This window comes from Scyliorhinus torazame, chromosome 20 (assembly GCF_047496885.1).
Source record: "Scyliorhinus torazame isolate Kashiwa2021f chromosome 20, sScyTor2.1, whole genome shotgun sequence".
Classification (NCBI taxonomy): Eukaryota; Metazoa; Chordata; class Chondrichthyes; order Carcharhiniformes; family Scyliorhinidae; genus Scyliorhinus; species Scyliorhinus torazame.
Window position 1 is genome coordinate 130,252,786 of NC_092726.1, and position 72,089 is coordinate 130,324,874.

The 72,089-nt window shown below is 47.0% G+C and overlaps 3 non-coding genes and 2 pseudogenes across 3 annotated transcripts; all 5 read right to left on the minus strand.

Annotated features, from left to right (window-relative positions):
* Positions 1-20,869: 20,869 nt before the first annotated feature.
* Positions 20,870-21,060, minus strand: LOC140397642 (U2 spliceosomal RNA). Its single transcript, XR_011937075.1, has one exon. It is a non-coding gene; the product is annotated as a U2 spliceosomal RNA (small nuclear RNA).
* A 786-nt stretch (positions 21,061-21,846) lies between these two features.
* Positions 21,847-22,026, minus strand: LOC140397355 (U2 spliceosomal RNA; annotated as a pseudogene).
* Positions 22,027-28,282: 6,256 nt separating this feature from the next.
* On the minus strand, positions 28,283-28,470 carry LOC140397363 (U2 spliceosomal RNA). The gene has a single exon (XR_011936831.1). It is a non-coding gene; the product is annotated as a U2 spliceosomal RNA (small nuclear RNA).
* Positions 28,471-34,586: 6,116 nt separating this feature from the next.
* On the minus strand, positions 34,587-34,767 carry LOC140397335 (U2 spliceosomal RNA; annotated as a pseudogene).
* Positions 34,768-36,346: 1,579 nt separating this feature from the next.
* On the minus strand, positions 36,347-36,537 carry LOC140397814 (U2 spliceosomal RNA). The gene has a single exon (XR_011937241.1). It is a non-coding gene; the product is annotated as a U2 spliceosomal RNA (small nuclear RNA).
* Between the last annotated feature and the right edge of the window lie 35,552 nt (positions 36,538-72,089).

Here is a 72,089-nt window from a genome sequence, read left to right on the forward strand (position 1 = left end):
GGGAATGTGTGATCTCTGGGATTGGGTGATAACTGGGGCTGGGTGATATCTGGGGTTGAGTGATATCTGTGGTTGTGTGATATCTGGGGTTGGGTGATCTCTGGGATTGGGTAATCTCTGGGTTTGGGTGATATCTAGGGTTGCGTGATATCTGGGGTTGGGTGATATCTGCGTTTGGGTGATATCGGGGATTGGGTGATCTCTGGCATTGGGTGGTATCTGGGGTTGGGTGATATCTGGGGTTGAGTGATATCTGTGCTTTGGTGATATCCGGTGTTGGGTGATCTCTGGCGTTGGGTGATATCTGGGGTCTGTGATATCTGTGGTTGGGTGTTCTCTGGGGTTGGCTGATATCGGGTTTTGCGTGATCTCTGGAGTTGGGTGATATCGGGGTGGGGGGGGGGAGTGATATCCGGGGGGTGCAGATAGCCGTTATGCGGTGATGTTTTGCGGGGGGCATGAATTCCAGGCTTGGTTCATATCCGAGGGGGGGGGGGGTTGGATATGATATATTAAGAATAATAATCTCTTATTGTCACAAGTATATTTCACTGAAGTCACTGTGAAAAGCCCCTAGTCTCCATAGCCCGGCGGCTGTTTGTGTAGGCCGGCAAGGGAATTGATCCCGCGCTGCTCGCATTTTTCTGCATTGTAAGCAAGCTATTTAGCCCACTGAGCTAAAGCATCCCATGTTGGGTTGGTTTGGGGGTGTGGGGGTGTCATCGGGCGGGTGATCCCTTGCTGGTGTTAATCAGAGTGATAATATCGAGTGTCATTATATCTGGGGGACTGACATATGAGGGTGCGGTGATATTTAAGGGGGTGATATCCGGTTGGGCGGGGTGACATTTGGCGGGCGGCGGTGATCTCTGGGGAAGGGGCGGCGTTGATATCCAAGGGTAGTGACATCTTCCGGTGGGTGATATCGGGGTGGGCGTGATATCGGGATGGGGGTGATATCGGGATGGGGGTGATATCGGGGATAGGGTGATATCGGGGAGGGGTGATATCGGGGAGGGGGTGACATCGGGGTGGGGTTGAAATCGGGGAGTTAGTGATGCCGTGGAGGGGGTGATGTTGGGGAGGGGGTGATATCGGAATGGGGTGATATCGGGGAGGGGGTGATGGGCTAGGAGTGATATCGGGGTGGGGGTGATATCGGGGAGGGTGTGATATCAGGAATATGGTGATATCGGGGCGGGGGTGATATCGGGAGGGTGATATCGGGGAGGGGGCGATATCGGTGTGGGGATGATATCGGAGAGGGGGTGCTATCGGGGCGAGGGTGATATCGGGGCGGGGGTGATATCGGGGCGGGGGTGATATCGGGGAGGGGGTGATATCGGAGTGGGGTGATATTGGGGAGGGGGTGAAATCGGAGTGCGGGTGATATCGGGGTGTGGGTGATATCGGGGAGTGGGTGATATCGGGGAAGGGGCAGATCAGGGTGAGGGTGATATTGGGGCGGGGGTGATATCGGGGAGGGGGTGATATCGGGGTGGGGGTGATATCGGGGCGGGAGTGATATCGGGGAGGGGTGATAGCGGGGATGGGTTGATATCAGGGTGGGGGTGATATCGGGGAGATGGTGAATTCGGGGTTGGTGATATCGGGGAGGCGGTAATATCGGGGAGGGGGTGATATCGGGTGGGGGTGATATCGGGGGGGGCGATATCGGGGCGTGTGGCAGATCAGGGTGGGGCTGATATCGGGGCGGGGTGATATCGGGGAGGGGGGTGACATCGGGGAGGGGGTCAAATCGGGGCGGAGGTGATATCGGGGAGGGGGTGATATCGGGGTGGGGGTGATATCGGGGAGGGGGTGGTATCGGGGAGGTGGTGATATCGGCGCGGGGTGATATCGGGAATGTGGTGATATCAGGGAGGGGGTGATATCGGGGTTGGGGTGATATCGGGGCGGGTGTGATATGGGGGAGGGGGTGATATCGGGGTGGGGGTATTATCGGGGCGGGGGTGGCATCGGGGAAAGCGTGATATCGGGAAGGGAGTGATATCGGGGAGGGGTTGATCTCGGGGTTGGTGATATCGGAGAGGCGGTATTATCGTGGAGGTGGTGATATCGGGGGGGTGATATCGGGGTGTGGGTGATATCGGGAGGGCGATACCGGGGCGTGTGGCAGATCAGTGTGGTGGGGATATCGGGGCGGGGTGATATCGAGGAGGGGGTGACATCGGGGAGGGAGTCATATCGGGGCGGGTTGATATCGGGGCGGGGTGATATCGGGGAGGGGGTGATATCGGGGTGGGGTGATATCGGGGAGGGGGTGGTATCGGGGAGGTGGTGATATCGGCTCGGGGTGATATCGGGGATTTAGTGATATCAGGGAGGGATGATATCGGGATGGGGGTGATATCGGGGCGGGTGTGATATCGGGGAGGGGGTGATATCGGGGTGGGGGTGATATCGGGGCGGGGGTGGTATCGGGGAAAGCGTGATATCGGGGAGGGGGTGATATTGGGGAAGCGTTGATATCGGAGAGGGTGTGATATCGGGGAAGGGGTGATATCGGGGTGGGGGTGATGAAAAAATGAAAATGAAATGAAAATCGTTTATTGTCACAAGTAGGCTTCAATGAAGTTACTGTGAAAAGTCCCTAGTCGCCATATTCCGGCACCTGTTCGGGGAGGCTGTTACAGGAATTGAACCGTGCTGCTGGCCCGCCTTGGTCTGCTTTCAAAGCCAGCGATTTAGCCCTGTGCTAAACAGGCCCGTGGTGGGGGTGATATCAGGGAGGGGGTGATATCGGGGAGGGGGTGATATCGGGGACGGGTGATATCGGGGAGGGGGTGATATCGGGTAGGGGATATCTGGGTTGGGAGAGGGGCAGTGTTCCTGTGTCTATTGAGACACATCAATCCCGAAGACCCCCAATGGGGCCAATGGGCAGCAGAAGCCGCCACTGCGCCTGTGCCTACCCACCCCAGCATGCCCTGCGTGCTGGCGGCAGCCATTTTGTGTTGCCAGGGGTATCCCCGACAGCCATCTTGTGTTGCCAGGGGCGTCTAACGGCAGCCAACTTGTGTTGCCAGGGGACACACCACGCGACCATCTTCTGTTGCCAGGGGAGACTCCCCACAGCCATTGTGTGTTGCCAGGGAAGACTCCCCGCGACCATCTTGTGTTGCCAGTGGAGATTCCAGGTGGCCATCTTTTGTTGCCTGCGGCGAGGGGACAGCGGCCTCTGGCGGCAGGGCGGGGGTACAGCAGCTGGTGAGCAGTGTGTGCGGGTGGAGCTGAGTCTGTCTCTGTCTGTGTCTCTGTCTGAGTCTTTGTGTCTGTCTCTGTGTCTGTCTCTGTCTGTGCCTCTGTCTGTGTCTGTGTGCTTGTCTGTGTCGCAGCCTCTGTGTCTGTCTGTGTCTCAGTCTCTGTCTGTGTCTCAGTCTCTGTGTCTGTCTGTGTCTCTGTCTGTGTCTCTCTGTACCTCTGTCTGTGTCTCAGTCTCTGTCTGGGGCACATTCTGCAGAACAGACTGTGTTTGAGTGTGAGGCACACACCCAGCTGATCGGCAATGGGGGAGTCACACACACCCAGCTGATCGGCAATGGGGGAGTCACACACACCCAGCTGATCTGCATTGGGGGAGTCACACACACCCAGCTGATCGGCAATGGTGGAGTCACACACACCCAGCTGATCGGCATTGGGGGAGTCACACCCACCCAGCTGATCGGCAATGGGGGAGTCACACCCACCCAGCTGATCGGCATTGGGGGAGTCACACACACACAGCTGCTCGTCAATGGGGGTTTATAACCTGCCTACTGACGATTGGCTGGGGACTAATGATTATCCCACAATCCTATGGGAGTATGAACTTCCCCAATGAGGGGGGCGGAGAAACTCCTACTATAAATAAGCTGGCCAGTCCAGGAACCAAGAGGAAGGAGAAGGTAGCAAGGGAAGTTACTGCTACGACTATGTATACATTGTTATAGTAAATAAACTTTATTATTTTGTATCCTTAAAACTCGTGCTGGATTCTTCGGGGCCTTTACAAAAGGGGGAGTCACACCCACCCAGCTGATCGGCATTGGGGGAGTCACACACACCCAGCTGATCGGCAATGGGGGAGTCACACACACCCAGCTGATCGGCATTGGGGGAGTCACACACACCCAGCTGATCGGCATTGGGGGAGTCACACACACCCAGCTGATCGGCAATGGGGGAGTCACACACACCCAGCTGATCGGCATTGGGGGAGTCACACACACCCAGCTGATCGGCATTGGGGGAGTCACACACACCCAGCTGATCTGCATTGGGGGAGTCACACACACACAGTTGATCTGCATTGGGGGAGTCACACACACCCAGCTGACCGGCAATGGGGCAAGCACACACATCCAGCTGATCGGCATTGGGGGAGTCACACATCCTGCTGATTGGCCATGGCGGAGGCACACAACCCGCTGATGGGCAATTGGGCGAAGCACACTCCCAGCTGATCGGCAATGGGAGGAAGCACACCCCCAGCTGTTCGGCAATGGGAGGAAGCACACTCCCCGCTGATCGGCAATGGGGGGAAGCACACTCCCAGCTGATCGGCAATGGGAGGAAGCACACTCCCAGCTGATCGGCAATGCGGGGAAGCACACACACAGCTGATGGGCCATGAGGGAGTCACACTGAACCAGCTGATCGGCCATGGGGGAGTCACACTGAACCAACTGATCGGCCATGGGGGAGTCACACTGACCAGGTTGACCGGCCATGGGGGAGTCACACAGACACAGCTGACCGGCATTGGTGGAGTCACACTGACCCAGCTGATCAGCCGTTGGGGAGTCACACAGACCCATCTGATTGGCCATGGAGAAGTCACACTGACAAGGTTGATCGGCCATGGGGGAGTCATACTGAACCAGCTGATCGGCCATGGGGGAGTCACTCTGACCCAGCTAATCGGCCGTGGGGGAGTCACACAGACCCTGCTGATCGGCCATGGGGGAGTCACACTGAACCAGCTGATCGGCCATGGGGGAGTCACACTGAACCAGCTGATCGGCCATGGGGGAGTCATTCTGACCCAGCTGATCGGCCGTGGGGGAGTCACACAGACCCAGCTGATCCGCCATGGGGGAGTCACACTGACACAGTTGATGGGCCATGGGTGAGTCACACTAACCCAGCTGATCCGCCATGGGGGAGTCACACCGACTGCAGAATGGTAAATCTCTGCCTGTGTCCCTGCCTGTATCTGTCATTCTCTCTCTCTCTGCCTGTGTTTCTGTCTGTTTCTCTGTCTGTATCTCTGTCTGTGCCTGTGTCTCTGTCTGTTCCTGTGTCCCTGTCTCTGTCTGCGTCTCTGTTTGTGTCTATGTCTCTGTGTGTGTCTCCGCCTGTGTCTCTGTCGCTGTCGGTGTCTCTGTCGCTGTCGCTGTCTCTGCCGGTGTCTCTTTCTGTGTCTCTGTCTGTGTCTGTCTCTGGCTCTGACTGCGTCTCTGTCTGTGTCTCTGTCTATATCTGTGCCTGTATCTCTGTCTGTGCCTGTGTCGCTGTCTGTGCCTGTGTCCCTGTCTCTGTCGCTGTCGGTGTCTCTGTCGCTGTCGCTGTCTCTTTCTGTGTCTCTGTCTGTATCTCTGTCTGTGTCTCCGTCTGTGTCGGTGTCTGTGTCGTTGCCTATGTCTCTGTGTCTGCCTGTGTCCCTGCATCTGTCTGTGTCTCAGCCTGGGTCTCTGTCTGTGTCTCTGAATCTGACTGCGTTTCTGTCTGTGTCTCTGTCTTTTTTCTCTCTCTCGGTCTGTTTCTGTCTCTGTTTCTGTCTGTGTCTCTGTCTGTGTCGCTCTCTCTGTCTGTGTCTCTGTCTGTGTCTCTGTGTCTGTCTGTGTCTCTGTCTGTGTATCTGCCTGTGTCCCTGTATCTGTCTGTGTCTCAGCCTGGGTCTCTGACTGTGTCTCTGAATCTGACTGCGTTTCTGTCTGTGTCTCTGCCTGTGTCTTTTTCTCTCTCTCGGTCTGTGTCTGTCTGTGTTTCTGTCTGTGTCTCTGTCTGTGCCTGTGCATCTGTGTCTCTGTCTGTGTCTCTGTCTCTGTCTGAGTATGTGTCTGTGTTTCTGCCTGTGTATCTGTCTGTGTTTTTGCCTGTGTCTGTGCCTGTACCTGTGTCTCTGTCTCTTTCTGAGTATCTGTTTGTGTCTGTGTCTTTGTCTGTGTCTCTGTCTGTGATTCTTTCTCTGTCTCTGTCTGTGTCTCTGTCTCCGTCTGTGTCTATGGCTCTGCCTGTGTCTCTGCCTGTGTCTGTGTCTATGCCTGTGTCTCTCTCTCTGTGTCTGTGTCCCTGTTGTGTCTGTGTCTATGTCTCTATCTGTGTCTCTATCCGTGTCTCTCTCTGTGTCTCTGTCTGTGTGTCTTTTCTGTCTGTGTCTGTCTCTGCATTTCTGTCTGTGTCTCTATCTGTGTCACTGCCTCTGTCTCTGTTTGTGTCTGTGTCTCTGTCTGTTTCTGTGTGTGTGTATCTATCTGTGTCTCAGTCTGTGTCTGTGTCTCTGCCTCTGTCTATGTCTGTGTTTCTGCCTGTGTCTCTGTCTGTGTGTGCGTCTCAGCCTCTGTCTGTGTCTATGTCTCTGTCTGTGTCTCTGTCTGTGTCCCTGTCTCTGTCTGTGTCTCTGTCTGTGTCTCTGTCTGTGTCTCTCTGTACCTCTGCCTGTGTCTCTGTGTCTGCCTATGTCTCAGTCTCAGTCTCTGTCTGGGGCACATTCTGCTGCACAGACTGTGTTTAAGTGTGAGACACTCACTCAGCTGATAGGCATTGGGGGAGTCACACACATCCAGCTGATCGGCCATGGTGGAGTCACATACCCAGTTGATCGGCAATGGGGGGAAGTACGCACCCTTCTGATCGGTAATTGGGAGAAGCACACTCCCAGCTGATCGGCAATGGGGGGAAGGACAGACCCAGATGATCGGCAATTGGGGAAGCACACACGCAGCTGACCGGCAATGGGGGAAGCACACACAATAAGCTAATTGGCCATGGGGGGCTCACACCCACCCACCCATCGTCCCTCCTGGTAAAGCAGAATGGTAAATCAGGGTGAGGCTGGCTGGGGATGGTCAGTTTTACCCGCAGTGCGAGGAGAGAGATGCCGTGTGGGCGGGGTTTCCTCTCAGGATTCAATGAATTGAAGAATTGAACTGAAGGGACCTTTCATCACATTCTTCAACTGCTGCCTGAACTGAGTCTGTGTCACGGGGTAAATCGCATTGTTTGTGCAGCAGCTCAGGAGCTGCAGCATGAAGCCCAATTCCATAACATAATAATCTAACCATACAGAGTAATACCCTAGAAGCCACATCCGGCTCCATATATAATAAACCATTACCGTTGACCATAACAGGATGAAATTGGCGGAGATAATGAAGAGTAAAATGATGGATTTGCTCCGACTCTCCATCTCTGGGTCTCTGGGACTGTGCCCACTGCTGTGAGCCCGGAGTCTCCTGCGGGCCCTGCTGCTCAGGACAATGTGTCTGACGGTGAGAACATTGAGCAGCAGAATCAGGGCGAATGGAACAAACGGGGTTAGAATGTTGTGGAGGAACTCGATTGGTCCCCAGACCAGAGAGTACTGAACACCCTCTGTGACATCACAAAACCAGGGGCCGTTCCCCAGCCAATACCCACCGGTCATCATAAACCCCCAGGAAATGTCCTCCAAACAGCTCAGCACAGCCACTGTTCCCAGAACCACAGCCGCCGTTTTCTCGCTGCAATATTTACTTGTCAGCTTCGGGCAACAAATGGCCACAAATCGATCAAAGGTGAAAGTGACGGTGAACCAGACAGAACAGTCAGTGGCTGCATAAAGCAGGGCGGCGTGGATATTACACACGGGGATGGAACGCAGGAAATAAAACTGTCCAATAAAAACAATGGGAATGTGTCTCAATATCAGGTCGAGAATAACGACCAGTAGATCCCCCACTGCCATGGCCAACAGGTAACAAGTCACACATTTGGACAGCCCACAGTTTCTTCTCTTCAGGATCACAATTGTGATAAGGTTCACTGTGAGGAAGGGAAATAAACAATGAAATTATACATCACCCTGGGAAAGACATCACAAGTATGGTCCACGTGGTGTTGAGGAAGTCAAATAAATATATACACATACACACATACACACACAGACAGCAACACACTCATACACATAGAACATAGAACGATACAGCACAGTACAGGCCCTTCGGCCCATGATGCTGCACCGAAACAAAAGCAATCTAACCTACACTATGCCATTATCATCCATATGCTTATCCAATAAACTTTTAAATGCCCTCAATGTTGGCGAGTTCACTACTGCTGCCGGTAGGGCATTCCACGGCCTCACCACTCTTTGCGTAAAGAACCTACCTCTGACCTCTGTCCTGTATCTATTACCCCTCAGTTAAAAGCTATGTCCCCTCGTGCCAGCCATTTCCATCCGCGGGAGAAGGCTCTCACTGTCCACCTTCTCTAACCCCCTGATTATTTTGTATGCCTCTATTAAGTCTCCTCTTAACCTTCTTCTCTCCAACGAAAACAACCTCAAGTCCATCAGCCTTTCCTCATAAGATTTTCCCTCCATACCAGGCAACATCCTGGTAAATCTCCTCTGCACCCGCTCCAAAGCCTCCACGTCCTTCCTATAATGCAGTGACCAGAACTGTACGCAATACTCAAAATGCGGCCGTACCAGAGTTTTGTACAGCTGCAACATGACCTCCTGACTCCGGAACTCAATCCCACTATCAATAAAGGCCAACACTCTATAGGCCTTCTTCACAACCCTATCGACCTGGGAGGCAACTTTCAGGGATCTATGTACATGGACACCTAGACCCCTCTGCTCATCCGCACTTCCAAGAACTTTACCATTAGCCAAATATTCCGCATTCCTGTTATTCCTTCCAAAGTGAATCAACTCACACTCCTCTACATTAAACTCCATTTGCCACCTCTCAGCCCAGGTCTGCAGCTTATCTATGTCCCTCTGTAACCTGCTACATCCTTCCTCACTGTCGACAACACCACCGACTTTAGTCTCGTCTGCAAATTTACTCACCCACCCTTCTGCGCCTTCCTCTAGGTCATTGATAGAAATGACAAACAGCAACGGCCCCAGAACAGATCCTTGTGGTACGCCACTTGTAACTGAACTCCATTCTGAACATTTCCCATCAACCACCACCCTCTGTTTTCTTTCAGCTAGCCAATTTCTGATCCATATCTCTAAATCACCCTCAATCCCCAGCCTCCGTATTTTCTGCAATAGCCTACCGTTGGGAACCTTATCAAACGCTTTACTGAAATCCATATACACCACATCAACTGCTCTACCCTCGTCTACCTGTTCAGTCACCTTCTCAAAGAACTCGATAAGGCTTGTGAGGCATGACCTCCCCTTTACAAAGCCATGTTGGCTATCCCTGATCATATTATTCTTTTTTAGATGATTATAAATCTTGTCTCTTATAATCCCCTCCAAGACTTTACCCACTACAGATGTGAGGCTCACCGGTCTATAGTTGCCAGGGTTGTCTCTGCTCCCCTTTTTGAACAACGGGACCACATTTGCTATCCTCCAGTCCTCTGGCACTATTCCTGTAGCCAATGATGACATAAAAATCAAAGCCAAAGATACAGCAATCTCTTCCCTGGCCTCCCAGAGAATCCTAAGATAAATCCCATCAGGCCCCGGGGACTTATCTATTTTCAGCCTGTCCAGAATTGCCAACACCTCTTCCCTACGTACCTCAATGCCATCTATTCTAATAGCCTGGGTCTTATACACTAAGACCCCCACACAGACTAACCATCCCTACACACACTAACCCCCCCACACACACACTAAGTCCCCACATACACACTACCCCCCCCCCACACACACACTCTAAGCCCCCCACACACACAACCCCCCCCCACAAACACTAACCCCCCACACAAACTAACTCCCCCCCCCACACACACACTGAGCCCCCCGCCACACACTGACCCCCCACACACACACTAACCTCCCACACACACTAACTCCACACACATACAGTAACAGCCCCAACACACACACACTAACCCCCCCCCCCACACACACACACACTAACCCCCTCACATACACTAACCACCCCACACACACACTAAACCCACCCCACTCCCACACTACACCCCCATACCCACACTAACACCGACCCCCACACAAACACACACACTGACCACCACCCCACACAAACACACTAAACCCCCACACAAACACACACTAACTCCCCCACACACACTAACCCACCCACACATACAAACCCTCCCCACACACTGACACCACCCACACACACTAACCACCCTCACACACATATTAATCCCCCACACAAACGAACACCCCCCACACATACCGATCCCCCACACACACTAACCCCATCAGACACACACTAACCCCCCCCCCCACACACACTAATCCCCCGCACATACACAAACCCCCACACACACTAACCCCCTATCTCACACACACACTAACACCTCCCCCCACACACAAACACTAACCCCCCAGCACGCACATTAACCCTCCCCCTACACACACACTAACCCCTCAACACACACGCCAAATACCCCACACACACTCTCACCCCCACAAACACAACTCCCCCAAATACACTAACCTCCCACACACACAAACCCCCCCACACCCACACTAACCAAACCCACACACACTAACCCACCCCACACACACACAACCCCCACTCCCACACACAAACCCCCCCCCCCCACACACACACACACTAACCCCCCCTCACACACTCACTAACCCCTCACACATACTAAACCCCCCCAAACACTAAACCCCCCCTACACACACAAACACCCCCACACACAGATAATAATCCCCCACACACACTAACCCACCCCCCCCACACACACACACACACTAATCCCCACGCACACTAACCCCACTCACACACACAACCCCCCAAACACTAACCCCCCACCACACACACAAACCCCACCCACACACAGTCGCTAACCCCCCCACACACACAAACGCCCCCATACACACACTAACCCCTCCACACACACTAACCACCCTCACACACACTAACCCCCCCACATACACACTAACCCCACACACACACACTATCCCCACACACTAACCCCCCACACCCACACTAACCCTCCCACACAGTAACACCCCACACACACTAACCGCCACACACACTAACCCCCCAAACACACACTAACCCCCCAATCACACAGTAACCCCACACACACACTAACCCCCCCCCCCCCACATCCACACTACCCACCCACACACACACTAATCCCCCACACACACTAAACCCCCACACCTACACTAACCCCCACACGCACTAACCCATCCCCACTCACACTAACCCCCACACACACTATCCCCCCACACACGCAAACTAAACCCCACACGCACGCACTAACCCCCCCCCACTCACACTAACCCCCCACACACACTAACCCCTGACACACACACACTAAACCCCACCACACACACTAACCACCCACACACACTAACCCCCCCACACACACACATACTAACCCCCACACATACAAACCCCTCCACGCACACTAACCCTCACACACACACTAACCCCTCCACACACACTAACCCCCAACACACACTAATCCCCCCCGCACACACTAACCCCTCCACTCACACTAACCCCCACACACTAACCCCTCCACACACACTAACCCCCACACTCAAACTAACCCCACACACACACTAACCCCACCCACACATACTACCCCCCCAGACACTGATCCTCCCCCCACACACACTAACCCCACCACACACACTAACCCCCCCACACACACACTAACCCCCCCACACAAAAAAAACCCTCCACACAAACTAACCCCCCACACACACTAACCACACCACACATACTACCCCCCCACACACACTGATTCCCCCCCACCCACACTAACCCCCCCACACACACACTAGCCCCCCCCCACACACTAACCCTCCCACACACACTAACCTCACCCCACAGACACTGACCCCCCCCCACGCACTCACTAACCCCCACACACGCACAGTAACCCCCCCACACACACACCAACACCCCACGCACCCACTAACCCACCCACACACACTAACCCCCCCCAGAGATGCAACCCCTCCCCCCCACACACTAACCCCCCTCACACACACACTAACCCCCACACATGAACACCCCCCACAGACACTAATCCCCCCCACACACACAGACACACACCGATTCCCCCACACACTATTACCCCCCAGACACTCTAACCCCCCACCACACACCAAACAACCCACACTATCCCATCCACACACGCACACACACACTAACCCACCCACACACACTAACGCACCCACCCACACACACTAACCCCTCCCACACACACATGAACCCTCCCATACATGCTAACCACAGCCTCACAAACACACACACTAATCCCCACAGATACTAAGCCTCCACACACATTTGCACCCACACACACACACACACACTAAACACCGCACACACACAATAAGCCACTCGCACACACTAACTCCCCCACACACGTACTCTAAACCCTCCTCCCCACACACACACTGCCCCCTCAAACACACTAACCTCCCACACACACATTAAACCCCCCCCCCCCACACACACAAACGCTAGCTACCCCACACACAATAACCCCCCACACACACTAACACACCCACACACACGTACCACTCGCCAAACACACTTACCCACCCATACACACCACCGAGAACACACACTAACCCCCCCCCACACTAACTCCCCGCACACACCATCCCCCCACACACACAGTAACCCACCCACACACACTAACCACCCCCACACAGACACTAACTCCCCACACACACTTACACCTCCCACCCACACACTAACCCACCCACACACACTAACCAACCCCTCCCACACACACACTAACCCACACACACACTAACCCCGACACACACACAAACCGCCCACACACACTAACACCAACCCCACACATTATTACCCCACCAGACACACTAACCCCCCACACACTAAACAGCCCCACACACACTGAAACCACACAGACACTAACCTACACACACAGACGTACCCCTCTCACACACAATCTAAACCCCCTTACACACACTAACCCCCTCACACACACGAACCCCTCCCACCCCACACACATACTAACCCCCCTCAAACACACGAAAGCCCCTCACACATACACTAACCCCCTCACACGCTAACTCCCCGACACACACTAAGCCCCGCCAGACACAGAACCCTCCCACACACACTAACTCGCCGACACACACTCAGCCCCCCACACACACAACGCCCCCCCACGCACACTCACTAACACCCCCACAAACACTAACTCCCCACACACACTGACCCCCCCAGACACTACCCCCACCCACACACGAACACCCACACAAACTACCCCCCCCAAACACACTAACCACCCACACACAAAAAAAACCTCCGCACACAATAATTCACCCACACACACTAAGCCCCCCACACATACTATCCCCCCACACACACTGATTCCCCCCACACAGACTCACCCCCCACACACACTCACCCCCACACACACACGAACCCCCCCCCACACACACACACACTAACCGCGTCACACACACTAACCCCCCCCACACACACTAACCCCAACACACACACTAACTCCCCCATACACACTACCCCCCACACAAACACTAACCCCCCACACACACTAATCCCCCCCCCACACACTAACCCCCCCCCCACACACTGACACCCACACACACTAACTCGCCCCCACACACACTAACGCCCCCAAACACAAACCCCCCAAATCATTATCCCCCCCACTCACAAAAAAACCACACACACTAATCCCCCACTCACGCTAATCCCCCACACATACTAACCCCCCCCCCCAGGCACTGAACTCCCCATGCACACTAACCCCCCCCCCACACACACACTAACTCTCCCACACAAACTAACCCCCCCCCCACACACACTGACCACCCCAGACACAGTAACCCCCCCCCACACACTAAACCTCTCCCACACACTAAACCTCTCCCACACAAACTAACCCCCCTCACACACTAACCCCCCCCCCACAAACACTAACCCCCCTCACACACACACACTCTAACCACCCACACACACTAACCCCCCACACACACTAACGCCCACACACACTAACCTCTCCCCACCCATACTACCCCCACACACACACTGACCCCCACACACACTAACCCCCCCCACACACACACACTATCCCTCCCACACACACTAACCCCCCACACACACCAATTTCCCTCGCACTCACTAACCCCCCCACACAGACTAAGCCCCCCCACCACACACACTACCCCCCTCACACTAACCCCACACACACACTCTCCCCCACACACACTACCTCCCCACACTCATACTACCCCCGCCACACACTGACCCCCCCCCACACACTAACCCTCCCACACACACTAACCCCCCACACACACAATTCCCCCATGCACTCACTAAATCCCCCACACACACACTAACCCCCTCCCCCACACACACACTAACCCCCCCCCCACACTCTAACCCCCCCACACACACTAAACCCCCCACACACACAACCCCATCCACACACACTAATCCCCCCCCCCCCCACACACACATACACACACTAACCCCACCCCACACACTATTACCCCCAGACACACTTTTTTTAATTCAAAAAAATATACTTTATTCATAAAATTTATCATAAGCATTACAGTACATTTCGAATTGTCTTGCCTGTACGTTTATGTCAGAGTAACACATTGCCTTGACTTTCTTCCATTCAATTTTGATAATATTACACACCCTTTACATTACAATTCCTTCTCATATATTAACATTTTCATGTTTATTTTATACATTGCAGTGTTGGTGGCCCAGACCGAGGGGAGTTTACACTGTTACCCGCCGCTCGGTCTACATTTGCTGGAAAGACCTTACACAGTGGTCTTTCCCCATTGCGCCTTGGCGGCAGCTGACCCAAGCTTGAGTGCGTCCCTCAGCACGTATTCCTGGACCTTGGAATGTGCCAGTCTGCAACACTCGGTCGAGGACAATTCTTTGCACTGGAAGATCAGCAAGTTTCGGGCAGACCAAAGAGTGTCTTTCACCGAGTTGATAACCTTCCAGCAGCAGTTGATATTTGCCTCGGGGTGTCCCCCTGGAAACAGTCCGTAGAGCACAGAGTCCTGTGTCACAGAGCTGCTCGGGATGAACCTTGACAAATAACACTGCCTCTCTCTCCAGATCTTTTTTGCAAAGGCACATTCCACAAGGAGGTGTGTGACCGTCGCATTTCCCCCACAGCCACTCCGAGGGCAGCGTGCATTGGCGCAGAGCCTTCGGGTGTGCATGAAGAATCTGACAGGGAGGGCCCTTCTCACCACCAGCCAAGCTCGGTCTTGGTGCTTGTTTGAAAGTACTGGTGATGAGGCGTTCTGCCAGATGACTCTGGCAGTCTGCTCAGGGAACCATCCAACGTCCTCCACGGTCTCCTTTTCCCTGAGGGCCTCGAGGACATTACGTGCTGACCACTGCTTCATTGCCTTGTGGTCAAAGGTGATTTTCTTCAGAAACTTTTCCACGAAGGACATTTGGGACGGTACGGTCCAACTACTTGGAGCGTTCCGCGGCAATGAGGCCAGGCCCAAACTTCGTAACACCGGCGACAGGTAGAACCTCAATATGTAGTCACACTTGGTGTTTGCATACTGGGGGTCCACGCACAGCTTGATATGCTGGACACAAAGGTGGCCAACAGGGTGAGGGCCGCGTTGGCTATGTTCCGCCCTCCCTTCTCCAGAGGTTTGTACATGGTGTCCCTTCGGACACGGTCCATCTTGGATCTCCAGATGAATTGGAAGATGGCTCGGGTGACTGCTGTGGCGTAGGGTCGGGTTATGGGCCGGACCTGCGCCACGTACAGTAGCACCGAGAGTACCTCACACCTGATGACCAGGGGTTTGCCCGCAATGGAGAGGGAGCGTTGCTCGCACCAGCTCAGTTTCTGCCTTGCCTTTGCTAAGCGCTCCTCGCAGGTATTGGTGCACGCCCCAGCAGCTCCGAACCATATCCCCAGCACCATCAGGTAATCTGACCTGACAGTGAAGGGGACAAAGGACCGGTCGGCCCAGTTCCCAAAGAACATGGCCTCGCTCTTGCCACGGTTCATCTTGGCTCCCGAGGCCAGTTCAAACTGGTCGCAGGTGGTCAAGAGCCTGCGCACAGACGCAGGATCCGAGCAGAAGACGGCAACGTCGTCCATGTACAGGGAGGCCTTGACTTGCATGCCTCCACTGCCTGGGATCGTCACTCCTCTTATACCCGGATCCCTCCTGATGGACTCGGCAAAAGGTTCTATGCAGCACACAAAAAGGGCAGAGGAGAGAGGGCAGCCCTGCCTGACTCCAGATTTGATCTGGAACTTTTCTGATTCCCACCCATTGATTGAGACTGCTCTATAGATGTTGGTGTAGAGCAGTTTGATCCAATTGAGAATTCCCTCCCCAAACCCCATTTTGGAGAGCACATCCATCATGTAAGTGTGCGATATTCTGTCAAAAGCCTTCTCCTGGTCAAGGCAGATGAGGCAGGTGTCCACCCTCCTGTCCTGCACGTAGGCAATTCTATCCCTGAGTTGCGCGAGGCTATCAGAGATCTCCCTGCCGGGTACAGCACAGGTTTGGTCAGGGTGGATACCCGAATCCAGAGCAGACCTGACCCGATTGGCGATGACCTTGGCTAGAATTTTATAAGCCACATTCAATAGTGAAATGGATCGCCAATTTCGAATTTCTTCCCTTTTTCCCTTCTGCTTGTAGATGAGGGTGATGATGCCTTTCCTCATGGACTCTGAGATGCTGCCTTCCAGAAGCATACTCTCGTACACTTCCAGCAGGCCTGGGTCCATCCAGTCCCACAGAGCCGAGTACAACTCCACCGGTAAGCCGTCGCTTCCGGGGGTTTTCCTCGTCTCGAAGGACTTGACGGCCTTTGTCAGCTCGTCCAGAGTTAGTGGTTTGTCCAGGTTTTCCAGCTCGCTGTCGCCCATGACCTCCGTGATAGTCGACAGGAAAGTCTGGGAAACAGTGCTATCTGTTGGCTTCAGATCATACAGTCCGGCATAAAAGGATTGGCTGATCCTCAGGATGTCAGACTGCGATGACTTTACAGAGCCATCTTCTTCCTTCAGGCTGCTGATCACAGAGGTCTCTCTGTGCACCTTTTGGAACATGAAGCGTGAGCACTTTTCGTCCTGCTCCAAGGAGCGGACTCTGGAACGGAAGATAACCTTGGAGGCCTCCGAGGTGTAGAGCGAGGCTTGCTGGCTCTTCACCTCTTGGAGATCCTCCTTGACATCCACCCCCATCGACTGCAGCTGGAGCAAATTCTGCATACTTTTCTGGAGACTGGACATGACCCCTCGTCCCTCTCTCACCTTTTGAACGCCCTTGAGGATGAAAAACCTTTTGATGTTCCCCTTGATTGCTTCCCACCATAGATGTGGAGACTCAAAGAGGGGTTTCGCTGTTCTCCAACCTTTGTAATCTCTCCTGAGTTCCTCGGGGTTCTCAGGAGTCAGCAGTTTTACATTCAGCTTCCATGTCCCCCTGCCTACCCCCTGGTCTTCCTGCAGGTGGCAGTCGGCCAGTAGGAGGCAGTGGTCAGAGAAGAATACCGGCCTTACATCGGTGGTCCTGACAGTGAAAGCTCGGGACACAAAGAAGAAGTCTATCCTGGAGCGGACGGACCCGTCTGGCCATGACCATGAGTATCTATGCTGCGCTCCGTCTGCAGGGTTGCTGCAGACGTCGAGCAGCTTGGCGTCTTTTACCGTTTCCATCAGGAGTCTGGACGTAGCGTCTAGATTGCTGTCGGCTCTGCTGGATCGTCCAGCCGCATCGATGATGCAGTTGAAGTCACCATCCAGGATGACCGGCTTGGAGGTGGCCAACAGCAGTGGGAGTTGCTGAAGGCCTGCCAGCCGCTCGCCTTTTACGGCCGGGGCGTACACATTAATAAGTCTGAGAGGGGTGCTGTTATATTTGATGTCTGCTACGAGGAGGCGCCCGCCCACCACCTCCTTAACGTCGGAAATGGTGAAGTTGCCTCCCCGCAGCAGAATACCCAGGCCGGAGGAGCGGCAGTCGTTTCCTCCCGACCCGATGGATGGCCCGTGGGACCACCAGCTCGACCAGCGCCTGTAGTTGCTGAGGTGCGGAATGACGCACTCCTACAGGAACAGTAGGTCAGCTTTCACATTTGCTAAATAGTTGAGTGTGGCTACACACCGCATAGTATCTTTGATGCTTCGCACATTTATGGATGCAATTTTCAAACCCATTATAAAAAGGGAGATTTACCAGTCTCAGAGTCCCAAGTCGATACAGTTGGCTGTTCCAGCTGTTGGATGTTCCCCAGCATGCCGGGGGTGCTCGCAAACTGTTGCACAGTTGCAGGGCTGAGAAAACTGTCCTGGTCCGCACTGGTCCCGTGAACCTGATGCAGATGCATTGCGGGGGTGGTGTTGGGGTTGCAGGCCGGTCTTCGCCTGGGTTGTTGCTGCTTGTTACTTTCGGGGGTTGGTCTTTGACCTTGTTTTCGATGTCCGGCGTTTGGTGGCCATTGGTCATATTGCTGTTCCCATGAGCCAGAGGTTGGTTGTCTCGGCGGGTTTTATTTTCTTTTCCGTCGGTGGTCTGGGGTGTCTGTGCCTCCCGTTCCACATTGGTGCTTTGCCTCTTTATTTGAGGCCGATTCTTGTCTTGTTTTCCCTCATCGGAGGAGGTGTCGGCGCTAAGTGCGCTGGCTGAAAGGTGTCGCTTTTTGCCACTCCCCCTCGGGGGGTTCTTCAGTTTGTTTTTTTGTTTCCTCTTCCGTTTGTCCCTGTTCACTGCTTCCCAGGGGCCTTTATACTTCGTCCCATCCTCTTCCATTGAGTATTCCTCGTCAGATGAGGCTGGGGTTGAGTTGTCCGGTCGTGCTGGGGCCTCTTCTTTTTATTGGGGGCCCTTCTGTTACTTTTCCGCATTCTGTACCGTGGTGTCTTTTTCGGTGGAGGGTGTATGAACCTCTTCTGTGGTCGGCTTTTTAACTCCGCTGCTGATGGTCTGTGCATATGTCGCCCCGCGTTTCGGGCAGGCCCTGTAAAGATGGCTGACCTCCCCACACAGGTTGCAGCACTTGTCTTCTTTGCAGTCCTTAGTCGTGTGTCCCTCCTGCCTGCAGTTTTTGCAGAAGGTCACGCTGCAGTTTGCGGCAACATGCCCGTTTTGCCACAGGTGTGGCATACTCGTGGCAGTCCCACGTAGTAGAGGTAGCCACGATTTCCTCCAATGGCGAAACTGGAGGGGGGATGCAGGATGGTTCCGTTGCCGTCTGTTCTCAGAGTCACCTTGATCTGGTGCTCATTTGTCCAGATGCCGAAGGTGTCTTTCACTTGCACGCTGTCACTTTTCAGCTTAGCGTACCTGGCGAGGAACGTGAGCACACCAGACACGGGGACGTGGGGGTTGTACGTGTGCAGTGTAACAACCCGAGTTTGCTGCGACGGTATCGTAAACAGAGGCTCCGCAGTCATGATCGACAGGGGACGCTGGTTACCTTTTTCCTTGAAGACGTTCAAGAATCCGATGCACGCTGCGACGCTCATGAAGGTGACATCAAAATATCCACTGTTGGGGAAGTTTTGCAAGCAGAAGATCTCTGTTGCTTTGAACCCATAACACTCGAGCAGCACCCGCTTCACGAAGAGTTTCCGGTCCAAAGGTGACTCTCCTTCCGTTTTCTTCACTGTGACTTGGACAGTGTTTCGCAGTCCCCAGCCTGGTGGTTGGGATGCAGCTGCATCCATAGCTCGAACGTTGGGTCTTAACTGTCTCGTAGTTGGCTTAGGGCAGCATGTAGATCCACCAATAGCAGCCGAGCTCCAAACGTTTCCTCTTTGACGACTTCAATCCCTCCGAGTTCTCCAGTCCACGATCGACATCGAAATCCTCAGGTTCCCTCGATTAAATGAGACTACACTTGATCTTAGCCAAAATGCCGAGCAGCGACAGCCCAGAATTTCCGGCTATGACTCTTGTCCTCCTCGTCCACCGACATTCAGGTGCACCTTGCTGTGCTCGACTGAGCTTTGGAACTTTTAGTCTACGGTCACTTTTGGTCAAGAGACCTCCAGCTTGGCCGAGCACGGTGGAGTCTGTGCATGCAGAACCAGTAAAACAGGGTGACATCGTCTGGCACGCCTTCCACTGTCATCACCAGAAGAAATGGAGACGCTGTGAAGGCCCAGTGACACCCAACGCAGGGAGTCGAAGAAACCTCCAGCTTTGCCGAACAAAGGGCAATCCGTGCAAGCAGAAAGTACTGGCGGAATCCAACAGGGGGCAATGTCTAGTCCCACTGAGCTCCACCCTGGCGTGTTGGTCGTGGAGTCAGGAGAGCGAAATGAGACGCCGTGAAGGTACACCTACATCCAAATCAGGATGCCATTCAGTCTGTCGCCACACTTCCCCGTTGTGCAGGATGAAGGGATGTGGTACCTGAAGTGAGGAGAAGGCAAGTCGCCATCCTGGGGTGAGAGCGAGTGGCCTGTAAAAAGCAGCAGGAAATCTGTGTGGCATATCAGCTGAAAACGGAGCCTGGCAGCTACAAGTCCGCGAGTCATTCGGCTCGCAAGATTAGTGCACAAAGCGCCCGCCAGCAGAAAAGCTAGCAATGCTTTGGAGCCTGAAAGGCCATAAATTGGTCAGGATGAGACAACTGGACAAGAGAGAAAAGGGGAAACCAGGTTTTGCGCCATTTTCTGCTTTTATACTTCTTGCTCCCCAAAGCGGGCTGAAGGCACCATTCCTGGAAGCATTGCAAGACCAGGTTGATGCGTGGAGCGGAAGGAGCAAGCCCCTGATCCATCTCCGAGTCCCAAAAATTAATTTAATATTCGGTCCCCAGATAGAGGACATATCAGATATTAAACTGATAAGAACAGATTCTACACTTGATCTGAGCCAAAAAGCCGAGAAGCGTTAGCCCATATTTTCCGGCTATGGCTCTTGTCCTCCTCGTCCACCGAGATTCAGGTGCACCTTGCTGCGCTCGACTGTGGTTTGGAACTTTTAGTCTACGGTCACTGTTGGTCAAGAGACCTCCAGCTTGGCCGAGCACGGTGGAGTCTGTGCATGCAGAAATAGTAAAACACAACTGGGTGACATCGTCTGGCGCGCCTTCCACTGTCGTCACAGGAATAAATGGAGACGCTGTGAAGGACCAGTGACACCCAACGGAGGGAGTCGAAGAAACCTCCAGCTTTGCCGAACAAAGGGCAATCCGTGCAAGCAGCAAGTACTGGCGGAATCCAACAGGGGGCAATGTCTAGTTTCCCTGAGCTCCACCCTGGCGTGTTGGTCGTGGAGTCAGGAGAGCGAAAAGAGACGCCGTGAAGGTATGCCTACATCCAAATCAGGTTGCAGTTCAGTCTGTGGCCACACGTCCCTGTTGTGCAGGATGAAGGGCTGTGGTACCTGAAGTGAGGAGAAGGCAAGTCGGCATCCGACGGTGAGGGTGAGTGGCCTGTAAAAAGCAGCAGGAAATCTGTGTGGCATATCAGCTGAAAACGGAGCCTGGCTGCCGTAAGTCCGCGAACATTCGGCTCGCAACATTAGTGCACGAAGCGCCCGCCAGCAGAAAAGGTAGCAATGCTTTGGAGCCTGAAAGGCCATAAATTGGTCAGGATGAGACAACTGGACAAGAGAGAAAACGGGAAGCCAGGTTTTGCGCAATATTCAGCTTTTCTACTTTTTGCTCCCCGAAGCGGGGTGAAGGCACCATTCCTGGAAGCATTGCAAGACCAGTCGATGCGTGGAGCGGAAGGAGCAAGCCCCTGAACCATCTCCGATCCCAAAAATCAATTTAATATTCAGTCCTCAGCTCGAGGACATATCAGATATTAAACTGATAAGAACAGATTTTTTTTTTTTTTTTTTCAAAAAAATATACTTTATTCATAAAAATTTATCATGAGCATTACAGAAACATTTCAAATTGTCTTGACTGTTCATTTCCGGCAGGGTTACATGTTGCCTTGACTTTCTTTCATTCAATTTTGATATTATCATACACATATCACTCTTTACATTACAATTCCTTCTTAAATATTTACAGTGCCATGTTTGTCTTTGTACATTGGAGTGTTGGTTGCCCAGACCGAGGGGGTTTACACTGTTACCTGATCTTCGGTGAACATTTGCTGGAAAAACCTTAAACAGTGGTCTTTCCCCATTGCGCCTTGGCGGCAGCTGCCCCAAGCTTGAGTGCGTCCCTCAGCACGTAGTCCTGGACCTTGGAATGTGCCAGTCTGCAACACTCGGTCGAGGACAATTCTTTGCACTGGAAGATCAGCAAGTTTCGGGCAGACCAAAGAGCGTCTTTTACCGAGTTGATGACCTTCCAGCAGCAGTTGATATTTGTCTCGGTGTGTGTCCCTGGAAACAGTCCGTAGAGCACAGAGTCCTGTGTCACAGATCTGTTCGGGATAAACCTTGGCAAATACCATTGCATCTCTCTCCAGACCTTCTTTGCAAAGGCACATTCCACAAGGAGGTGTGTGACCGTCTCATTTCCCCCACAGCCACTCCGAGGGCAGCGTGCATTGGCGCAGAGCCTTCGGGTGTGCATGAAGAATCTGACAGTGAGGCCCTTTCTCACCACCAGCCAAGCTAGGTCTTGGTGCTTGTTTGAAAGTTCTGGTGATGAGGCGTTCTGCCAGATGACTCTGGCAGTCTGCTCAGGGAACCATCCAACGTCCTCCACGGTCTCCTTTTCCCTGAGGGCCTCGAGGACATTACGTGCTGACCACTGCTTCATTGCCTTGTGGTCAAAGGTGTTTTCCTTCAAAAACGTTTCCACGAAGGACAGGTGGTACGGTACGGTCCAACTACTTGGAGCGTTCCGCGGCAATGAGGCCAGGACCATCCTTCATAACACCGGGGACAGGTAGAACCTCAGTATGTAGTGACACTTGGTGTTTGCATACTGGGGGTCCACGCACAGCTTGATGCAGCTGGACACAAAGGTGGCCAACAGGATGAGGGAGGCGTTGGGTACATTCCGTCCTCCCTTCTCCAGAGGTTTGTACATGGTGTCCCTTTGGACACGGTCCATCTTGGATCGCTAGATAAATTTGAAGATGGCCCGGGTGACTGCTGTGGCGTAGCATCGGGTTATGGGCCAGACCTGCGCCATGTACAGTAGCACCGAGAGTACCTCACACCTGATGACCAGGGTTTTGCCCGCAATGGAGAGGGAGCGCTGCTCCCACCAGCCCAGTTTCTGTCTTACCTTTCCTATGCGCTCCTCCCAGTTTTTGGTGCACGCCCCAGCAGCTCCGAACCATATCCCCAGCACCTTCAGGTAATCTGACCTGACAGTGAAGGGGACAAAGGACGGGTCGGCCCAGTTCCCAAAGAACATGGCCTCGCTCTTGCCCCGGTTTACCTTGGCTCCCGAGGCCCGTTCAAACTGGTCGCAGGTGGTCAAGAGCCTGCGTACAGACGCAGGATCCGAGGAGAAGACGGCAACGTCGTCCATGTACAGGGAGGCCTTGACTTGAATGCCTCCACTGCCTGGGATCGACACTCCTCTTATACCCGGATCCCTCCTGATGGACTCGGCAAAAGGTTCTATGCAGCACACAAAAAGGGTAGAGGAGAGAGGCAGCCCTGCCTGACTCCGGATTTGATCTGGAACTTTTCTGATTCCCACCCATTGATTGAGACTGCTCTATAGATGTTTGTGTAGAGCAGCTTGATCCAATTGCGAATTCCCTCCCCAAACCCCATTTTGGAGAGCACACCCATCATGTAGGTGTGCGATATTCTGTCAAAAGCCTTCTCCTGGTCAAGGCTGATGAGGCAAGTGTCCACCCCCTGTCCTGCACGTAGGCATTCGTATCCCTGAGTAGCGCGAGGCTATCAGAGATCTTCCTGCCGGGTACAGCACAGGTCTGGTCGGGGTGGATCACCGACTCCAGAGCAGACCTGACCCGATTGGCGATGACCTTGGCTAGAATTTTGTAGTCCACATTCAACAGTGAAATGGGTCGCCAATTTCGAATTTCTTCCCTTTCCCCCTTCTGCTTGTCGATGAGGGTGATGATGCCTTTCCTCATGGACTCTGACATGCTGCCTTCCAGAAGCATACTCGCGTACACTTCCAGCAGGTCTGGGCCCATCCAGTCCCACAGAGCCGAATACAACTCAACCGGTAAGCCGTCGCTTCCGGGAGTTTTACTCGTCTCGAAGGACTTGGCGGCCTTTGTCAGCTCATCCAGAGATAGTGGTTTGTCCAGGTTTTCCAGCTCGCTGTCGCCTATGACATCCGTGATAGTCGACAGGAAGGTCTGGGAAACAGTGCTATCTGTTGGCTTCAGGTCATACATTCCGGCATTAAAGGATTGGCTGATCCTCAGGATGTCAGAATGCGATGACTTTGCAGAGCCATCTTCTTCCTTCAGGCTGCTGATCACAGAGGTCTCTCTGTGCACCTTTTGGAAGAAGAAGCATGAGCACTTTACGTCCTGCTCCACGGAGCGGACTCTGGAACGGAAGATGACCTTGGAGGCCTCCGAGGTGTAGAGCGAGGCTTGCTGGCTCTTCACCTCTTGGAGAGCCTTCTTGACATCCACCCCCATCGACTGCAGCTGGAGCATATTCTGCATACTTTTCTGGAGCCTGGACATGACCCCTCGTCTCTCTCTCACCTTTTGAACGCCCTTGAGGATGAAAAACCTCTTGATATTCCCCTTGATTGCTTCCCACCAGAGATGTGGGGCCTCAAAGAGGGGTTTCACGGTCCTCCAACCTTTGTAATCCCTCCTGAGTTCCTTGAGGTTCTCAGGGGTCAGCAGTTTTACATTTAGCTTCCATGTCCCCCTGCCTACCCCCTGGTCTTCCTGCAGTTGGCAGTCGGCCAGTAGGAGGTAGTGGTCAGAGAAGAACACCGGCGTTACGTCGGTGGACCTGACCTTGAAAGCTCGTGACACAAAAAAGAAGTCTATCCTGGAGCGGACGGACCCGTCTGGCCGTGACCATGAGTAATTATGCTGCGCTCCGTCTGCAGGGTTGCTGCAGACGTCGAGCAGCTTGGCGTCTCTTACCGTTTCCATCAGGAGTCTGGACGTAGCGTCTAGTTTGCTGTCGGCTCTGCTGGATCGTCCAGCCGCATCGATGATGCAGTTGAAGTCACCACCCAGGATGACCGGCTTGGAGGTGGCCAACAGCAGTGGGAGTTGCTGAAGGACTGCCAGCCGCTCACTTTTTACGGCCGGGGCGTACATATTAATAAGTCTGAGAGGGGTGTTTTTGTATTTCATCTCTGCTGCGTGGAGGTGCCCGCCCACCACCTCCTTAATGTCGGAGATGGTGAAGTTGCCTCCCCGCAGCAGAATACCCAGACTTGAGGAGCGGCAGTCATTTCCTCCTGACCAGATGGATGGCCCGTGGGACCACCTGCTTGACCAGCGCCTGTAGTGGCTGAGGTGCGGAATTCCGCACTCCTGCAGGAACAGTAGGTCAGCTTTCACATTTGCTAAATAGTTGAGTGTGGCTACACACCGCGAAGTATCTTTGATGCTTCGCACATTTGTGGATGCAATTTTTAAACCCATTATAAAAAGGTAGATTTACCAGTCTCAAGAGTCCAGAGTCTATACAGTTGGCTGTTCCAGCTGTTGGATGTTCCCCAGCATGCCGGTGGTGCTCGCAAACTTTAGCACAGGTGCAGGGCTGAGAAAACTGTTCTAGTCCGCACTGGCCCCGTGAACTTGATGCAGATGCATTGGGGGGGGGGGGGGTGGGGGGGGGGGGGTGTAGCCCTGGCGTTCGTCGTGGCAGTCAGTTGGTGTTGGGGTTGCAGGCCGGTCTTCGCCTGGGTTGGTGCTGCTTGTTACTTTCGGGGGTTAGTCTTTGACCTTGTTTTCAAAGTCCGGCGTTTGCTGGCCGTTGGTCATATTGCTGTTCCCATGAGCCAGCGGTTGATTGTCTCGGCGGGTTTTATTTTCTTCCCGGTCCGTGGTCAGGGGGGTCTGTGCCTCCCGTTCCACATTGGTGCTTTGCCTCTTTATTTGAGGCCGATACTTGTCTTGTTTTCCCTCATCGGAGGAGGTGTCGGCGCTAAGTCCGCTGGCTGAAAGGTGTCACTTTTTGCCACTCCCCCTCGGGGGGGGGGGGGGGGGTTCTTCAGTTTGTTTTTTTGTTTTTTCTTTCGTTTGTCCCTGTTCACTGTTTCCCAGGGCTCTTTTTCTTTGTCCCATCCTCTTCCTCCTCCATTGTGTGTTCCTCACCAGATGAGGCTGGGGTTGAGTTGTCCGGTCGTGCTGGGGCCTTCTCTTTTTGTTGGGGGCTCTTCTGTTGCTTTTCCGCATTCTGTGCCGTGGTGTCTTTTTCGGTGGAGGGTGTATGAACCTCCTCTCTGGTCGCCTTTTTAACTCCGCTGCTGATGATCTGTGCATATGCCGCCCCGCGTTTCGGTCAGGCCCTGTAAAGATGGCCGGCCTCCCCACACAGGTTGCAGCACTTGTCTTCTTTGCAGTCCTTAGTCATGTGTCCCTCCTGCCTGCAGTTTTTGCAGAAGGCCACCCTGCAGTTTGCAGCAACATGCCCCGTTTTGCCACAAGTGTGGCATACTCGTGGCTGTCCCACGTAGTAGAGGTAGCCACGATTCCCTCCAAGAGCGAAACTGGAGGGGGGATGCGGGATGGTTCCGTTGGTGTCCATTCTTAGAGTCACCTTGATCTGGTGCTCACTTGTCCAGATGCCGAAGGTGTCTTTCACTTGCACGCTGTCACTTTTCAGCTCAGCGTACCTGGCGAGGAAAGTGAGCACATCAGAGACGGGAAGGTGGGGGTTGTACGTGTGCAGTGTAACAACCCGGTTTTGCTGCGACGGTAGCGTAAACAGAGGCTCTGCAGTCAGGATAGACAGGGGACTCTGGTTACCTTTTTCTTTGAAGACGTTCAACAATCTGATGCACGCTGCGACGCTCATGAAGTTGACATCAAAATATCCATTGTTGGGGAAGTTTTGCAAGCAGAAGATCTCTGTTGCTTTAAACCCACAACACTCGAGCAGCATCCGCTTCACGAAGAGTTTCCGGTCCACAGGTGACTCTCCTTCCGCTTTCTTCACTGTGACTCGGACAGTGTTTCGCACTCCCCAGCCTGGTGGTCGGGATGCAGCTGCATCCATAGCTCGTACGTTGGGTCTGAACTGTATCGGCGTTAGTACTAAATCAGAGGCTTGACCAGCATGTAGATCCAACAATAGCACCCGAGCTCTAAACGTTTCCTCTTTGACGACTTCAATCCCTCCGTATTCTCCAATCCACCATCGACATCGACATCACAATCCTCAGCTTCCCGCGATAAAACGAAACTACACTTGATCTTAGCCAAAAGGCCGAGAAGCGATAGTCCACATTTCCCGGCTATGGCCCTTGTCCTCCTCGTCCACCGACATTCAGTTGCACCTTGCTGCGCTCGACTGTGCTTTGGAACTTTTAGTCTACGGTCACTGTTGGTCAAGAGACCTCCAGCTTGGCCGAGCACGGTGGAGTCTGTGCATGCAGAACCAGTAAACCATAACAGGAAGACATCGTCTGGCACGCCTTCCACTGTCGTCACCAGAAGAAATGGAGACGCTGTGAAGGCCCAGTGACATCCAACGCAGGGAGTCGAAGGAACCTCCAGCTTTGCCGAACAAAGGACACTCCGTTCAAGCAGCAAGTACTGGAGGAATCCAACAGGGGGCAATGTCTAGTCTCCCTGAGCTCCACCCTGGCGTGTTGGTCGTGGAGTCAGAAGAACGAAAAGAGACGCCGTGAAGGTACACCTACATCCAAATCAGGATGCCGTTCAGTCTGTCGCCACACTTCCCCGTTATGCAGGATGAAGGGCTGTGGTAACTGAAGTGAGGAGAAAGCAAGTCGGCACCCTGGGGTGAGGGGAAGTGGCCTGTAAAAAGAAGCAGGAAATCTGTGCGCATATCAGCTGAAAACGGAGCCTGGCTGCCGCAAGTCGGCGAGTCCATTGTCTCACAACATTAGTGCTCGAAGTGCTCGCCAGCAGAAAAGCTAGCAATGCTTTGGAGCCTGAAAGGCCTTAAATTGGTCAGGATGAGACAACTGGACAAGAGAGAAAAGGGGAAACCAGGTTTTGCGCCATTTTCTGCTTTTGTACATTTTGCTCCCCGAAGCGGGGTGAAGGCACCATTCCTGGAAGCATTGCAAGATCAGGTTGATGCGTGGAGCGGAAGGAGCAAGTTCCTGAACCATCTCCGAGTCCCAAAAATCAATTTAATTTTTGGTCCCCAGATTGAGGACATAACAGATATTAAACTGATAAGAACATATTATTTTTTATTTATTTATTTTTTCAAAAAAATATACTTTATTCATAAAAATTTATCATAAGCATTACAGAAACATTTCAAATTGTCTTGACACTACATTTCCGGCAGGGTTACATGTTGCCTTGACTTTCTTTCATTCAATTTTGATATTATCATACACATATCACTCTTTATATTACAATTCCTTCTTAAATATTTACAGTGTCATGTTTGTCTTTGTACATTGGAGTGTTGGTTGCCCAGACCGAGGGGCTTTACAATGTTACCTGGTCTTCGGTGAACATTTGCTGGAAAAACCTTACACAGTGGTCTTTCCCCATTGCACCTTGGCGGCAGCTGCCCCAAGCTTGAGTGCGTACCTCAGCACGTAGTCCTGGACCTTGGAATGTGCCAGTCTGCAACACTCGGTCGAGGACAATTCTTTGCACTGGAAGATCAGCAAGTTTCGGGCAGACCAAAGAGCGTCTTTTACCGAGTTGATGACCTTCCAGCAGCAGTTGATATTTGTCTCGGTGTGTGTCCCTGGAAACAGTCCGTAGAGCACAGAGTCCTGTGTCACAGATCTGTTTGGGATAAACCTTGACAAATACCACTGCATCTCTCTCCAGACATTCTTTGCAAAGGCACATTCCACAAGGAGGTGTGTGACCGTCTCATTTCCCCCACAGCCACTCCGAGGGCAGCGTGCATTGGCGCAGAGCTTTCGGGTGTGCGTGAAGAATCTGACAGGGAGGGCCGTTGTCACCACCAGCCAAGCTAGGTCTTGGTGATTGTTTGAAAGTTCTGGTGATGAGGCGTTCTGCCAGATGACTCTGGCAGTCTGCACAGGGAACCATCCCACGTCCTCGACCGTCTCCTTTTCCCTGAGGGCCTCGAGGACATTACGTGCTGACCACTGCTTCATTGCCTTGTGGTCAAAGGTGTTTTTCTTCAAAAACGTTTCCACGAAGGACAGGTGGTACGGTACGGCCCAACTACTTGGAGCGTTCCGCGGCAATGAGGCCAGGCCCATCCTTCACAACACCAGGTACAGGTAGAACCTCAGTATGTAGTGACACTTGGTGTTTGCATACTGGTGGTCCACGCACAGCCTGATGCAGCTGGACACAAAGGTGGCCAACAGGATGAGGGAGGCGTTGGGTACGTTCCGCCCTCCCTTCTCCAGAGGTTTGTACATGGTGTCCCTTCGGACACGGTCCATCTTGGATCGCTAGATAAATTTGAAGATGGCCCGGGTGACTGCTGTGGCGTAGGGTCGGGTTATGGGCCAGACAGTAGCACCGAGAGTACCTCACACCTGGTGACCAGGGTTTTGCCCGCAATGGAGAGGGAGCGTTGCTCCCACCAGCCCAGTTTCTGCCTTGCCTTTGCTAAGCGCTCCTCGCAGGTTATGGTGCACGCCCCAGCAGCTCCGAACCATATCCCCAGCACCTTCAGGTAATCTGACCTGACAGTGAAGGGGACAAAGGACCGGTCGGCCCAGTTCCCAAAGAACATGGCCTCGCTCTTGCCACGGTTTACCATGGCTCCCGAGGCCCGTTCAAACTGGTCGCAGGTGGTCAAGAGCCTGCGCACAGACGCACGATCCGAGCAGAAGACGGCAACGTCGTCCATGTACTGGGAGGCCTTGACTTGCATGCCTCCACTGCCTGGGATCGTCACTCCCCTTATACCCGGATCCTTCCTGATGGACTCGGCAAAAGGTTCTATGCAGCACACAAAAAGGGCAGAGGAGAGAGGGCATCCCTGCCTGACTCCGGATTTGATCTGGAACTTTTCTGATTCCCACCCATTGATTGAGACTGCGCTATAGATGTTTGTGTAGAGCAGTTTGATCCAATTGCGAATTCCCTCCCCAAACCCCATTTTGGAGAGCACGCCCATCATGTAGGTGTGCGATATTCTGTCAAAAGCCTTCTCCTGGTCAAGGCTGATGAGGCAAGTGTCCACCCTCCTGTACTGCACGTAGGCGATCGTATCCCCGAATAGCGCGAGGCTATCAGAGATCTTCCTGCCGGGTACAGCACAGGTTTGGTCAGGGTGGATCACCGACTCCAGAGCAGACCTGACCCGATTGGCGATGTCCTTAGCTAGAATTTTGTAATCCACATTCAACAGTGAAATGGGTCGCCAATTCTGAATTTCTTCCCTTTCACCCTTCTGCTGGTAGATGAGGGTGATGATGCCTTTCCTCATGGACTCTGACATGCTGCCTTCCAGAATCATACTCTCGTACACTTCCATCAGGTCTGGGCCCATCCAGTCCCACAGAGCCGAATACAACTCAACCGGTAAGCCGTCGCTTCCGGGAGTTTTACTCATCTCGAAGGACTTGGCGGTCTTTGTCAACTCGTCCAGAGTTAGTGGTTTGTCCAGGTTTTCCAGCTCGCTGTCACCTATAAACTCTGTGATAGTCAACTGCATGGTCTGGGAAACAGTGCTATCTGTTGGCTTCAGGTCATACAGTCCGGCATAAAAGGATTGGTTGATCCTCAGGATGTCAGACTGCGATGACTTTACAGAGCCATCTTCTTCCTTCAGGCTGCTGATCACAGAGGTCTCTCTGTGCACCTTTTGGAAGAAGAAGCGTGAGCACTTTTCGTCCTGCTCCACGGAGCGGTCTCTGGAACGGAAGATGACCTTGGAGGCCTCCGAGGTGTAGAGCGAGGCTTGCTGGCTCTTCACCTCTTGGAGATCCTTGACATCCACCCCCATCGACTGCAGTTGGAGCAAATTCTGCATACTTTTCTGGAGCCTGGACATGACCCCTCATCTCTCTCTCACCTTTTGCACGCCCTTGAGGATGAAAAACCTCTTGATATTCCCCTTGATTGCTTCCCACCAGAGATGTGGGGCCTCAAAGAGGGGTTTCACGGTTCTCCAACCTTTGTAATCCCTCCTGAGTTCCTCGAGGTTCTCAGGGGTCAGCAGTTTTACATTTAGCTTCCATGTCCCCCTGCCTACCCCCTGGTCTTCCTGCAGGTGGCAGTCGGCCAGTAGGAGGCAGTGGTCAGAGAAAAACACCGGCGTTACGTCGGTGGACCTGACCGTGAAAGCGTGACACAAAAAAGAAGTCTATCCTGTAGCGGACGGACCCGTCTGGCCGTGACCATGAGTATCTACGCTGCGCTCCGTCTGCAGGCTTGCTGCAGACGTCGAGCAGCTTGGCGTCTTTTACCGTTTCCATCAGGAGTCTGGACGTAGCGTCTAGATTGCTGTCGGCTCTGCTGGATCGTCCAGCCGCATCGATGATGCAGTTGAAGTCACCACCCGGGATGACCGGCTTGGAGGTGGCCAACAGCAATGGGAGTTGCTGAAGGACTGCCAGCCGCTCACTTTTTACGGCCGGGGCGTACACATTAATAAGTCTGAGAGGGGTGTTTTTGTATTTCACGTCTGTAACGAGGAGGCGCCCGCCCACCGTCGGAGATGGTGAAGTTGCATCCCCGCAGCAGAATACCCAGTCCGGAGGCGCGGCAGTCGTTTCCTCCTGAACAGATGGATGGCCCGTGGGACCACCAGCTCGACCAGCGCCTGTAGTTGCTGAGGTGCGGAATTCCGCACTCCTGCAGGAACAGTAGGTCGGCTTTCACATTTCCCAAATAGTTGAGTGTAGCTACACACCGCGAAGTATCTTTGATGCTTCGCACATTTATGGATGCAATTTTTAAACCCATTATAAAAAGGTAGATTTACCAGTCTCAGAGTCCCAAGTCGATACAGTTGGCTGTTCCAGCTGTTGGATGTTCCCCAGCATGCCGGTGGTGCTCGCAAACTGTTGCACAGTTGCAGGGCTGAGAAAACTGTTCTGGTCCGCACTGGCCCCGTGATTTTGATGCAGATGCATTGGGGGTGGGTGGGGGGCGGGGGGGGGGGGGAGGTGTAGCACTGGCGTTCGTTGTGGCAGACAGTAGGTGTTGGGGTTGCAGGCCGGTCTTCGCCTGGGTTGTTGCTGCTCGTTACTATCGGGGTTGGTCTGTGACCTTGTTTTCTTCCCGGTCGGTGGTCTGGGGGGTCTGTGCCTCCCGTTCCACGTTGGTGCTTTGCCTCTTTATTTGAGGCCGATTCTTGTCCTGTTTTCCCTCATCGGATGAGGTCTCGGCGTTAAGTGCGCTGGCTGAAAGGTGTCGCTTTTTGCCACTACCCCTCGGGGGGGGGGGGGGGGTGTCTTCAGTTTGTTTTTTTGTTTTCTCTTTCGTTTGTCCATGTTCACTGTTTCCCAGGGCTCTTTATTATTTTTCCCATCCTCTTCCTCTTCCACTGAGTGTTCCTCATCAGATGGGGCTGGGGCTGGGTTGTCAGGGCGTGCTGGGGCCTCCTCTTTTTGTTGGGGGCCCTTCTGTTGCTTTTCCGCATTCTGTGCCGTGGTGTCTTTTTCGGTGGAGGGTGTATGCACCTCCTCTCTGGTCGCCTTTTTAACTCCGCTGCTGATGATTTGAGCATATGTCGCCCTGCGTTTCGGGCAGGCCCTGTAAAGATGGCCGGCCTCCCCACACAGGTTGCAGCACTTGTCTTCCTTGCAGTCCTTAGTCATGTGTCCCTCCTGCCTGCAATTTTTGCAGAAGGTCACACTGCAGTTTGCGGCAACATGCCCGTTTTGCCACAGGTGTGGCATACTCGTGGCAGTCCCACGTAGTAGAGGTAGCCACGATTTCCATCAATGGCGAAACTGGAGGGGGGATGCAGGATGGTTCCGTTGCCGTCTGTTCTCAGAGTCACCTTGATCTGGTGCTCATTTGTCCAGATGCCGAAGGTGTCTTTCACTTGCACGCTGTCACTTTTCAGCTGAGCGTACCTGGCGAGGAACGTGAGCACAGCAGACACGGGGACGTGGGGGTTGGAAGTGTGCAGTGTAACAACCCGGCTTTGCTGCGCCGGTAGCGTAAACAGAGGCTCCGCAGTCAGGATCGACAGGGAACTCTGGTTACTTTTTTCCTTGAAGACGTTCAAGAATTTGATGCACGCTGCGACGCTCTTGAAGGTGACATAAAAAAAAAACACTGTTGGGAAGGTTTGCAAGCAGAAGATGTCTGTTGCTTTAAACCCACAACACTAGAGCAGCACCCGCTTCACGAAGTGTTTCCGGTCCAACGGTGACTCTCCTTCCGTTTTCTGCACTGTGACTCGGACAGTGTTTCGCACTACCCAGCCTGATGTACGTGATGCAGCTGCATCTATAGCTCGTACGTTGGATCTGAACTGTATCGGCGTTAGATCCACCAATAGCAGCCGAGCTCCAAACGTTTCCTGTTTGACGACTTCAATCCCTCCGAGTTCTCCAATCCACGATCGACATCGAAATCCTCAGCTTCTCTCGATCAAATGAGACTACACTTGATCTGAGCCAAAAGGCCGAGAAGCGATAACCCATATTTTCCGACTATGGCTCTTGTCCTCCTCGTCCACCGAGATTCAGGTGCACCTTGCTGCGCTCGACTGTGCTTTGGAACTTTTAGTCTAAGGTCACTGTTGGTCAAGAGACCTCCAGCATGGCCGAGCACGGTGGAGTCTCTGCATGCAGAACCTGTAAAACACAACAGGGAGACATCGTCTGGCACGTCTTCCACTGTCATCACCAGACGAAATGGAGACGCTGTAAAGGCCCAGTGACACCCAACGCAGGGAGTCGAAGAAACCTCCAGCTTTGCCGAACAAAGGGCAATCCTTGCAAGCAGAAAGTACTGGCGGAATCCAACAGGGGGCAATGTCTAGTCTCCCTGAGCTCCACCCTGGCGTGTTGGTCGTGGAGTCAGGAGAACGAAAAGAGACGCCGTGAAGGTACAGCTACATCCAAATCAGGATGCCGTTCCGTCTGTCGCATCGCTTCCCTGTTGTGCAGGATGATGGGCTGTGGTAACTGAAGTGAGGAGAAGGCAAGTCGGCATCCTGGGGTGAGAGTGAGTGGCCTGTAAGAAGCAGCAGGAAATCTGTGTGGCAGATCAGCTGAAAACGGAGTCTGGCTGCCGCAAGTCCGCGAGTCCATCGGCTCGCAACATTAGTGCACGAAGCGTCCGCCAGCAGAAAAGCTAGCAATGCTTTGGAGCCTGAAAGGCCATAAATTGGTCAGGATGAGACAACTGGACAAGAGAGAAAAGGGGAAGCCAGGTTTTGCGCCATTTTCTGCTTTTGTACTTCTTGCTCTCAAAAGCGGGGTGAAGGCACCATTCCTGGAAACATTGCAAGACCAGGTTGATGCGTGGAGCGGAAGGAGCAAGCCCCTGAACCATCTCCGAGTCCCAAAAATTAATTTAATATTCGGTCCCCAGATAGAGGACATACCAGGTATTAAACTGATAAGAAAATATTTATTTTTTTTTAATTCAAAAAAATATACTTTATTCATAAAAATTATCATAAGCATTACAGAACATTTCGAATTGTGTTGTCTGTACATTTCCGTCAGAGCTACACACTGCTTTGACTTTCTTCCATTACATTTTGATATTCTTATACACAGATCACTCTTTACATTGCAATTCTTTCTTAAATATTTACATTGTCATGTTTGTTTTATACATTGGAGTGTGAGTGGCCCAGACCAAGTGGGGTTTACACTGTTACCCGCCCCTCGGTGTATATTTGCTGGAAAAACGTTACACATTGGTCTTTCCCCCTTGCGCCTTGGCGGTAGCTGCCCCGATAAGAACAGATTTTTTTTTTTTTTCAAAAAAATATACTTTATTCATAAAAATTTATCATGAGCATTACAGAAACATTTCAAATTGTCTTGACTGTACATTTCCGGCAGGGTTACATGTTGCCTTGACTTTCTTTCATTCAATTTTGATATTGTCATACACATATCACTCTTTACATTACAATTCCTTCTTAAATATTTACAGTGCCATGTTTGTCTTTGTACATTGGAGTGTTGGTTGCCCAGACCGAGGGGGTTTACACTGTTACCCGCCCCTCGGTGTACATTTGCTGGAAAGACTTTACACAGTGGTGTTTCCCCATTGTGCCTTGGCGGCAGCAGCCCCAAGCTTGAGTGCGTCCCTCAGCACGTAGTCCTGGACCTTGGAATGTGCCAGTCTGCAACACTCGGTCGAGGACAATTCTTTGCACTGGAAGATAAGAACAGATACTATACTTGTTCTGAGCCAAAACGCCGATAAGCGATAACCCATATTTTCCGGCTATGGCTCTTGTCCTCCTCATCCACCGACATTCAGGTGCACCTTGCTGCGCTCGACTGTGCTTTGGAACTTTTAGTCCCTACGGTCACTGTTGGTCAAGAGACCTCCAGCTTGGCCGAGCACGGTGAGTTTGTGCATGCAGAATCTGTAAAACACAACAGGGAGACATCGTTTGTCACGCCGTCCCCTGTCATCACCAGAAGAAATGGAGACGCTGTGAAGGCCCAGTGACACCCAACGCAGGGAGTCGAAGAAACCTCCAGCTTTGCCGAACAAAGGGCAATCCGTGCAAGCAGCAAGTACTGGCGGAATCCAACAGGGGGCAATGTCTAGTCTCACTGAGCTCCACCCAGGCGTGTTGGTCGTGGAGTCAGGAGAACGAAAAGAGACGCAGTGAAGGTACACCTACATCCAAATCAGGATGCCGTTCCGTCTGTCGCCACACTTCCCTGTTGTGCAGGATGAAGGGCTGTGGTAGCTGAAGTGAGGAGAAGGCAAGTCGGCATCCTGGGGTGAGGGGGAGTGGCCTGTAAGAAGCAGCAGGAAATCTGTGCGCATATCAGCTGAAAACGGATCCTGGCTGCCGCAAGTCCGCGAGTCCATCGGCTCACAACATTAGTGCACGAAGCGTCCGCCAGCAGAAAAGGTAGCAATGCTTTGGAGCCTGAAAGGCCTTAAATTGGTCCGGATGAGACAACTGGACAAGGGAGAAGAGGGGCGGCCAGGTTTTGCGCCATTTTCTGCATTTGTACTTTTTGCTCCCCAAAGCGGGGGTGAAGGCACCATTCCTGGAAGCATTGCAAGACGAGATTGATGCGTGGAGCGGAAGAAGCAAGCCCCTGAACCATCTCCGAGTCCCAAAAATCAATTTAATATTCGGTCCCCAGATAGAGGACATACCAGGTATTAAACTGATAAGAACAGATACTACACTTGATCTGAACCAAAAGGCCGAGAAGCGATAGCCCATGTTTTCCGGCTATTTCCCTAGTTATCCTTTTACCCTTAATGCGCTGTTAAAACTACTTAGGACGTTCGTTCATTTTACCTGCCTGTATCCTTTCATGTACCGTTTTTGCTCTCCTAGTTTCCTTAAGTTCCCATTTCACATTGCCTCGCTGCGCCGAGGACCCGGGTTCGACCCCGGCCCCGGGTCACGAGCCGCGTGGAGTTTGCACATTCTCCCCGGTTCTGCGTGGGTCTCACCCCACAACTCAAAGATGTGGGAGGTAGGTGGATTAACCACCAGAAATTGGAAAAATAATTGACTACTCTTAATTTTAAAAACTGTGTATTTCATTGTAAAACAGAAAAGAGGCTGTCAGAGACCCCAGAAATTGTCCTACACGGTGAATCTGTGCAGTGCAGAGTCCAGGCGGCTGCAATCCGGTGTCACAGTGGTTTGCACGCTTGCCTCAGAGCGCCAGCAACCCAGGTTCAATTCCAGCCTCGGATGTATGTCCATGTGGAGTTTGCACTTTCTCTGACACGGTTTCCTCTGGGTGCTCTGTTTTCCTCCCACAGTCCAAATATGTGCAGGTCAGGTGGATTCGCCGTGCCAAATTGCCCTTTAGGTTAGATTGGGTTGCGGGAATGTGGATATGGTTGCGGTGTGGGCTTAAATAGGTTGCTCTTTCTAAGGGCTGGTGCAGAATCGTTGGGCCGAATGACCCGCCTTCCGCACTGTAGGGATTATATGATTCTATAAAGAATCGTAACCTACATTCGAGCCTGACGTGGGATTCCGAAACAATCCAAGGCGAATGGCACAGGCAGATTTGCTTCAGAATGTGCAGCTCGGGTCAGTGGGTGTGGACAGTGGTTGGGAAATCAAACACATACATGTTCGGCAGCAGGGCAGGTGCATGTGTCCGGTGGAGCACCAGGTTAGAACGGAACAGCGAAATATTGCTCCAGACTATATCTGGATGTGTTAAGCAGAGTGCACTGGGGACACGCAGATCTCGTACAGCTCAGCTTGAAATGTTTTCATGAACAATAGAGACAAAAATGACACAGAAAAGTCAGTCCAAAGTATATCTGGACTTAGTGCACTGATGTGTGAACAGAAGTGTGGATAGGAAGGAGAATTGTCCTTCTGAAGTTCACCAGCTTCTTCAATATAGAACAGTCGGCTGGATAGGAAAACAATGATTCTTCCTGAGTATTGCTGGATTTGGTGTTGTGGAAAGTCCAGTGGATTGGGACACTAACTAAGGTGGGATTTATGCAGTAGAGCAATTAGGGTCAGAGGATCTATCCATTTCTATCTTTAAAAAAAAATCTTAATGACGTTGAAGACGTGTTTAAATTCCCCCTAACCTCCTGCAGCTCCAGAAAGACGAATCCCAGCTTCTACACACAACTGGGTTGTAGGACAGCCACATCCAACGTCACAGGGATGTGTGGGGCGGGCGGGACCATGAGGATCGTGAGCTCACCACTGCGCTATCCTTCTCTCAGTTTTACTGGTGCTTCCAGTCCCATTTTCAGTCTGCCTCACAACTGGCGTGTCCCGTCCATCGATGAACAGTTTCATCCCTCAGCTGAGGGCTTGTAGGTGAATAACCCCTGGTAGAGGGTCTCAAATGCCTCGTAGACATTGTTTAGCTCTGCCACTGGATTCGGTCTGCTGCTTCTAATCTGAGCAATTACCCCCGTGGCTGCCTGCTTTCTCAGCTGGTGAACCAGCAGTGGCTGGCTTTATCTCCGTGTTCGTAAAGGGCCTCCCGTGCCTGGCCGAGTTGCTGCACTGCTTCCCTCGTGGAGAGCAGGTCAAAGTCCATTTGTAGCTTTTTCCTCTCCGCCAGGAGTTCTTTGGGCGAGTCCTCAGAGTATCGCCCGTCTACCTCCAGTATGGAGTCCACAACTGTCGCCTAGCCGCCCTCTCTACCTTGTGTCTAGGTGCGTTCTAGGCAATGATATCACCCCTGATCACAGCATTCTAGTTATTAATAATAAAGTCATCTGTGGCCTGTGATATTTTCTTGCACAAAGCCTTACGGGCAAGTCGGGCCATGTCCAACTTCCATGTGGGGGGCGGGGTAGCAGGCATTGAGCAAAAACGTAGTAATCTGGCTGCATATTAATATGGAACCATATTGAAATGGAACAGCATTAATGTGGCTGGATATTAATATGGAACATTATTAATATGGAGCAGTATTAATATGGCTGCATATTAACTTGGAACCGTATTAATATGGAATAGTATTAATATGGCTGAATATCAATATGGAACAGTACTAATATGGAACAGTATTAATATGGAACCATATCTTCACAGCTCCAGGGCCCCAGAATTGATTCCTAGCTTGGGTCACTCTCTTTGCGGAGCCTGCATGTTCTCCCGTTGTCTGCGTGCATTTCCTGCGGGTGCTCCTGTTTCCTCCCACCAGGCCCGAAAGACGTGCTTGTTAGGTGAATTGGACATTCTGAATTCTCCCTCTGTGTACCCGAACAGGCGCCAGAATGTGGCGACGAAGGGCTTTTCACAGTAACTTCGTTGTTGTGTTAATGTAAGACTACTTGTGACAAAGATGATTATTATTCATATGGAATGTGGCTGGATGTTAATATGGAACTGTATTACTATGGAACAGTGTTAATATAGCCGGATATTAATATGGCCAGATACTAATATGGAACAGTACTAATATGGAACAGTATTAATTTGGAACAGTGTTTATATGCTGGACATTAATATGGAACAGTACTCATTTGTAACGGTCTTAAAATGAAGCAGCACTAATATGGAACAGTATTAATATGGAAGAGTATTAATCTGGAAGAGTATTAATATGGCTGCATTTTAATATGGAACAGAATTAATATGGAACAGTAGTAAATTGGAGCAGTATTAATATGACTGGACATTAATATGGCACCGTACTCAAATATAACAGGACTATATGGAAAAGGATTAATGTGGAAGAGTTGTAACATGGAACGGTATTAATATGGAGCCGTATTAATATGGCTGCATATTAAAATGGAGCAGAATTAATATGCTGGATAGAAATATGGAACAGCATTAATTTGGCTGGACCCCGTTCAGTTTCTGGAAGGGCATATACTGGCCTCGAGAAAGGTGTTTTTTTTAGGTCTCCAAAGCAATTCGCTTTACATAAACATGTTTAATGTTTAAAAACATGATTTATTATCGGGCACATTTTAAGTCCGATTACAGTAGGGCACTTTTAATTGGTGTGTTACTGTAATGCTCTGTTTAAATAAGGTCTGTTTGACTGTAGGGCACTGTTTAAATACATTTGATTGGCTATAGGGCACTGTTTAAATGCATTTGGTTTACTGGAGGGCACTGTTTAAAAACACTTAATTTCCTGTAGGGCACTGTTTAAATGCATCTGATTTGCTGTAGGACACTGTTTAAATGCATTTGATTTGCTGTAGGACACTGTATAAATGCATTTGATTTCCTGTAGGGCACTGTTTAAATGCATTTGATTTACTATAGGGCACTATTTAAATGCATTTGATTTCCTGTAGGGCACAGTTTAAATGCATTTTATTTACTTCACCGCACTATTTGAACGCATTTGGTTTACTACAGGGCACTGTTTAAATTCATTTAATTTACTGTAGGGCACTACTTATATGCATTGGAGTGTTGGGCACTCTTTAAATGTATTTAGTTTACTGTCGGAAACTGTTGAAAAGCATTTAGTATACTGTAGGGCACTGTTTGAATGCATTTGATTTACTGGAGGGCACTTTTTAAATGAATTTAGTTCACTGTAGGATACTGTTTAAATGCATTTGATTCATTGTAGCGCCTGTTTAAAAACATTTGATTTACTGTGTCACTGTTTAAATGCATTTCATTTACTGTAGGGCACTGTTTAAATGCATTTGATTTACTGTGTCACTGTTTAAATGCATTTGATTTACAGTAGGGCACTGTTTAAACGCATTTGATTTAACGTAGAACACTGTTTAAATGCATTTTATTTACAGGAGGGCAATATTTAAATGCATTTGAGTATCGGGCACTGTTTAAATGCAATTAGTTTACTGTAGGGCACTGTTTAAATGCCTTTAGTCTGCTTTCGGGCACTGTTTAAATGCTCTTGACTTACTGTAGGGCACTGTTTCAATGCGTTTGATTTCGTGTCGGGCACTGTTTAACGCATTTAATTTATTCTAGGGCTCAAATATAAATACTTTTGATTTACTGTCAGGCACTGTTTAAATGCAATTAATTTACTATAAATCACTATTTAAATATATTTGGCTTACTGTAGGGCACTGTTTGAATGCATTTGATTTGCTTCAGGGCAGTTTTTAAATGCATTTAGTTTACTGTGTCAATGTTTAAATGCATTTGATTTATTGTAGCGCCTGTTTAAATACATTTAATTTACTGTGTCACTGTTTAAAAACATTTGGATTACTGTAGGGCACTATTTAAATGCATTTGATTTACTATAAAGCACTGTTTAAAAACATTTGGTTTACTGTAGGGCATTGTTTAAATGCATTTGACTTAACGTAGGACACTTTTTAAATGCATTTGATTTACAGTCAGGCACTGTTGAAATGCATTTAATTTACTCGAGGGCACTGTTTCAATACATTTGATGGACTGTTGTGCGCTATTTAATTATATTTGATTTACTGCAGTGTACTGTTTAAATACTCTGGATTTATTCTGGGGCACTGTTTCTGGATATTTGATTCACTGTAGGGCACTGTTTAAATGCCTTTAGTTTCCTGTAGGAAAAAGAAAGGGAGAAAGAAAGAGATAGAGAGGAATAAGAAAGAGAGAGAGACGAAAATGAACGAGAGAGAGAGAAGAATTAGAAAAGGTGAGAGAAGAAAGTAGAAAAGAAAGAATAGCCCCAGCAGAACAAAGAGAAAGTTAAAGGGAGATCCAGACCAGGGGACAAAAATAAAGAGAGAGAGTTTGAACTTCAGAAAATGACCATGAAAAATGACAGTCAGTTAAAATTGGTAGACGTAAAGGGAAACGTACAGTTGGATGATAGTGATGAGGATAGTGAGAAAGAGCGTCAAAGTTGAAGGCTTGGTGGAAATTTATTTAAATATGTCCAAGCATTGCCAAGGTTTGACGAGAAGGAGGGAGAAGCCTTTTTCATTTAATTTGAGAAGGTGGCTAAACAAATAAAATGGCCCCAGGACATGTGGGTATTACTGATTCAAACAAAGCTGGAAGGTAGAGCTAGTGAAGTGTTTGCATCACTACCGGAGGAGGTGTCTGGGACGTATGAGAAGGTGACCAAATCCATCTTAGGTGCAGAGAAACTCGTGCACGAAGCTCACTGACAAAGGTTTAGAAATTTAATGAAAGAATTTGGTCATACATACATGGAATTTGAAAGGCTCAAACAAATTAATTTTGATAGGTGGATAAGGAATTTGAAAATAGACCAAACGTATGAAGCTATCAGAGAAATTATGCTTTTGGAGGAGTTTAAAATTGAATTCCTGATGCAGTAAGCACTCATGTGCAAGAACAGAGCGTTGCGAGATTAGCAGCAAAATGGCAGATGATTAGTTCATAAATCAAAGCTTGGTTTCCGGCATCAGTTTCAGCCTGTGAGGGATGGAAACTGGGGACATGAGAAATACTCAAGTGGTAAAAGTAAAGGTGATGTGATGGGATATAATAAGGACAGTGCACCTCAGAGTAAAAATCCAGGAGGGTGGAAGAGACATGAAAAGGTTCAAATGTTTTCACTGTAATAAACTAGGCCATGTAAAGTCACAGTGTTGGTGCTTGAAGAAAAGCGCTGGGAAGGCTGATGTGGTAAAACAGGATAAGACAGTGGGGGTAGTTAAAGTGGTAAAGGAAAGCCCAAAAGAAGCGAAGGAGGTGCAAAAGATTGTACACCTGATCAAGAGGTGATTGATCAAATGGTGCCAGATCTCTTTCAAGAATTTACTTGTGTTGGTAAAGGGTACTCATGTGTATCATGAGGAGCAGGTAAAGAAGACACAACTTTAAGAGATACGGGAGCTAGTCAATCTTTAATGGTCGGAGATGAGGAGTTATGTAGTTTGGGAAGAATGCTGCCAGAAAGGGTGGTAATATGTGGAATTCAGAGTGAGAGGAGTAGTGTTCAATTATATAAGGTAAGGTTGGTAAGTCCAGTGAAGAGTGGTGAGGTGGTAATAGGAGTAATAGAGAAACTATCTTGTCCAGGAATACAGTTTATCTTGGGTAATGACATAGCTGAATCGCAGGTGGGAGTGATGCCCACGGTGGTTGATAATCCAGTGGGAAATCAGACAACTGAAATGTTGAAGGATTTTTCCGGATTCTGTAGTTACAAGGTCGCAAAGTCACAGGTTAAGACACGAGGGGAATTCAGAGAGTGAAGATGAAGTTGAAGTGCAATTATCAGAACCGATTTTTGATCAGATGGTTGACAAAGAAAAAGATCAGGTGGAGGATGATGCGGATATTTTTAGTTCAGGAAAATTGGCAGAGTTACAACAGAAAGGTGTAGAAATAAAACGGATGTATCAGAAAGCATACACGGAAGAGTGTATAACAGAGTGTTATTCCCGTAAAAGTAATGGCTTGATGAGGAAATGGAGACCTTTATATATGCAGGCGGATGAAAAGTGGGCAGAAATTCATCAAGTCGTATTGCCGTTGGGTATGGAAAGGTGGTGTTGCGAGTTTCACATGAGGTACCAGTGGGAGCTCATTTGGGAATAAAGAAAACTTGAGCTAAAATACAAAAACAATTTTATTGGCCTGTACGCCAGAAAGATGTAATTAAATGTTGTCAGTCATGTCACACATGTCAGGTGACAGGGAAACCTCAAGCAGTGATAAAACCAGCGCCCTTAATACCCGATGCAGCATTTGAGGAACCTTTTACAAGGGTCCTAATTGATTGCGTAGGACAACTTCCTAAAACAAAAAGTTGGAATCAATATCTTTTGACGATAATGGAGGTGTCTACTAGGTTTCCGGAGGCCATTCCAGTAACATTCCAGCTAAAAGGATTCTGGAAGAATTACTTAAATTATTTACCAGCAATAGACGACCCACAGAAATACAACCGGATCAAGGATCAAATTTTATCTCCTGATTATTCAAAGAAGTTATGGATAGTTTAGGAATGAAACAATTTAAATCAACTGCGTACCACCCAGAATCGCAGGGAGTTTTAGAAAGGTGGCGTCAGAAATTAAAGACAATGTTGAGGGCTTAGTGTCACGATTATTGAGAGGATTGTGATAAAGAAAGTCCATTCGTACTGTTTGCAATTATGGATGCACCTAATGAGTCAACCAAATTTAGTCCTTTTGAACTAATTTTTCGTCATGAGGTAAGAGGACCACTTAAATTGATTAAGGAAAAATTGGTGAGTGAGAAATCAGAAATTACATTATTGGATTACGTGTCAAATTTTAGGGAACGATTAACTAGAGCAGGTCAATTGGCTAGACAACATTTAAAAGTTGCACAAAATGCGATGAAACGGGTAGCGGACAAGAAATCCGAAGTTCGTAGTTTTGTCTGTGGAGATCAAGCTTTAGTATTGTTCCAAGTGGGAGGTGAACGTTTAAAAGCTAGGTTTTGTGGACCATATCAGATTGAAAGGAAATTAAGTGAAATTTATTACGTGGTGACAACACCAGATAAAAGGAAGACTCACCGAGTGTGTCATGCGAATATGCTTAAAAGGTGCTTGGAAAGGGAAGGAGAGAAAAAGGTTTTAATGATTCTAACTCAAAATGACCAACCAAATCAAGATTACTGTGAATTTGACATACCTCAAATTAAATTGGAAAACGGGGATGTTCTTAAAAATTGGGATAAATTGTAGAGTTAACTTCCAGTGGAAAAACGGACTGACCTCAAAGTTATCACATGGGCAAGTTTGTGGACATAAATTGGGAAATACTAAAATGGCTATACATGATGTAGATGTGGGAAATGCTGTTCCAATCAAACGACATCCATATAGACTTAATCCTTTCAAATTGGCACAGGTTAACAAAGAGATTGAGATTATGCTTTAAAATGGCATAATTGAAGTGGGTTGCAGCCAATGGAGCTCGCCCATAGTGATGATACCAATACCAGACGGTACCCAACAGTTGTGTGTGGACAATAGAAAGGTTAATGCAGTTACAAGAACGGGCTCTTACCCTATCCCACGTTTGGAGAATTGTCTTGAGAAAGTGGGACAATCAGCTTTTACTTCCAAACTGGATTTACTTAAGGGTTACGGGCAGGTATCTTTATCCGAAAGGGCGAAGGAGATTTCAGCTTTTGTGACTCCAGATGGTGCATAACAATTCAAAGTTATGCCATTTGGCATGAAAAACGCCCCAGCCACGTTTAAATGGTTAACTAACAAAGTTGTTTCAGGATTACCCAATTGTGTGGTATACATCGACGATCTGATAATTTTCAGCCAGACATGGAAAGAACAGTTGAAACGTCTGATGGAATTATTCCATCGACTTCAGGAGGCGGGTTTGGTGATTAACCTAGCCAAAAGTGAATTTGAAAAAACCCAAGTCACTTTCATTGCGAAGTTTCCGACACCCTCAAACATAGGGAAATAATGCGATTTCTTGGCATGAGTGAATTTCATTGAACATTTAAGTAAAATTTCATGTTGAAAGTGACTGTCAATCGAGAAGTGCTTCAGTTTAAGGAAGAAGAACAAAAATGGACTATATTATTATCCCTGTTAGCGTGTGTTGTTTTTAGAAACGCAAAAGTGTGTTTACTTCGTGCATTTCTTAAAGGATAGTGACAAGGTGAAAAATGAAACCATCTTGAAGTTGATGGTTTTTTTTTCTTGGGCGGTGGTGCCATGTGAGAGTACCTTTAAGAAATGGGTGTTTAAGAAATGTACCTTTAAGAAACGGGTGTTTATCAGTGACGTCAGAGTATGGGTCGTGCTGGGCTGTCTGGCAGCTTTTTACTTTCGTTTTAGGCTGATTGCTGCAGGGTGTGTTTTAGTTTCAGTGTTGGAGCTGAAGCCAGACAGAGCCGGTGTACTCTTGATCTCTCTGCCATGATGCGTCTATCTCTTGATCATTTGGTGATGTCAGAATTATAACCGTTTTCAGGAGTGACGTTAACCAGATGTGCTTCTGTTAAAGGTTCTGTTTATTGTAAGTCTTCTGGATGTTAAAAGGACAGCGTAAGCATTACTTAGTGTTGTATTCTTTGGGGGTTGTAGTTGAATTAATGGTTGCTAAGATGTTTACTGTATGTTTTAAAAAGGTTAACTTAAATTCATAGAATAAACATCGATTTGTTATTTAAAATATATTTTCCATTTCTGCTGTACCACCGCTGTAGAGTGGGCCGTGTGCTCCCCATACCACAGTCTATTAAAAGTTCTGGGACAGGTGGGTCAGGTGAAGTCCATGATACACTTTGGGAATCTCTAAACCCTGGCCCATAACAAATAAGATTGATGTACTGTAGGGCACTATTTAAGTGCATTTGGTTATTGTAGGACACTGTTTAAATGCGATTGATGTACAGTAGGGCACTGATTAAATGCATTTGGTTTACTATAAAGTACTGTTTAAATGTATTTGATTTACTGTAGGGCACTGTTTCAATGCATTTGATTTACTGCAGGGCACTGTTTAAATCCAAGTGATTTTGCATTGGGGCACAGGTCAAATACGTTTGGTTTGCTGTAGGGCACTGATTAAATGCATTTGATTTTGTCCAGAGCACAGTTTAAATGCATTTGCTTTAGTGTCGGGCACTGTTTAAACACATTTTATTTACTGTGGTGCACTGTATAAATGTATTTGGTTGACTGTAGGGCACTGTTTAAATGCATTTGATTTACTGTAGTGCACTGGATAAACGTATTTGGTTTATCGTAGGCCATTGTTTTCATGCATTTTATTTACTCTGGGGGCACTGTTTAAATGAATTTGATTTACTGTAGGGCGCTGGTTAAATGAATTTGATTTCCTGCAGGGCGCTGTTAAAATGCATTTGGTTTACTGCAGGGCACTTTCTAAATGCACTTGATTGAGTGTGGGCCACGGTGCAACTGCATTTGTGTTGTGCATGGCACTGTTTAAGCACATTTAATTTACTGTATGGCACAGTTGAAATGCATTTGGTTTACTGCAGGGCACTGTAAATGCATTTGATTTACTATAAAGCACTGTTTAAAAACATTTGGTTCACTGCATGGAACTGTTTAAATGTGATTTATTTACTTTGAGGCACGGTTTATATGCGATTGAAAAACTGTAGGGCACTATTTAAGAGCATTTGGTTTACTGGAGGGCACTTTGTAAAAGCGATTGATTTACTGAGGGCACTGTTTAAATACGATTGATATACTGTAGGGCACTGTTTAAATCATTTTATTTGCTATAGGGCGCTGTTTAAATGCATTTGACTTACCGCAGGGCACTGTTTAAATGCATTTGATTTTCTGCATGGCGCTGTTTAAATGCATTTGACTTACTATAGGGCACTGTTTAAATGCATTTGATTTTCTGTTGCGCACTTTTTAAATACATTAGATGTTTTGTTGTGCACTGTTGAAATGCATTTGGTTTACTTCAGCGCACTGCTTACCGTATTTCCCGTACCGACTGCCCGGACAGGCATCGGAATGTGGCGACGAGGGTCGTTTCACAGTAACTTCCTTTGAAGCCTACTTGTGACAATAAGCGATTTTCATTTGATTTCACTGTTTAAATTTGTACGATTTACTGTCAGACACTTTAAGGGCATTTGGTTTTTGTCGGGCACAATTTCAAAGCATTTGATTTACTGTAGGGCACTGTTTAAATGCATTTGATTTACTGTAGGGCGCTGTTTAAATGTATTTGACTTACTGTAGGACACTATTTAAAAGCATTTGATTTACTGTCGGGCACTGTTTAAATTTGTTTGACTTACTGTAGGACATTGTTTAAATACATTGGATTTACTCGGGGGCACTGTTTAAATGCATTTGATTTTCTGCAGGGCCCTGTTTAACTATCTTAGATTTACTGTCGGGCACTGTTTAAATACATTTTATTTACTGGATGGTCCCGTTTAAATGCATTTGATTTAACGTAGATCACTGTTCAAACGCATTTGGGTTACGATAGGGCACTGTTTGAAAGCATTTGATTTACTGTAGGACACTGTTTAAATGCATTTGATTTGCTGTAGGACACTGTTTAAATACGTTTGATTTACTGGAGGGCACTGTTTAAATAAATTTGATTTACAGTAGAGCACTGTTTCAAGACATTTGATTTCGAGTCGAGCACTGTTTAGATGCATTTAATTTACTCTAGGACCCTCTTTAAGTACATTTGAATTCCTGGAATGCGCAGTTAATGCTATTTGTTTACTGTCAGGCACTGTTTAAAGGCATTTGGTTCACTGTAGCGCATTATTTAAAAGCATTTGATTTTCTGTAGCGCACTGTTTAAATGCCTTTGATTTACAGTCGGGCACTGTTTAAAACATTTTCTTTAAAGTAGAACATTGTTCAAATTCATTTGGTTTCCATTTGGGCACTGTTTAAATGCACTTGATTTCCTGTAAGACACTGTTTAAATACATTAGATTTAGTGACGGGCACTATTTAACTACCTTTAGTGTACTGTGGGACACTGTTTAAATGCATTTGATTTTCAGTAGGGTACTTTAAATGCATTTTATTTACTGCAGGGCACTGTAAATGCTTTTGATTTACTATAAAGCACTGTTTAAAAACAATAGGTTCACTGCATGGAACTGTTTAAATGTGATTTATTTACTTTGAGGCACGGTATATATGCGATTGAAAAACTTTAGGGCACTATTTAAGCGCATTTGGTTTACTGGAGAGCAATTTGTAAAAGCGATTGATTTACTGTAGGGCACTGTATAAATGCGATTGATATACTGTAGGGCACCGTTTAAACGAATTTTATTTGCTATAGGGCGCTGTTTAAATGCATTTGACTGACCACAAGGCACTATTTAAATACATTTGATTTTCTGTCGGGCACTGTTTATATACATTAGATTTTTTGATGTGCACTGTTGAAATGCATTTGGTTTACTTCAGGGCACTGTTTCCCGTATTTCCCGTACCGGCTCCCCGGACAGGCATCGGAATGTGGCGACGAGAGGCTTTTCACAGTAACTTCCTTTGAAGCCTACTTGTGAAATAAGCGATTTTCATTTCATTTCACTGTTTAAAGTTGTATGATTTACTGTCAGACACTTTAAGGGCATTTGTTTTTGTCGGGCACTATTTAAAAGCATTTGTTTTTTGTCGGGCACTGTTTAAATGCATTTGATTTACTGCAGGGCACTGTTTAAATGTGTTTGACTTACTGTGGGACACTGTTTAAATACAGTGGATTTACTCGGGGGCACTGTTTAAATGCATTGGATTTACTCGGGGGCACTATTTAAATGCATTTGATTTTCTGCAGGGCCCTGTTTAACTATCTTTGATTTACTGTCGGGCACTGTTTAAATACAGTTTATTTACTGGAGGGTCCAGTTTAAATGCATTTGATTGAACGTAGATCACTGTTCAAACGCATTTGGGTTACGATAGGGCACTGTTTCAATGCATTTGATTTACTGTAGGGCACTGCGTCAATGCATTTGATTTACAGTAGGACACTTTTTAAATGCATTTGATTTACCGTAGGACACTGTTTAAATGCATTTGATTTACCGTAGGACACTGTTTAAATGCATTTGATTTACAGTAGGACACTGTTTAAATGCATTTGAGTTACTGCAGGACACTGTTTAAATGCATTTGATTTACTGTAGGACACTGGTTTAATGCATTTGAGTTACTGCAGTACACTGTTTAAATGCATTTTATTTACTGTAGGGTTCTGTTTAAATGCATTTGACTTAACGTAGGGCACTGTTTAAATGCATTTGGGTTACGGTCGGGCACTGTTTAAATGCATCTGATTTGCTGTCGGACACTGTTTAAATACGTTTGATTTACTGGAGGGCACTGTTTAAATAAATTTGATTTACAGTAGAGCACTGTTTCAAGGCATTTGATTTAGAATCGAGGACTGTTTAGATGCATTTAATTTGCTCTCGGACCCTCTTTAAGTACATTTGAATTCCTGGAATGCGCTGTTAATGCTATTTGTTTACTGTCGGACACTGTTTAAAGGCATTTGGTTCACTGTAGCGCATTATTTTAAAGCATTAGATTTCCTGTAGCGCACTGTCTAAATGCCTTTGATTTGCTGTCGGGCACTGTTTAAAAACATTTTCTTTAATGTAGCGCATTGTTCAAATTCATTTAGTTTCCATTTGGGCACTGTTTAAATGCACTTGATTTCCTGTAGGACACTGTTTAAATACATTAGATTTAGTGACGGGCACTGTTTAACTGCCTTTAGTTTACCGTGGGGCACTGTCTAAATGCATTTGATTTTCAGTAGGGCAATTTAAATGCATTTTATTTACTGTAGGGCACTGTTTAAATGCATTTGGTTTACTGCGGCGCACTTTCTTAATGCATTTGATTTAGTGCAGGACTCTGTTCAACTGCATTTGTATTGTCTAGGGAAATATTTAAGAACATTTGATTTACTGTGGGGCACGGTTGAAATGCATTTGATTTACTGTAGCTCACTGTTTAAATACATTTGGATTACTGTCGGGAACTGTTTCAATGTGATTGATTTACTTCAGGGTCCGGTGTAAATACATTTGATTTACTGCAGGGCACTGTTTAAATTCAAATGATTTTACATTAGGGCACTGGTTAAATACGTTTGGTTTGCTGTAGGGCACTGATTAAATGCTTTTGATTTACTGTAGGGCACTGTTTAAATGCATTTGATTTACTGTAGGACACTGTTTAAATGCATTTGATTTGCTGTAGGACACTGTTTAAATACGTTTGATTTACTGGAGGGCACTGTTTAAATAAATTTGATTTACAGTAGAGCACTGTTTCAAGACATTTGATTTCGAGTCGAACACTGTTTAGATGCATTTAATTTACTCTAGGACCCTCTTTAAGTACATTTGAATTCCTGGAATGCGCAGTTAATGCTATTTGTTTACTGTCAGTCACTGTTTAAAGGCATTTGGTTCACTGTAGCGCATTATTTAAAAGCATTTGAGTTTCTGTAGCGCATTGCTTTAATGCCTTTGATTTACTGTCGGGCACTGTTTAAAACATTTTCTTTAAATTAGAACATTGTTCAAATTCATTTGGTTTCCATTTGGGCACTGTTTAAATGCACTTGATTTCCTGTAAGACACTGTTTAAATACATTAGATTTAGTGACGGGCACTATTTAACTACCTTTAGTGTACTGTGGGACACTGTTTAAATGCATTTGATTTTCAGTAGGGCACTTTAAATGTATTTTATTTACTGCAGGGCAATGTAAATGCTTTTGATTTACTATAAAGCACTGTTTAAAAACATTTGGTTCACTGCATGGAACTGTTTAAATGTGATTTATTTACTTTGAGGCACGGTTTATATGCGATTGAAAAACTGTAGGGCACTATTTAAGCGCATTTGGTTTACTGGAGGGCACTTTGTAAAAACGATTGATTTACTGTAGGGCACTGTATAAATGCGATTGATATACTGTCGGGCACCGTTTAAACGAATTTTATTTGCTATAGGGCGCTGTTTAAATGCATTTGACTTACCGTAGGGCACTGTTTAAATACATTTGATTTTCTGTCGGGCACTGTTGATATACATTAGATTTTTTGATGTGCACTGTTGAAATGCATTTGGTTTACTTCAGGGCACTGTTTCCCGTATTTCCCGTACCGACTCCCCGGACAGACATTGGAATGTGGCGACGAGGGGCTTTTCACAGTAACTTCCTTTGAAGCCTACTTGTGACAATAAGCGATTTTCATTTCATTTCACTGTTTAAATTTGTATGATTTACTGTCAGACACTTTAAGGGCATTTGTTTTTTGTCGGGCACTGTTTAAAAGCATTTGTTTTTTGTCGGGCACTGTTTAAATGCATTTGATTTACTGCAGGGCACTGTTTAAATGTATTTGGTTACTGTCGGGCACTGATTAAATGTGTTTGACTTACTGTAGGACTGTTTAAATACATTGGATTTACTCGGGGGCACTGTTTAAATGTGTTTGACTTACTGTAGGACACTGTTTAAATACAGTGGATTTACTCGGGGGCACTATTTAAATGCATTTGATTTTCTGCAGGGCCCTGTTTAACTATCTTTGATTTACTGTCGGGCACTGTTTAAATACAGTTTATTTACTGGAGGGTCCAGTTGAAATGCATTTGATTTAACGTAGATCACTGTTCAAACGCATTTGGGTTACGATAGGGCACTGTTTGAATGCATTTGATTTACTGTAGGGCACTGCGTCAATGCAGTTGATTTACAGTAGGACACTTTTTAAATGCATTTGATTTACCGTAGGACACTGTTTAAATGCATTTGATTTACCGTAGGACACTGTTGAAATGCATTTGATTTACAGTAGGACACTGTTTAAATGCTTTTGAGTTACTGCAGGACACTGTTTAAATGCATTTGATTTACTGTAGGACACTGTTTAAATGCATTTGAGTTACTGCAGTACACTGTTTAAATGCATTTTATTTACTGTAGGGTTCTGTTTAAATGCATTTGACTTAACGTAGGGCACTGTTTAAATGCATTTGGGTTACGGTCGGGCACTGTTTAAATGCATCTGATTTGCTGTAGGACACTGTTTAAATACGTTTGATTTACTGGAGGGCACTGTTTAAATAAATTTGATTTACAGTTGAGCACTGTTTCAAGACATTTGATTTAGAATCGAGCACTGTTTAGATGCATTTAATTTGCTCTAGGACCCTCTTTAAGTACATTTGAATTCCTGGAATGCGCTGTTAATGCTATTTGTTTACTGTCAGGCACTGTTTAAAGGCATTTGGTTCACTGGAGCGCATTATTTAAAAGCATTCGATTTTTTGTAGCACACTGTCTAAATGTCTTTGATTTGCTGTCGGGCACTGTTTAAAAACATTTTCTTTAATGTAGCGCATTGTTCAAATTCATTTGGTTTCCATTTGGGCATTGTTTAAATGCACTTGATTTCCTGTAGGACACTGTTTAAATACATTAGATTTAGTGATGGGCACTGTTTAACTGCCTTTAGTTTACCGTGGGACACTGTTTAAATGCATTTGATTTTCAGTAGGGCACTTTAAATGCATTTTATATACTGTAGGGCACTGTTTAAATGCATTTGCTTTAGTGTCGGGCACTGTTTAAATGCATTTGCTTTAGTGTCGGGCACTGTTTAAATGCATTTGGTTTACTGCGGCGCACTTTCTTAATGCATTTGATTTAGTGCAGGACTCTGTTCAACTGCATTTGTATTGTCTAGGGAAATATTTAAGAACATTTGATTTACTGTGGGGCACGGTTGAAATGCATTTGATTTACTGTAGCTCACTGTTTAAATACATTTGGATTACTGTCGGGAACTGTTTCAATGTGATTGATTTACTTTAGGGTCCGGTGTAAATACATTTGATTTACTGCAGGGCACTGTTTAAATCCAAATGATTGTACATTAGGGCACTGGTTAAATACGTTTGGTTTGCTGTAGGGCACTGATTAAATGCTTTTGATTTTCTTCAGAGCGCAGTTTAAATGCATTTGCTTTAGTGTCGGGAACTTTTTAAATACATTTGATTTACTGTGGTGCACTGTATAAATGTATTTGGTTGACTGTAGGGCACTGTTTAAATGCATTTGATTTACTGTAGTGTACTGGATAAACGTATTTGGTTTATCGTAGGCCACTGTTTAAATGCGATTGATATACTGTAGGGCACTGTTTAAATGCATTTTATTTACTCTGGGACACTGTTTAAATGAATTTGATTTACTGGAGGGCGCTGTTAAAATGCATTTGGTTTACTGCAGGACACTTTCTAAATGCACTTGATTGAGTGTGGGCCACTGTTCAACTGCATTTGTGTTGTGCATGGCACTGTTTAAGCACATTTAATTAACTGTAGGGCACAGTTGAAATACATTTGGTTTACTGCAGGGCACTGTAAATCCATTTGATTTACTATAAAGCACTGTTTAAAAACATTTGGTTCACTGCACGGAACTGTTTAAATGCGATTTATTTACTTTGAGGCACGGTTTATATGCGATTGAAAAACTGTAGGGCACTATTTAAGAGCATTTGGTTTACTGGAGGGCACTTTGTAAAAGCGATTGATTTACTGAGGACACTGCATTTGACTGACTATAGGGCACTGTTTAAATCCATTTGATTTACCGTAGGACACTGTTTGAATACATTTGAATTACTGTAGGGCACTGTTTAAATCTATTTGATTTACCGTAGGGCACTGTTTAAATACATTTGATTTTCTGTCGGGCACTGTTTAAATACATTAGATTTTTTGTTGTGCACTGTTGAAAAGCATTTGGTTTACTTCAGCGCACTGCTTAACGTATTTCCCGTACCGACTCCCCGAACAGGCATCGGAATGTGGCGACGAGGGGCTTTTCACAGTAACTTCCTTTGAAGCCTACTTGTGACAATAAGCGATTTTCATTTCATTTCACTGTTGAAATTTGTATGATTTACTGTCAGACATTTTAAGGGCATTTGGTTTTTGTTGGGCACTTTTTAAAAGCATTTGATGTACTGTAGTGCACTGTTTAAATGCATTTGATTTACTGCTGGGCACTGTTCAAATGTGTTTGTCTTGCTGTAGGACACTATTTAAATGCATTTGATTTCCTGCAGGGCCCTGTTTAACTATCTTTGATTTACTGTCGGGCACTGTTTAAATACAGTTTATTTACTGGAGGGTCCAGTTAAATGCATTTGATTTAACGTAGATCACTGTTCAAACGCATTTGGGTTACGATAGAGCACTGTTTGAATGCATTTGATTTACTGTAGGACACTGTTTAAATGCATTTGACTTACTGTAGGGCACTGTTTTCATGATTTTATTTACTGTCGGGTTCTGTTTAAATGCATTTGACTTAACGTAGGGCACTGTTTATATGCATTTGGGTTACGATAGGGCACTGTTTGAATGCATTTGATTTACTGTAGGACACTGTTTAAATGCATCTGATTTGCGGTAGGACACTGTTTAAATACGTTTGATTTACTGGAGGACACTGTTTAAATAAATTTGATTTACAGTAGAGCGCTGTTTCAAGACATTTGATTTAGATTCGAGCACTGTTTAGATGCATTTAATTTACTCTAGGATCCTCTTTAAGTACATTTGAATTCCTGGAACGCGCTGTTAATGCTATTTGTTTACTGTCAGGCACTGTTTAAAGGCATTTGGTTCACTGTAGCGCATTATTTAAAAGCATTAGATGTTCTGTAGCGCACTGTTTAAATGCCTTTGATTTTCTGTAGCGCACTGTTTAAATGCCTTTGATTTACTGTCGGGCACTGTTTAAAAACATTTTCTTTGATGTAGCGCATTGTTCAAATTCATTTGGTTTCCATTTGGGCACTGTTTAAATGCACTTGATTTCCTGTAGGACACTGTTTAAATACATTAGATTTAGTGACGGGCACTGTTTAACTGCCTTTAGTTTACTGTGGGACACTGTTTAAACGCATTTGATTTTCAGTCGGGCACTTTTAATGCATTTTATTTACTGTAGGGCACTGTTTAAATACATTTGATTGACGGTCGGGCACTGTTTAAATGCATTTGGTTTACTGCGGCACACTTTCTTAATGCATTTGATCTAGTGCAGGGCTCTGTTCTACTGCATTTGTATTGTCTCGGGCAATATTTAAGAACATTTGATTTACTGTGGGGCACAGTTGGAATGCATTTGATTTACTGTGGGGTAAATTTGAATTGCATTTGATTTACTGTAGCGCACTGTTAAATACATTTGGTTTACTGTCGGGAACTGTTTGAATGTGATTGATTTACTTTAGGGTACGGTATAAATACATTTGAGTTACTGTAGGGCACTGTTTAAATACATTTGATTCACTGTAGGTGCACTGTTTAAATGGACTTGATTTATGTTGAGTACTGTTTAAATACGTTATATTTACTGGAGGACATGGTAAAAATGTAATGATTTACTGGAGGGTCCTGTTCAAATGCATTTCGTTTACTTTAGGGCACTGTTTAGAAGGACAAAGAATAAAGACACGTACAGCACAGGAACAGACCCTTCGGCCGTCCAATCCCGTGCCGACCATCCTGCCCGACTAAACTACAATCTTCTGGGTCCGTATCCATCTTTACCATCCTCTTCACGTATTTGTCAAGATGCCCCTTAAATATCACCTCCTCCGGTGCGAGTTCCAAGCACCCACTACCCTCTGCGGAAAAAACATGCCTCGTACATCCACTCGATACCTTGCCCCTCGCACCTTAAACCTATGCTCCCTAGTAATTGACCCCTCTACCCTTGGAAAAAGCCTCTGACTATTCACTCTGTCTTTGACCCTCCTCATAGCTAATGCACTCCATAGCAGGCAACATTCTGGTAAATCTCTTCTGCACCCGCCCTAAAGTCTCCACATCCTTCTGGTAGTGTGGCGACCAGAATTGAACACTATACTCCAAGTGTGGCCTAACTAAGGTTCTATATAGCTGCAACATGACTTGCCAATTCTTATACTCAATGCCCCGGCCAATGAAGGCAAGCATGCCGTATGCCTTCTTGACTACCTTCTCCACCTGTGTTGCCCCTTTCAGTGACCTGTCTAACTGTACACCTAGATCTCTCTGACTTTCAATACTCATGAGGGTTCTACCATTCACTGTATATTCGCTACCTGCATTAGACCTTCCAAAATGCATTACCTCACATTTTATAAGATTAAACCCCATCTGCCATCTCTCCGTCCAATCTCCAAACAATCTAAATCCTGCTGTATCCTCTGACAGTCCTCATCGCTATCCGCAATTCCACCAACCTTTGTGTCGGCTGCAAACTTACTAATCAGACCAGTTACATTTTCCTCCAAATCATTTACATATACTACAAACAGCAAAGGTCCCAGCACTGATCCCTGCGGAACACCACTAGTCACAGCCCTCCAATTAGAAAAGCATCCTTCCATTGCTATTCTCTGCCTTCTATGACCTAGCCAGTTCTATATCCACCTTGCCAGCTCACCCGTGTGACTTCTCCTTTTCTACTAGTCTGGCATGAGGGACCTTGTCAAAGGCCTTACTCAAGTCCATATCGACACCATCCACTGCCCTACCTGCATCAATCATCTTTGTAACCTCCTCGAAAAACTCTATCAAGTTAGTGAGACACGACCTCTCCTTCACAAAACCATGCTGCCTCTCACTAACACGTCCATTTGCTTCCAAATGGGCAGCACGGTAGCATTGTGGATAGCACAATTGCTTCACAGCTCCAGGGTACAGGTTCGATTCCGGCTTGGGTCACTGTCTGTGCGGAGTCTGCACATCCTCCCCGTGTGTGCGTGGATTTCCTCCGGGTGCTCTGGTTTATCTCCCTGTCCAAAGATGTGCGTTTGGTGGATTGGCCATGATAAATTGCTCTTAGTGTCCAAAATTGCCCTTAGTGTTGGGTGGTGTTACTGGGTTATGGGGATAGGGTAAAGATGTTGAACTTGGGTAGGGTGCTCTTTCCAAGAGCCGGTGCAGACTCGATGGGCCGTATGGCCTCCTTCTGCACTGTAAATTCTATGATAATCAAACGTGAGCAGATCCTGTCTCGAAGAATTCTCTCCAGTACTGGGTGATACTCGGTGATACTGCCGATGATCTCTTGAGTGGGGCAACACTAATGGAAATGAATATACAAGTTGGGGAATTAAAGTGAGAAAAATACGTGAAAATCTGATTTACAGCCTTCAGGACCCGATTGTCAGGGGCAGTGCTGGAATGAATGTGTGGGACTTGGCTGCTGGGAGAATGCAGTGATCGCTGCTCCTCGAATACATGATGTACGGGCTCAATAACTGGGCAGTAAGATGTCTAACAACACCAGGTTAAAGTCCAAGAGGTTTGGTTCGAATTACTAGCGTTCGGAGTGCAGCTCCTTCACCTGAGAAAGGAGCTGTGGTCCGAAAGCTAGTAATTCGAAACAAATCTGTTGGGCTTTTATCTGGTGTTGTAAGACGTCTTACTGTGCTCACCCCAGTCCAACGCTCGCATCTCCACATCATCAATAACTGGAGATAAAACAGAGAAATAATGCATTTATCACTCCTAATCTTAATGTAATGGTGCAAGAGTGAGGGATTTTACCAAATGGTCTTCCAATACACCTGACATGAAACAGCATCAGTTATTTAATTATAATGCCGTTTCGGTTCCACAATGCAGTGCGATTTAACACAGCTTTAACATGGGCAGTGCAATACTGGATATACATTCTGTTTTGTTTTTCATTCTTAAAGAGACAGAATGCAGATTCTTTCACACAAAATAAGGAGAGAAATGTGATTCTAATACACACAACAGGAAGTAATCTCTCATTCAGTCAAATACAATATTGATATCGGGCAGCAAAGCATAATCAAAGCGATGACATTTTGAAAAAGTTCTGATGTCTTCCATCAGATTTAATGTAGAGTCATATATCTGTGGACCTCAGGGATGTGGAGTTGACAATTATCTGAGATGGGTGAAAAGAAAGAAGAGATCATCGAAATAAATCACATCTACATGTTTTCTCTTTCGCAACATTTCCAGTGCAACTGGCTTTTTTAAATTCTATCCAAAACATTCTCCGTTTTTTCTCTCATAAACTCTCACTCAGTGAACCGTGGGAATACTCCAGGAGTCCCAAAATTACACGGGACAGGTAACGCCCCAGCAGCGCGCCACATACAGAGGGAAATGGAACCAACCATCACCGTTTACCAGTGCAATGCAGATTTGTAAACTTTAGATGTAAACGGTCAATGCCCAATGATGGTAGAATCCCCCGGCCTGTGACACAGATAACATTGGTATTGTGAGAAGGTGTGGAAGGAACCGATAACGCGGGGTCAATGAGGATATGACTGTTGTACACTGTGGGGATGAGCATACTTCAGTTAAACATTGGGCTGAAAGTTAGTTGCTTTGTTTAAATTATTTGCATTCGCGACATGAACAATTGCAAATCCCACTTTGTTCCATGATCGATTAGAATAACTTCAATACAGAGCGAGTCAATTCCTCACAAGAGTGTGGGTGACTGAGGCAATAACCAGAGCTGATAATCTATTCGGAACGCAGTCGCAACAGGAGACATGGAAAAGAGGGACATGGAAAAGTACAGGAATGTCCTCAAACATGCAAGCAAATTGAAACATGCGCGATGACCAATGGACGGTCCTGGAATTAGACAGCCCAAGAATGTGGAAGGGTTGCCCCCAATGGCATGAAGCACATCAAGAGTCTTCGTGGAATTGCGCAAAGCCGAACTTGAATCGTGAAAACTTGATGATCCTCCTGTTAAACAACCTGTTTACCCAGCCCATCAAGCGCAGCGTGCCCCAGGTGTAGAAAAATCTGCAGGTCGCCCATTGGGCTCATCATTCATCCTAGAACAGGAGAATCAAAGATGTATCTTACCCAGAGTGTAGAGATCACTGCTGAACTTTCCCAATTGTAATGCGATCATCAGACCCAGGATCCTGCAGCAAGTGTCCACCCTGAGAGTCAATGGTTTCAGTCTCAGCATCGTCATCGTCGGCAGAAACAGGAGCTGAGAGGCACAGGTGTTTTCAGTTGAAGTTACTTACGTCCAAAAGACAGTTAGAAAGATATACTGTAATCATTCTCTCCCAAGTATAACAGGGGCAGGAAAGTGGATCGATTTCGGTATGACGTCATTGAGTTTGAGCGGAAAGAATTATTGGGCCAGCTTGTGCGGCAGTATTTTCAATTTTAGTTTAAATTCATACTGTTCCCAGAAAATGAGCATCCCTCCAACCTGCAAACATTTCACTGCCTCCATTGGCTTGTGGAGAATCACAAGGAAACGTTTATTATTAATTTATTTTATTGGGAGAAATGATAAAACGCTGTTTCAGACTCAAGCGGTTTAGATGTTTCTGTTGCTGAAATAATTGTGCAATACGTGAGATCCTTTAATCTCTCATTTAATGGCCGATGTGTTTTGTAATTCAGATATTACAGAGTGAAGATCTGAAACGAGCTGGTGGAACGAAAATTTCTACATACCCTAAATATTTGAGCATTCAACTTCAGGATATGCGGATCCAGGATCAGTGTCACCCAACCTGCGACTGCTGTAATATTCAATCTGGTTGAGAGTGTTAATGGTTGCAGAACCTGCTAAACACAAAGTGATTGGTTAATGGATCAGTTGTTTGTGGTTGAGTCATCACAAAGTCATCATGACACATAATACTTCAACCAATCGGAGACGAGGTATTAATAACTTCACCATCTCTGTGACACTGTCCATGAATTGATACATGCCTCCACTTTGGAAGAACATTCAGCTTTGAGAGATCAGGCGAAGAAACTGCTCAAACGTTTCAGGACAACTGTACAGAGGAAGACAGAGAGACATAGAAATATGGAACTTAGGAGCAGGAGTGGGTCTTTCTGCGCTTCTAATTCGTTCTGGAAATCATCATATGTGTTTTGAGGCTCAATTATTTTTGTGGTAGCAAATTACACAATATCGTAACCGAGTGAAGGACGTTATCCTGATTGCATTTTATAGGTTTCAGATCGATGCCACAAACTCTCCGCATTCTTCTGAACTCAAGCGTAAATGATCGTAAAGGACTCAATCTTTCCTCATATGTCAGACCCACCATTATAGGGATACATCTGGTAAATATTCGTTGCACTCCCTTTATAGCAAAAAAATATCACCCCTCAGATAAGGTGACCAAAACTGTACAATATTCCTGGAGTTGTCTCACGAAGGCACTTTATAATTGCAGCATGACATCCTGCTCTGCTACTTTTATGGCCAGCAAACCAGTTGCCTTCTGTTCCACCTGCTGTACCTGCAGGATTACCACAGCGACTGGTGTGAGAAGAGACCGGGTCTCGTTGCACAAACGCCTCTCTCAATTTATAACCAATCAGGTAATATTCTGCCTTTTTATTTTTGCTGCCAACCTCACATTTATCCACATAACTCTGCATATTCCCTGAATTTTCCCACTCAGCTCGGCCAAATCACACTGAAGCATCTTTGTATCGATCCTCCTTATAGCTCATCCTCTCACCCAACGTGTGGCATCTGAAGAGTTGGGCATATTGCATTCTTTAAATCATGAATGTATATTGTGAACAGCTTGGGTCCCAGCACTGAAACATGACTCAATGGACATGACTGCCATTCTGAAAAAAAATGTTTATTCCTACTCTTCTGCTTCTTTTCTGCCAAACATGATTCCATCCATCTTAATATCCTCCCCCCCCCCCAATCGTTTGCGCTTCAATGTTGCTTGCTAATAATCGGGTGAGGGACATTGTAGAAAGCCTTCTGAAAGTCTAGGTAAACCAGGCCCACTGTCCCAATTCATAAATTCTACTGATTATATGCTCAAATAGTTCCAGTCGATTTCATAAGCATGTTTTCCTTTTCGTAAATCCATGATGACTCTGTACGATGTTATAACTGTTTTATTAGTGGTCTGCTATTAAGTCTTTCATAATGTCTCTAGAATTGTCCTCACTACAGACGTTAGGTGTACTGATCTTTTCCCGTTTTCACTCTCCCTCTCCTTCTGGATAGTGGGATTACATGAGCTATCCTCCAATAATTAATTACAACGTGCAAATAATCACAAAAGATGACGCACAATGCATCAACAATATCTAGCGCCACGTTGGTAAGTTGCCTAGAATGTATATTATCAAGTCCTGATATTTATCGGCCTTCACTGTCATCAGTTTCCCACCTCCACTTCCTTACTAATACTGAGTTTCTTCAGTCAACCCTGTGTTCCAGAAAATTTCTGGTTTGTTATTTATGTCCATCAGGTGGACAATAAATGTCACTTTTGTCATCTAACAGTTCCGTCCGTTCGGATAGTTAATGTGTCAGATAACCCAGTGGATTAAATAATATAAGGCATAATCCGTGAGGTCTGCATCAGCCGTTGGGTGTTTGATACAGAACCGCTTCCCCTGCCACAATAATTCCTTCTGTTTCAATTTCACTGACGGTAAATACATCAGAAGTGGATTTAGATCGTGGAACCCGCGGACAATGGTTCAGGGAAGAGCCAGAATGCGCCAACTGGGATCATTTTGCTTCCTTTCTGTTCAGCCATTCTGGATAAACGGCACCTCTCAATATTGTACATTGTGTTCAGCCCTCCCCTGAACTGTTCTTGCACTTTCGTAATATCCTGTTCAGAGCCATACAATCTACTCCAATTCCATCCAACCACAGTTCGATTGACTTTGATCTTCACTCTTCTACTTTCCAGTTATACCTAGTTAAAAATAAACTTTTATAAAAGCAACATACTGCGGATGCTGAAACTCAAATTATGTCACAGTCAGAGGGTCTGGCAGGAAGAGTCACATGGTCTCAAAGTGTTGCATTTGTTGGTCTCTCCCAGAATCCTGCCACACCTGCTGACTTTGTCCGGAAATGTCTGTTTTCCCGGTGTTAGAAATGAACATTTGTGTTTTATTTGGTTTTAGTTGACCGTTTTACTTTACATAAGATTATTTTTCTACCTTTGTGTTCTTAATCGCTTTTAGAAACTGTGCCATTTAAATTATTCTTAATTTAATACATGACATGGTGCCTTTTCTCACAAAGGTTTCATTTATGTTAGTTACTTATGTGAAACTTAATTTTCCAATCGTATGTCTATTATAGCAAGTCAGTACATCTCCGCCTACCACAACTTGAGACCATCGTTAAAATGTAGTTTTGACTCCAAACTCTAACTTGTTCCAACAAATTACAAACAACATTCATCTTAGCCCCGATTCATGCAGAACACATTCCTAAACTCCATCTGTCTATATGGATGCATTTATTCCCAGAATTTAGTCTTTCGATCAGTACCAACTGGGACTAATTCTTCTGCTTGCCACGTGATTTCATCCTCATGAAATAACCATTTGTATATCGTGTTTTTCATGATCAGCAGGTTTTAAACTCTTTGCAGCTAAAGATGTACAATTAAAATTAGTCGCTGTTACAATATGGGAACACAGCAGTCAATTTGGGGAAGGCACCATGTCATGTATTAAATGAAGAATAATTTAAATGGCATCGTTACTAAAAGGGATGAAGAACACAAAGGTAGAAAAATAATCTGATGTAAAGTAAAAAGGCCACCTAAAACAAAATAAAACACAAATGATCATTTCTAACACCGGGAAAACAGACATTTCCGGACAAAGTCAGCAGGTGTGGCAGGATTCTGGGAGAAACCAACAAATGCAACACTTTGAGACCATGTGACTCTTCCTGCCAGACCCTCTGACTGTGACATAATTTGAGTTTCAGCATCCGCAGTATGTTGCTTTTATAAAAGTTTATGTTTAACCAGGTATAACTGGAAAGTAGAAGAGTGAAGATCAAAGTCAATTCGATTCGAGCCGCACCTTTTATTGACATCTGCCGCTGCATTACTGTCACCAGGGCGAGTAACTCACAGATCAATAGGACTCCGACTGATATGCAGATAACAAGAGGAATGGAAGTGCTTTCATCTTCAGGAGCTGTATTAAAGATTCAGGAAAGTTTTCACAGATAAAGGTTTCACCGTGTAATTTTCAATGTTTACATGATTATCATTTTGAGAAATCCTCACAACAAGGCAATTCCAATGTCCAATTATTCCCCGAATATAAAAATAACAATAATATTGAATGATTTCTATCAACGAGATGTACCTTCAGGCGTGGATGGAGAAGAAGTTGGAGAGAAAAGCGGATCTGTGGAACATGTTGAAAAAAATAAACAATTATTTGGGTTTGATGTTCGAAATTCAGCTGTTATTCTTAATTGATAAACGTGCTTCATATTCAGCACCAAGAACCAAACACCCCTGTCCAGCTCAAGCACCCACCACTCTGTGCGATGCTTACCGGAACAAACCACACTGGCGTCTTCCTTGTGATCACAGTCAGCTTGAGGCCACACTGATAAAGGACAATCAGAGAGAAAGGATTCATTTCCAGTGCACGTCACCTCATCCAGCCAGGTAGTACCGTTACCCTGGCCAAAAGCGGCCCCTCCTGGGGCCAATAGAGGGGGACCACACTCCAACTGCCTGCACACAACTCTGGCATCGTTCATATCCCAGGAATCATCACATACCGTGCCCCAAGTGTTGTTACACAATATCGCCACTCGCCCGGAGCATTTGGTGTCACCTACAGCCAAGCGCAAGATTTTTCCTGAATTTGTCAAAGAAAAAATAATTATTACACTTGACGTGACACAAGCGCAGAATACAGTCAGGCAGCTGTTAGAAAAGATTAAGGAGAACCTGATTCTCCATCGCAGTCCTTGACACTTTAGTGTGGTCCCTTCATTGTGTTTCCCCCTGTTGATAAGACAGACATGTTGAATGAAGATGACATTAATATGTGAAATTACATCTGCAAACAAAGTAGTTCATTGTGTCACCTGAACAAACAATACCCGCATCTTCCCGATGATCACAGTCGTGTTGACCCCACGGGTCTACCTGACATTGCCGAAGCGTCGTCTCATGTGACAGATATTCGGTCTCATCGAGCCAAGTGTGGCCGGTACCCATTCTAAATGATTTAGCGTCATAGTCAATGAAATCGGCGGTGCCGCAAAATAACTGTTTACAGATCACATCTGCATCACGGTTCTCCAGTGTGTCAGAGCACACTGTGCCCCAGGTCCATTGTAGAACACTTCCATTAACCAGACGTAGCTCTTTGTGCTCTATCAATGAAATAACAAACATCTAGTTGCTTCTACTGACCAATTGTATATCCAGAGTGCACTGCAATATATATGTTGCGCTAGTTGAGTTAACATTTTCATTGATATTATTTCTGAAAATTAACGGAACCGAGCAGCTGAAATCAAACGATACAGTCCATAATAAGTAACTGTGAATTACAAACCAGACATTTGCATGATGTGCCGCATTGAATGACTAGGAAACTTTGTAACGTTTAGTGTTGGGTGGAGTTACTGGGTTATGGGGATAGGGTGTGGAGGTGTTGACCTTGGGTAGGGTGCTCTTTCCAAGAGCCGGTGCAGACTCGATGGGCCGAATGGCTTCCTTCTGCACTGAAAATTCTATGATAATCTATGATGAATACGTTACTTTGAATCAGCCTGGATTTTCAGCAGAGCTTTGACAAATTTCCACATTGTTAACTCAGGTCAGAAAATGAGAAACCAGCGAGTCAGTAGGAAAGTTGCCGTAAAATTAGCTGTAAATTATTCTGTTAGTTAAATAGCAGAAGTTCGAACGGGATGTTCACATGGATTGGTGCTGGTGTTGCTGTTCGTGATGATATACATCAACTAGTCGTACTTTGCCCTCACAAGTAAAAGTTCCAAATTTATAGGAGGCAGAAAATGGGGCAAACAGTTAATTCTGAAGAGGACTGCACAATATATAACAGACAAGATGGGCCGAGAGGTTTTTTCTGTGCTGTGGATCTGTATGACCCTGGTACGACCATCTGTTGTACGAATAACATTCACAGTGAGTTCAGGAGAACATGTTTTTCTTCTGATTGCCAGAAAGTTGGAAGAAAGTGAAACTCAGAAAACATAAGATACTTGAGGCGGGCAGCACCGATGCTTTTACACTGAGAGTATAAACGGAAGTGAGAGGAGAAAGAATCGGAAGGGAACATAGATCAGGTAGGCTGAACCAACGTTTTAATGCTATTTGTGTGCAGAATATACGCCACACACGGCGTTAGTCCGACTAACCTCCGTCAGTGCTGTTCCGACCAAATTCGGGGATATATCTTCAGTATGAAACTTCGCAAATAACTGAAGGAAATACGATCTTTACCTGAGCACATGATCTCCACATCTTCTTTATGATTACAGTCGTGGTTTCCCCACAATGCATGGGGGCATTGCCAGATAGACGATACGTTCCCGGATCAGTCCAGTTCATCAAGCCAAATGGTGCCGGTGCCTGGTCCAGACGGAGCAGGAAACGGAAGCTGCAATACATTTCCACAACCCAGTTGTTTGCAAACCACTTCAGCTTCTGTCAGGTCCCAGGAATCGTCACAAACTGAGCCCCAGGTCCCAGAGTAATAAATCTCCAATCGGCCAGCACACCGGCTTGCCCCGTCAGACAGCCTTAACTGTTTCTGTCCTGATAGAAAATAATGCAGTGGAATATTATCCTTCGAACACAAATTCATATCACTGCTTAATTCAAACTATTGTGTAATAGCCGCTGAATTAAAATCTCCCTTTCAAGCTGCTATTCACAGGTAAATGAATACTTGTTGTCCAACAATTTTGTAGTCTTACCTAAATGTATAATATGGTGACTGGAAAATAACGCCGTGAAGGCAATGTGGAACTGCTCTTCAATGGGACGTAGGGAAATGCCTATTCCGAAAATCTGAATCAACCGATACAAATCATTTGGAAATTGATAAAGCGCGCAGTGGTTAGCACCGCTGCCTCGCCGCGCAGCGGTCCCGGGATTAATCCCGGCCCTGGGTCACTGGCAATGTGGAGAATTCACATTCTCACCGTGTCTGCGTTGTTCTCACACCCACAACCCAAACATGAATAGCGTATGGTGATTTGGTCACGCTAAATTGCCCGTTAATTGGAAAAAAATAGTGGGTACTCTCAATTTATTCTATAAAATCTGCATCGTGGTTTTCGGGATTGGCCCATTTCTATGCTGGATAGAATGTTTCGCCCGCAATTGTCTAATTATGCTAATTAATTAGGCTAAACACAATCCCTTTAAGCAAACATTTTATGTTACGTTTTTCACTGCATACTGTTTTGCTGCCCATATTTTATCAGATATCGCCATAACGTTCTTAATGGTACAAATCAGACAATGTTCAATGGGTTGGTAGCATCATTGAGAGAAAAAGCGGCTTAACCGCTAAAGCACTGACCCTCCCCGCGAATTCACCACACTTCCGGCTGAAAGGTTCAGAAGATCCATGTTCTTTCAAGACAGGAAGATTTCTCAAATGCCTAGCTGGGAAACCAACCTTGCTCCCTTCAAAAACGCTAATGCAAACAACACTTTCCAAAGTGAACCGCGCAAATCTGATCTCAGCAGTAATGCCCACCGCAATTACATTCCCTCACACACACCCCGCCTACCAAAATCACCTATTTGATCCATCCTGCACTTTCATTCTGTAATATAATTTAGCTTTAGAATATCATTGTCATGTTCAACTGCACATATGCATCAATCGATCCCCGATACTTAATGAGGAGGCGTCTTCGAAGTGGTATTGTTACTGGGCTACTAATGCCGAGACCTGGGGATAGCTCTGGGGGCGCGGCTTCTAATCCCATCTTGCGAAATGGTGGAATTTCAATTCAACTAAAATCTGTAATTGGACGTCTATTGATGACCATGTCACCATTGTCGATTGTCGTAAAATCCCATCTCATTCACTAATGCACCTCAGGGAGGAAATCTGTTGTCCTAACCCGCTCTGACCTACATGTGACTATAGCCCCATACACCAATGCGGTTAAGTCTTAACTTCCCCCAGTCTGAAATAGTCTAGCACTCCACTCAGTTCAAGGGCAATTAGATTTGGGTAACAGTTGCTGGCCCAGACAGCGACGCCCACATCACAAGATCGAACAAAAAAAATCAACAGCTCCGACATTGGCTTTTGACAGACAATATCAGAATTCCTTCACATAAACCTTTCCTCTCCCTTTCAGTTGCTCTGTTGAAACCTACCCCTTTGACCAATTCATTTGTCATCGTTGTCATTGGTCCTTATTGGCTTTATCTGTATTTACTGTGGGGCGGGACCTAGAGATTTATAACGTTGTTCAATCTGTCAGCATAGTTCCAAATATGTGTTATTACTGCCCATGTTCATCCTGGCTCCAGTGTTAAATAATTGGTCCACAGGCCCCTGAGGAAGAAATGACATGTTCCCATTGCCCATGACACATTTCCCATTCATTTCAGTCACAGTGACCTGTTTATTCACCTGAACACAGAACCCCAACGTCGATGCTGCCAGTGTGAGGCGACTTCGGTGGGAATGAGCTGCAGTTCCAGAGATACGATTCGTTTCCTTTACAATGGATATAATTCACCCACGCTGACCCTTCACCCTCTCCATATTGTGAAGAGTTATATGCGGCTATCGCGGCTCCGCAGCGCAGCTGTCTGCAGACCACGTCAGCGTCATTCAGGTCCCAGAGGCTGTCCTGGACTCTGCCCCAGCTGCGGTTGTAGTAAATCTCCACTCGGCCATCACACCTGCTACCCCAATTCATCAATCTCAGTGACCAATTTTCATCTGTGTGAAGTGAGACGTTGAGAACAATGGTAACAGTGAAACAAATGAACGCAGATTTAGATCATCTTTACCCCGGACTGCTTCTCTGGTGCAAGAGTAAAGGGTGTGACTGAGCGGATGCTGAGCACTGTCAGGCAGGAATCTGAACAGTCAGCATTCGTGGTCCGTGTAGGAAACAATGACAAAGAGGCATAGAGTCATGCAAATACTGTTTATAGGAAGCCGAGCTCGCACGTTGGCCGGTATATGTAGAAAGATCCTTACTTGGGACTGCTATGAGGTAACATTAGGGGAAATCAATCACGTGCAGAGAATCGGTACAGGCAGCAAGCACGAGAGGAGGGAATATCTGGGATTACAGGAGAAGAGAATGTAACTCCTTTGAAATTAAGCTTGCAGTCTAGGGATGAAAATTCAGAGTGTGGGAAAAAATTTGCCAGCAGTGCCGAATACCGAGAACTATGATTCTGCCATTGCAAAGGTGAATTGTCTCAAACAGCTGCAGGAATATGCAAAATGAAAAAAAAATAGAGACATTAAGGAGGAGACCAAAGTCCCGCAAACAGCCATGTGAGAGTGGCCAATAATCTGTCCTGTGTGATATTGAGTGAAAGAAAATACAGGAGTGGACACGCGGGACTTCTCCTCTAATTACCCTCAATGTAGTGCTGAGGATTTTTTAACTTCCCGATTTGACCGGGTGTTCAGAACCCTGAGGGTTCTGTGTAACACAGATATGGATTCAATGTTCCCGTCGGCATAGGGCGAGAATGGGAGGAGTGGCAGATTTAAGATATTTGACAAAATAACAATTGTGACCTCTGAGTACTTTCGTAGGCAGTGAGTGGTTTGGATCGGAAATGGACAGTGTGGGTATAATGGAGGTGAAGATCAATCATGTCATTGAAAAGAGAATTGATCAATTATGTGGAAGGGAAATAATACAGTCTGCGAGGGTACTCCAGGGCTGTGATGAGGTGAGTTACATTTCCAAAACGCTTGCACGGTCACGATGGACCGAATGGCCGCCTCATTTTCTGTACCACATTTTACTTTGCTCTGATTATCTGGATTGAGGGCACTCACCCGAGCAGATGACACTGGCTTCATTTCCATGGCAGCAGCTAAAATCGTCCACGGATGAAAGCGGACACTCCCACAACTGGGACTCGTTCCCGCCGCACCTGTAGTTCTCCTTCCACACTGGGCCGGTTCCCTTTCCAAAGGGAGCACCTCTCGTGATATTCTTTACCGCCCCGCACTGAAGATGCTCATAGATCATACTGGCGGCTTCTAAACCAAAGTAAACATCACACAGCGTCCCCCAGCGGTCTCCGTGTAACACCTCCACCCGTCCTGAGCACCTATCCTGGCCACCAATCAATCGGGGACCATGTTGTCCTGTTTCGGATATAAACACGGACCCACGTAACTGGTCGATAACCATTAGAATAATCACACGTCAAAGGTAAAGAAAGTAAATTATACCATCGCACCTATACCCACTGCTCATGTTCCCCAAGTAATCATTTTAAAGGAGTTAAAATGGTGCGGGACACTTTGAAGAAACTGCCTCAACTCAAATGTGAGTGTTCATCCTGAAAACCAATCTGATGGAATATTGCCGATTATAGAGGGTTTAAAGGCGACATTGTATAGATTCCAACTAAGTATAAGCTGTTTAATTAAGCTTTGCATGATTAGGCCAGTTTGAAAAACGTATCGGAAAGACTCAGTCCAGAGTTGACTGAATTATGTTTAAAATGCTGAAGGACCTTCAATGTTTAGACAGGGCGCTGATCGGGAAATGCAGAAAGAGGCCGTTTATCGGAATATGTTTAATTCTTCGGGATATGACGGTATTGGAAAATTCTCCATGTATTGTTCACTTCTATACACCACTGCTTGAAAACTATCCACTACAAGTGCTGGTGTCCGAATGTTAACCGGGCATTTGCAATTATGTTACTGAGCTAACTTCATTAATTTCTACCGGCAGCAAAAAATGACGGAGATACTTTATGTACCAAAATGGTGAGAACAGTTGTTTCACAGCTCCAGGCCCCAGGCTCGGTTCCCGGCTTGGTTCACTGTCTTTGCGGAATCTGAACGTTCTCCCCGGGTCTGCGTTGGTTTCCTCCGGGTGCTCCGGTTTCCTCCCATAGTGGAAACATGTGCAGGTTAGGTGGATTGGCCATGATAAATTGCCCTTAGTATCCACAAAAGGTTAGGTGGGGTTACTGGGTTACTGGGATAGGATGGAGGTGTGGCCTTATGTTGGGTGCTCTAGCCACGGGCCGGTGTTAACGTGATGGGCCGAATTGCCTCCTTCTATTACTGTATGATTATACCTCTTATTTCCGTTTTGTCAATACCCTAGATCTTTATCTGTTGACAATGTAAACACAGTTAATTACTAAATTACCTATTTTTATAGTCCATTAAGTGGATCATGACTGGGGAGACAGAGCTTGTCTATTGAAGTGTTCGATATAGAATGTTACATCAGTGTGTAATTAGCAATGATAATTTGTTGTTTTCAGAAGATCAATTAAAACGTAGACATTTGCCATAATCAATATCCCTGCTTACTTTGTAAGGCCACGCCAGAAATATGAAATTAATCACTGATTGGCCGGGCATCGTGATTAGAACTGAATATCTCGGACTTGGATTGTCTTTTGCTCAGTTACTGAAATATTGGACAAAAATGATCTATTTTTCATAATTCAACACTCACCAGAACAGATCACACTGACATCGTTGCTGTGAGTGCATTGGGTCGATTTACTGAAACAAGAGGACAGTCCGCCAGGCTTGTCTCGTTGCCTATGCATTGAAATCTATCGCTGTGTATCAGTCCAGTGCCCTCTCCAAAATCACCCCCTCTACTCACAGACACGGCGACTCCACACTGAAGTTGAGCACAGACTACCATGGCATCATTCCAGTCCCAGTCAAGGTCACACACTGTTCCCCGGGTATTATCGACCTGGATCTCCAGTCTTCCAGCGCAGTGTGCACCTTGGGATACCAATCTGTGAAATCTGTGGGCTGAGCAACAATAGCTTACAATAATACAAATGATTTACAAATCTGTACACATCTGCTGAATGAAAATCTGTCACGATTAGTTCGGACATTGGCTCATTTCCGCTCCAACACTAATCAAGCAACTTACCTCCTTCCACCAAATGTTTTTGCTTCTCTCTCGACCATAATTTTTCCTTTCAGATTAACTTAATTGTCCGTATGTCTAAAAGAGATCGTCAGTGTCATGTTGCAAACACGCACTTTATCACCAGTGTGATAACGTTGACGTCTTGATTGATAGAGGGCCAAATTGAGGGGAAGTAATCCCTGACCTACCCATAGCAGCGCTGGCTCGATTCCCTGTTTCTCACGTCCATTTCCTACTTCAGAATCTAAAGGTCGAAATGTTGCCGCTGATGGAGCCGCGAATTTCACCCTGCACTTGAAAGCGAATGAGCGTTTACCCGCACCGTTAACCCAGCACAGGATGCAGGCCTTGGATGGTGAAGTAACCCATTTTATTAATCAGGATGTCCTAAAAGTTGAAATTCACAGCTGTCATTTCACTGCCTCTATTTTCAGTGAACAGATTCCATTCGGTAGAGAATAGACAAAGAAAGATTTTTACCTGAACAAATTACTCCGGCATCATTGGAATGCGGCGAGGACGAGGCATCCCAACGTTCTGAAGGACAATCCCGCAGAGCGGATTCGCTCCCTTTGCATTGCACCTTCCACGTCACAATGGGTCCGGAGCCTTCACCAAAGTGAGCCCTGCGCGGTGCAGCGCGCGCGGTGCCGCAGCCCAGGTCCCGACACACAACAGCGGCGTCCTTCGTGTCCCATTCCTGATCATGCACTGTCCCCCACTGTACTCCACTCTACCAGCGCACCGACTGCCCACATTGCTCAGTCTCAGCTTCACCGCCTCTGTAAAATACAGAAATCAAATGCAGAGTTATTGGTCCCCGATGCAGCGGGAAATATCGGAAGCACTAGTAGCATTGGGCCGTTTACAGGAGCTCAACAAACCCGCAG